Source organism: Pithys albifrons, chromosome 16, assembly GCF_047495875.1.
Source record: "Pithys albifrons albifrons isolate INPA30051 chromosome 16, PitAlb_v1, whole genome shotgun sequence".
Taxonomy (NCBI): Eukaryota; Metazoa; Chordata; class Aves; order Passeriformes; family Thamnophilidae; genus Pithys; species Pithys albifrons.
The window spans coordinates 10,093,632-10,165,164 of NC_092473.1; the positions used below are offsets into that span (position 1 = coordinate 10,093,632).

General features: G+C 41.9%; 2 protein-coding genes across 2 annotated transcripts; one reads left to right on the forward strand and one right to left on the reverse strand.

Moving 5' to 3' along the window:
- Nucleotides 1–1,184: 1,184 nt before the first annotated feature.
- Nucleotides 1,185–12,804, forward strand: BRI3 (brain protein I3). The gene is made up of 3 exons (XM_071570710.1): nucleotides 1,185–1,791; nucleotides 3,155–3,269; nucleotides 12,415–12,804. Exons 1-3 carry the CDS (start codon nucleotides 1,620–1,622, stop codon nucleotides 12,545–12,547), a joined length of 420 nt encoding a protein of 139 aa, XP_071426811.1. The 5' UTR covers nucleotides 1,185–1,619; the 3' UTR covers nucleotides 12,548–12,804.
- Nucleotides 12,805–13,886: 1,082 nt separating this feature from the next.
- Nucleotides 13,887–48,865, reverse strand: BAIAP2L1 (BAR/IMD domain containing adaptor protein 2 like 1). The gene is made up of 14 exons (XM_071571225.1): nucleotides 48,656–48,865; nucleotides 40,254–40,329; nucleotides 37,341–37,427; nucleotides 23,479–23,540; nucleotides 23,312–23,383; nucleotides 22,850–22,987; nucleotides 21,556–21,708; nucleotides 20,948–21,115; nucleotides 20,106–20,256; nucleotides 18,745–18,952; nucleotides 18,367–18,441; nucleotides 17,871–18,030; nucleotides 15,203–15,243; nucleotides 13,887–14,661 (listed from the first exon to the last, which is right to left on the reverse strand). Exons 1-14 carry the CDS (start codon nucleotides 48,704–48,706, stop codon nucleotides 14,586–14,588), a joined length of 1,518 nt encoding a protein of 505 aa, XP_071427326.1. The 5' UTR covers nucleotides 48,707–48,865; the 3' UTR covers nucleotides 13,887–14,585.
- Between the last annotated feature and the right edge of the window lie 22,668 nt (nucleotides 48,866–71,533).

Below are 71,533 nucleotides of genomic sequence, written 5' to 3' on the forward strand. Positions count from 1 at the left end.
GTTTATGGAGTTTTTTACCCCCTTCCCATGAAATGGGGCCAACCATTCCCTACTGGACAGGCCCCTATCACGGGAGGGAGTCACCAGCGTTTGCTGTGGTGATAAGTCAGGCTGTGTTTGTACCTGTAGTGAAGGACAAACCCGTGATTTCCAAAACAAAAGATTTGGTGAGTCAGACAGCCCAGGGGGTGAAGGTGTGGAGGGAAGAAGCCAAAGTTTTAACTGGAGTAAAAGACATTTAAGATCTTTGCAGCATCTGGCCTGGGCTGTCCAGCCTTTGAGATCCTGGGTTTCAGAAGCAGAGAGTGCGGTGCAAGTGCTGTTGAACTCCTTTAGCTTGCTATAGAGGAGAAAGCAGCATCCCCTTTGCTTTCATCTTCCTTCCTGTAGTGTTTTTTTCCTGACTTCAGTGTTCTTTTGAACCACGTGACTTTTTTCCTGCTTCTTCTTCAATCCCTTTCCAAAAACCTTCCCTCTTTCTACAGCATTCGTGCTCTGTGCCACCACCCCCAGAGCTCTTTCCCGTTAACACTCAGCGCAGCTCTTCGCGGGGGGGGGGGATGTAAGAGTTTGCTGAAGTCACTGCAGATCACAGTGCAGTTTCCTGCTGAGTTTTGCTTTATTTCTCAGACTGTGGGTTCCACGTAAACGCAAACACACGGCGAATATCTCTATGCCTGTATATATGCAGGTTTCCCTCGACCCTTCCCAGAGCTCAGCTGAAGTCCTCTAGCTACTACATGACACAAAGTGGCTCTTGGGGTTATCACAGGTGTAGAATTGATCCCTGTTTCTGGTTCTCGGGGTCTCCCCAGGCCGTGCAGCCCCTCCAGCTGCTGCAAACTGAACTGTTTGGGGGGACTGAGAGGGTAAGGACCCTCATCCTCAGTCCCTTCAGGCCACCGGGCTCCAGCAGGGATTGCACTTCACAGAGCCACAGAAAGGGTCAGGCTGGAAGAGACCACAGCAGATGACCCGGTCCAACCTTCCTGCCCAGCCAGGGTCAGCTCTGAGCACATGGCGCAGGCTGCGATTCGGGGAGGGGGCACGGGAGGGGACACAGAGGCTGAGCGAGCGTGTTGAACACCCAGCACCGGCCTGAGGAGAGAACAGCGGGCCGGCCCGGGGGCTGCGGCACCGGCCTGTCCGCGGCCTGTTGACGGGGTGGGGGCAGAAGGGTGCGGGGCCGGGATCTGTCGGTGCGGAGCTGCGGTCTTGGTGCGGCGCTGTCTGCGCAGGGCTGTCGGTGCGGAGCTGGTGCGGTGGTCTGTCAGTGTAGGATCTCTCGGCGCAGGATCTGTCGGCGCGGGGCTGGGCTCTGTCGGTGCGGCGTCTCTCAGTGTGGGGTCTGTCGGTGCAGGGCTGAGCTCTGTCAGTGCGCGGCCCCTTTAAGGCCGCGGGCCCCGCGCGCCGCCCGCCCGGGGAAGCGGCGGCGGCGTCACGTGGGGGCGCGGCGGGCTCGTGACGGGCCCGATCGCGGCGCCGGGGCAGCCGCTTCCCCCCAGCCGCTCCCCCCGCAGCTGCGGGACGGGGCGGGGCGGGCGCCGCTTCCTGCCGGGCCCCCCGGTCCGGTCCCGGTCCCGGCCCCGCCGCGGCAGCGAAGGCAGCGCCGGCTCAGCATGGACAGCAAACCGCTGCTGCAGGAGCGGCCCCCCGCCTACAGCCCCGCCGCACCGCCGGGCGCGCCGGGCTACGACTACGGGCACGGCAACTACGGCGCCATCCCCGCCCCGCAGCCCGGCTTCCAGCCGCCCCCGCCCTACTCCTACCCGGGCACCGCGCCCGCCGCAGGTGAGTCGGAGAGGTTGGGAGGGCGGGCTCGGGGCTGGGGGGGAGCGCTCCGTGCCGCGGGGCTGTCCCGGGGCTGTCCGGGGTGCGCGGCAGGAGCGGGAGCTCCGAGCGGCTCCCCCGGCGCTGGCGGTGTCGGGGCTCTCCGCGCGGGGGGGCGGGTGCGCACCGATCCCATCCAGGTGTTCCCCAGCGCCGGCCTCCCCTCCCCGCCGTGCCCCAGGGGAGTGTGTGTGGTGCTCTCCCCAAGTCCCGGCGGGCTGTGGCAGCATCGCTCCCACGCGGCTGTCCTGCCCCGCAACAATGGCAGAGGCGCTAAAACTGACCCCAAACTGGGAGCTTTCCGTGCTGCACTTCGCTGTACTCTGGTTAATGTTTACTTTTTTTCGTGATGCACTTCAGTAGTCTTGGAGAGACTTAAGCAGGTGAGTAGGTGCAGTACTTCTGTTAGCCGAGTTGGTACTAACATCTGTCAAAGGACGAAGTAGCCTCTCAGGAAAGAGGAATGCTTCAAAAGTTATTAACACAGCAGACACAGACCCGAGTCATCAATCATTGAGGCCACAGATTAATTTTCTTGGTAATAACTTGGAGCTTATTTTCCTACAATACAGGTATTACTGATTATTTTCAGTTTTAGTAGTGACGTAGGACTTCACAGATGTGTAACTTGATTCAAAAAAATCAGAACTCTGCCCTGGGAAAGAAGCTCAAAATGACCATACCTGGGCAAAGTGTACCTTGGCTCTATTGATTACAGTGCATACATCTCATCATTCCTTTAAAATGCTTTTTTTCAGTTGGAGTCTTTAATGTTTGTGCACTAGTTGAGGGCCTGTGTCTTCTAACTGCAGCTGTTGAAATGACGTGTTCTCTAGCTAGCTATATGGGCCTTCTGAAAGTTGGGTGTTTTCTCTGTGCTCCTTCCTCTCTACTTGCATCCTATCACTCCTACCTCTCCAGTTATAAACTTTGTATATGGAATTGAAGCTTGAAACCAGAGGAAGATTTATTGTTTCAACTCATTTGTCTGCTGGAGTGGGACATACGTGATACCTAATATTCAGAAGTGAAAGCTGTGGTCATTGTTTAAACTGGTCCTCAACAGCACTGAAACAAATTCTTGAAGTTAATTATTAGCTTGGTGTCCTTTCGAGATAGTTAAATTGTGCTGGATACTTGGGCTTATGAAGTGGCTTTGCTATTAGATGTGCCAGATGTTCCAGCTCTACTTTTGATAGAGCTTAAAGTGCTCAATCAAGACTAGATTTCTGTTTCCTGTTTTCTGTGTTTTGTTGTCATACTTCTAAATTATTGTTGTTCTTTGTGCCTTACATGTGGTGATTGAGGTTTTTTCTTATTTCAGGGTATGCTGTTCCTCCCCCGCCATCACAGCCAAACTATTCGAGCACGTACACCATTATTCAACAGCCTGCCACCACCACTTCTGTGGTTGTAGTTGGTGGCTGTCCTGCCTGCAGGTAAAATGGCTCTTGAGTTGAAACATAAACTCAGCTCTGGGTTTTACTTTTTCAGTTAGAGGTATCCACATGGTTCCTTGGTTTTCAATAGTTTCTTGTTGTGTGTGTACTAGAATAGAGTTAATTGAAAAGGCACCAAGATGTAGCAGTGGAGTGCTTTGGTTTATGTGGTATGAGCTTGTCCTGATGGGCTTGTGACAGCTGCTATAAATAATACAAGGCACTTTATATAAAACCATGAGTCTGTTCTTTATGATGGAGGAAGATCTGTGTGTGGTACTTTTAATGAAAAGGCACTTCAGTAGCAGATGTAAAGGGTAAGTTCTTGGGGCAGAGGATGACAGGAAGTCCCTTCTGATGTGTTTATGGTGATGGTGAGTAACGTGATTTTATTGTGAAACTTTCTGTAATCTTTGACCATAGTCACTTCTGTCTTTCTGGCAGTCTTGTGGAAGAACTTGTGGTGTGTGTCCCCATTCCCAACATCCAGACTGTGCAAAACAGGGCAGGGTAATTGTCAGTATATGCTGAAAACATCAGTGTCCTAAGGCTTTAAAGGCTCTCTGAAAGTCCTTTTGTTGCCTAAAATCAAGGAACAAAACTTTTGAGGTAGTACTGGTATAGATAGAGGGCAGTTCTTTAGTGGAAGCTTTCAGGTGCATGGCGTGTATAGGTGCACATACAGTACAGGGTTCTTACAAGTTAATAACACTACTTAATTATCATATCTAGTGGGTTTATCCAACCTGAGAACCTTTTGCCCCTGGTACCACCCTCAGAATTGCCCTGTTGGAGCACCTCCAAGGCTTCTGGGCCTTCTATCTTGTTTTGCCTTGTTATCCCTGTCCAGGTGCACGTGTCCCAGACACCAAGTCCTTGCTACAATCTTGTCTGTTGAAAAGACAGTTAAACAGAAATTCAGGAATGGGCACAAACCTTGAGTAACTGTTAGAAACTGTTAGCTGCTACTTCCAAGTGTGAGAAACTATATAGGTATATAAAAATCTACAAATACATAAAGTATTAAAATCTACAAATATATAAAAATCCTAAGGCATCACTTTAACTGCAGAACAGGGAGATTGATAGACCTGACTAGAAGTGTTAGTCTGATGCAGTGGTGAAAAGCAGAAGTGGTCAGCTGCTGTTTGGAGTTAGAGCAAGAAAACAACTTCCCCTTTGGAGACCACAGCCATAAAAAAGGAAGAAGGCCCTGAGTGTCCACACTAGTGCTGTAAGTCAGCTGGAGACCCTTTCACTTCTCAGTTCTCTTCCCGAGATATTAGGTCATGGGTGAGGGCAGAGGCAGTTTGGGCACTGCTGTGCCAGCTCTGACTCAAATGCAGACTCACTCCCCTCTGTTAAAGTGTATGGGAGTTACCCCGGCGGCGTCTGGCAAAGAGGCACTTGGTGTCCTGCAGGTCTGAGCCCTTGCTTTCCATTCCAAACATGTAGGAAACAGACTTGCCCAAATAGCTGAAGTGCTGCCAGGCTGTCATGTGGCAGTGGCTGTTGGTCCCCCAGGGGTCTCCTGGCTTCGCTGGAGTTGGTGTTTGAGAGTCAGCAGCTGCCCTCAGAGGTGGATTCAAGTTGGAAGTGTCCTGTGGTGCTGTGTAAGAACAGGAGCCTGCTGAAATGCCACCAGTTAAGGCTGAAAAACCTGTACCAGCCAGAGCTATTGATCTAGAAGGTGTGTGTTTTAAACAGGGAGGGAAAGCCTGTGCTGAGCTGTTCAGAGCATGGGGTAGATCCTGCCACCTGAGTGCTGGCATTAACATGCTGCTGCTGTAGCTCAGCCAGAAGACAGGACAGCTCTTCTGCACTGCTTGGTAAGAGGCAGGCAGTGTGTTATACAGGCCTTGTGGCCTGGAATCCAGTACAGCTCAAACCATTTTACTGTGGAAGTGGTCTTAGAAATAACTTCAGATTGGTTGGCTCTTGCTGCTGTTCTTTTTTTTTTTCTTCCCCCATCCCTGGAAGTTATCCTGGGATAGTCTAGGAGGGACTTTTGAAAGAATCATTTGCAAATATAATATATAACTTTAGCCAAATTTGGGAAAAGGAGTAATCTGTTCAGTGTTTTTAAGTGACCTCACTTGAATTGTTTTCTTAAGTCATCAGATGTACTCTGCTAGAAGTACCCACAGCAAAATGTGCTCCACAAAAACCTGGTTTAGTTTTCGATCCTCAGTTTTTGGTTTAGGCTGTGGAAAAAGTAAGTTGTGAGGAGAACTCTGACATCTTGATTACTGTGAGGCACAGGACTGCAGTGCTTAAACTGCAGAACTCTCCTCAGTACTGGGGAACTGCTCTGGATCAGGGAATCCTGAGGATGAGTGGCTGTATCTAGTAGTGCTGTGTCCTAGTCTCCTTTGCAGTATCACTGTGTTTGTTCCTAGTTGTCTTTAGAACAAGATTCAAGTGTCAAATTAGGAGGGAAAGATCTCTGATTTTTGAGTCATTAAGGAATTGGTAGCCTGGTAGTTCATGAGAAAGAACAGCGAGGCTGGATGGGAAGCAAAATATTGGAAATATTCATGGGAACCTGAAGGGTCAGGGTTCATGTTCTGGAAGGTTACACTGGCTGCTTCTCTTGGAGAAAGAACTCTTAATAATCTTCTTTGACTACTCAAGACCTTAAGCACAGTTCTGGTTCACTTGCTTGTCCTGGAAACCTATTTTATGAAGAATACAACGTGCAGCTACACTCTGAATGCAACACTGAACAGAAGAGTTGTTGAAGGGGCATTCAAAAACTTAAAAAGCTATTAATGGTACCTAAAAAACTTTGCTATTAAACTTCCAGGTCAGTTGTCCTGTTACTTTTTGATTTGATGGTGTGCATGATGGGTAGAGGAGTCCCTCTGTTTTAGATCACCGGGAAAAAGCCTTGTTTGTGGCTGTGGAATAATGGCTAAAGGCCATTGAGAGGATTTCAGACATCAGAAATACAAAGCAGTCTTTTGCACTGTGGCATGTATTGGTGTTGCTAGTTGAAATAAAAACCATTTCCAACTTAAAAAAACATGATGCTGAGGAGAAATACACTCTTATTTGGGTTGGTGTCTTTTTTGTTACAGTCATGGGTGATCATGGGGTTAGTAATCTGGCTAGAGCACAGTGGATCTTTAGGTTTTATTTATGGTACTCAGCCATAAAAGGTACAAAGTATCTCCAGCAGCAGCTCTCAGGTGTGTGGCCTGCCCCTGGTCACTGGGAATTGCATCCTTTCCCTTCTCTCTCTCAAGCTCTGCTGCCATCTGAGGGGTGACTTGTCTGCCTTGCAGGCTGTACCTCTTGCTTACAGCTATTTGTTAGTCAGATAATGCTCATTCCTAATTGGTCAGTGTTGCTTTCTAATTACAGACCTCAGTATTAATGTGTGTCCCATCCTTCCTTGCATTATTAGAATGTTTTGGGTGGTTGCAGTCCTGTTGTCTCAGCGTTCCTCTCCCAGCTCTGATGTACAGAGAATTAAACTGACTTGTGGAATCTTGTCAGCTCCATTCTTCTAGTTGGCATCCAAGTATCAGCCAGATCCTGCTTTTTAAACTGTTTTGTGTTCCCAAGTACAGATTGAGTCATTACAGACACTGCCTTTCGAGGTCCAGCTGTGTAATTGTCTGTTTAGCTGGGAGAATTCAGCCTGGCTGCTTCTCTCGGGGCCACTTTCATTTTCTCTTTCTCCATCTTCCATTGCTGGGTAGAACTAACTGCAAAGGAATGTTTGTTTTCCTGTTGCTTTAACAGAGGAAAGATCCCTTTCAGAATTGTGAGAAAAATCTCTTGATCTGATGGTTGCAAAAGCCAGTTTCTTCAAAATCTGGGAGAGGGCCTATGATGGGCCTCAGTGGATTTTCATTTTCCTGTTTAACAATATTCAGATGCTTGGGAGAAAGGGTGAGGGAAAGGACATCACATTGCTGTGCTGGGACAGCTCTCCCCTCTGACAAATACAGAGCATCTCCTGGAGAAGCATCCAGTGGGTCCCAAATTCTGCTAACCCTGAAGCTTCCTCTAGGACTGGAAGATGAGACAAGTTTGAATAAAACTGTATTTATTCTCAGATCTCTTAAAGCATTCTCCCTATCACAAACGTGGGGGTATTTTGTTTGTTTAGGTTTTTGTGTTTGTTGGTTTTTGTGTTTTTTTTCTCGACTTGACAAATTGATAATTTGTCAGATTTTGCTTGAAATTTTGTTTTCTTCAATTAAACCCAAGGGAGTAGGCTCTGGGAAAATTGCACTTAGCTGACCAGGTCCTTCAACATTTCAGTCTTTTGCTTTTACTTTTATTATTTCAGTCACAAGTGCTGTGTGGGGTTTGGTAAGAGGCTGCTCAGCATACAGGTTTTCTGTAGTTATTCACAACAACAATATTTAAACTTTACGTAGATATTCTTAATATAATTTCATAGTATATACTGGTTAAATATGAAAAGAAGTAAAAGAATAAAAGGTAGAACAGAGCAGCCCACTGTTTAGAGAGCACCTCTGACAGTCTGGGGCAAACCTGTGGATTTTTGGTTTCCAGCAGCAGGGTGGCATTGAGAGAGATCCTTTTGAACCTTGGGAGCGAAGCCAACTTTGCAGTACCTTTTGGAGAGAGCTGTGAGGAGGAATGGCTGAGCAAGTGCTGCTGGGTGGGCCCAGGGGCCCAGGCTGTGCTGGGCTCAGAGCAGCTCCCATGGCACCCACTGGGGCCGTGCTGAGCCATGCCGGGCCGTGCCAGGGTGTCCATCCCTGCTTGGCTGTGCCTCGGTGTCTGCAGCAGCTGGGCTCTGAAATCCTGCACTGGCTCACACACGTGACTATGAAGGGGAAAGCCTTGGTCTGGCAGAGCTGTTTGGAATTTCTGACTAGGAGAGCTCTTACTTTCCCCCCCTCAGCCTGAGAGCAGCTGCTTACAGGAGGTTTCTGCCTGAGCCCCATGGAGTGGAGGGCCGAGCCTGTAGCAGGGTCCCAAATGAGAACACCCACAGCTCTGGCAGCCTCTGAGGACTTTGTTCTTCTGGTCTGGCATGATTTGTGGACAATAATCAAAACATATCTTTCTTATAAATGAGACTTTATGCAAATATATTCCCTAATGGGACTGTATAAAAATCATAATCTGGTCCCTAATGCCCACTCTGTCAGTGGCCCTGAGTTACAGCATTTTTTTTTCATTAGTGTCACCATTTGTGTTGGAGAATACTTGTTTGTATTGTGATAATTACGATTTCTTTGTAGCAATGAGTTTTGGGAAAGAGGAGGAAACTGACCTTGTGTGTTGGTCACCAGAGGTGGTACCAATTTGGCTGTGCATGCAGATGAGGGAGGAAAAGCCACATCAGGGCTCTGTCTGGTTCTTTCTGATAGATGCCCACTGTGAGAGAACTCTGACTGGCATGCAGAGCCTGGCTTGGGAGGCTGCACCTTGGTGTGAGGGCATGAGGCTTGTCTCCTAATTAGTGTGTTCTCAGAGCTGGAATTAAAGCAGTGGTGCTCCTGCATTAGAGAGGGCTGGTGATCTGGAGGCATTTCAAGGCAGACAAGAGCCAGACACAGGCTGTTCCCACTGCCAGAATTGCTTTGGCTCTGCAGCCACCCCTCTGTGTGGGGAATGGGGGCTAAAGCACAAAGAAATTCAGATAAATCTGCAAATACTGTCGTGACTCTTACTTGAGGGTGATTTTCAAGGATAATTATGTTTACATGTATGTACAGCTTGTGTTGAGGAGGGCAAGACATGGCTACACAGAGATTTGGGGTCCTTTCTGTGAATATGGATCAACAACCATTCAAGATGCCATCAAGGTGAATTGGAGGAGCTGACACTTTTCTTCATGAAAATCAAAACTGTAAACATCCAGTGCTTGCTCAGTTGCATATATAATTGTCAATTCTTTTTCTTGCAGGTGAGATTTAAACATATGTAATGCAGCTGCTGCTGTTGCATTAGCCAGGAGATGATAAAGAAAGGCTGTCTGGTTTTGTTTGTATGTTCAAAATTAAAGATTTAGTGTGGAGCTTCCAAAGTCCATAATTGTCCCCAGTCTGATGTTTCCATTGAAATCTAAAGTTTGAAACTCTACCAACCTTACTGGGAGGTTTGAATACTGGGATTACTGGGATACTGGTTTGAAAATTCCACCTGGTTGATCAATGAGGGAGTATCTGTGCAGAGGAGAAGAGTCTTCTCAAGTGCAGTTTCTTTCCAGGTCTTGCAGATCTTCCTGTACCACCAGCCCATCTTTGATTACCTGGAGTGACCCTTTGACTATATTTGTAAGGGCTAAAAAATGCTGATAAGCCCACATTTAAATACTGTGATGTAGTGATAAGTCTAAAAATGCTGTGTTAAATCATACCAAGGCTGTGTTCACAGATCTCATTATTGGCCCTCTGATCCTGAGCACTTGACTTAAGATCTTAATGTTTTAATGCTTAATTTGAAAAAGGAGGTTGTCTGAAAAATAATTTAGTTTTAAATACTTGTCAGTGAGAATAATTGACCTTACTATATGGAGTTGGCAGCTGCAGTTACAGCTTAAAACCAAGATGCTGCTTGCAGTATAAATAAACCTTTTCACTTTATTTTTAGAGTGGGAGTGGTGCAGTTATAATCAGCTTTTATGTGGTTTATGCTGTAGAAGAAAATTTATGTTTGGTTACATTAGTGAATCTACAGTTTGAATATGGAGTCTCTAATTACTCTGTAGCTCAGGTAAGATATACAAGTAAAAAGTGAAATATTCTTAGTCTCCTTGATAAAAAGTATTTTTTTCTCCTTTTAAATTTAGTAACTGGCTAAGCAGTGGTTGGGTAAGTGTTCATCTAAAATTAGGTGGTGACACAAATCAACAGAAGCCAAGAAGAGTTTGTGTAGCTGATGCTGCAGTGTAGGGACACTGTTGTGGATGTGACAGGAGCTGGCTCTGAAACAACAGGTGTGTTGTGGGGGTTGTGCAGGTGCAGTTCTGATCAGTGTCCCAGTGAGTGTCCCTGGCTCTGCTGCTGGCCTGGGCTGGCCCTGCTCCTGCTCCAGTGCTGACCCAGCAGTGCTCCCTGTGCTTTGCTTTGTCCCTCCCTGGGCCTTTCCCCTGCATCTGGTGCTGAATATGGATGGCAGTTTTCTCATTTTTATTTTTACTTGGCATTTTGCATTACCACAGAACACTTCTGATGAACTCTGTTTAGGCAGAAGGGAGTTTAAAATAAATTCTATTTAAAGTGTCAGGGACATGTGCTGACCAATAGACTTGGGCCTTTGCAAGCTGATTAAGAGGGTGGATGGGAATGGGTTGGGCCACGGTCATTGCTGCTCAGGGCTGACCAGAAGTACCCTGATTGATCCCTCCCTAATGTTTAATTAGTGTGTTTATTTTCTAAGGTCACATCAATAGGCTGCTTATACTCTTAACTAGACACTGTGGCTTACTAGTCACAAATGTGGGCTCCAGGGCAGGAACTGGATATGGAATTGTTAAGAGACAAGGAGATTTCAAAACAGTAACAAAGCAGTGCCTGCAGGAGGGGAATGCCCAAGGTGTGTGAAAGGGAGAGGTGGCATCAGAGTGACAGCAAAGCAAGGCAGGAAGCACAACAGCTGTGGTGTGCTGTGTGCTGCACCCTGTGTGCATTTCCAGAGTAATGGCATTTGTGATGTCATTGTGATGCCTGGAAAGGGCTTTGCATTTCTTGGATGAAGCTGTAGTAGAGAAACTGCCTGAATCTTGAATTCCTCAGAAACATCCAGAGTATGTCTGAGCCTCTCTGTCCAGGTGGGATGTTACTTGGCTGACTATGGGCAGGAGAGCAGAGAGGTGAAACTTCCATGTTTGAGGAGGCTTTGCTGGAGTTCTTTGGAGCTGTGGGGAAAGAACAGTAATACTTAGACTACTGAAAGTATCTCTACAAAACGTGATCCAGCTCTGGGAAAAATAGTTGGATCTGAAGTCCTGAAGAATGTATCCCAAAAGCAGAACACTTCTGCAGAGCTGATCTCTCCCTGTTCTTATTTCCCTGGTCACACAGGTGTTCTTATATTGTTATGGTAAAACAAAGTGCCTGCCCTGAGAGCTGGAGCTTTGGGCCTGCCTGACTCGCAGGGAACAGGAGTGGTTTGTGCTGAGTGTGTGGGAGCAGCCACAGTGGCCAGCACAGGCTGAGCTGGGGACACTTGTGTGCTGGGATCCAGGTGGTGGCTTCAGCATTAGTCTACATTTTTTAACTTGTTGCCTTAAAGGAGTGTTATCTGAGGACATGAAAAGATAAAACTACTGCTGGGATCAGTGGTGCCCTGACAGTTCCTTTGTATCAGATACCGAGCTGACTTCTATCACAAGGATTCTGCAAACAGAAATAAAGTGCATTAAAATGAGGGAAAGCTTAAGCTGAACATGAAGTTGCATAAGCAGCAGAATATGAAGAACACTTTGAAAAACAATATCAAGAACACTTTGAAATGCCTTTGGCTCCTGGTGATGGTTGAGGGGAAAGTGAATGTTTCTTAAGTTTAATCAGGTTGCAGTGTTTCAGCCAGTTGGGGTAAGGAAATGGTCTTTGAGCCTGGTCTTCCTTCCTTCGCTCTGTGCTCTGTTTACACACACAAGAGGTTGTCCCTGACTGCTCCGAGGGAAACAGCAGCTCATTGGCCTTGGCACCTTGCTCGTAGCCTGTACTTCAGGGTCACTTAGCTCTGTTTGTGTTGACTTTCAGTGCACCAGGGAATCCAAGAGGATACATCTTGTTCCAGTGTTTTGCTAAACTCCAGCAAATATTTTCTATTTAGTAAAACTGTGTTAATTTCTAGAGTCTGGAGACTCTGGTTTTACTGTTTGTCTTCGTTTTGGGGGACTCAAAACTTTGGAAAGGAGTCAGGGACTGAAATTGAGGGACATTTCTGCTGTTGCTGAAACAGAATTTCTGATGTAGGGTGGTCATGGAGTTAGGGCTCAGCTGCAGCCAGGTAACATCAATAGTTGGTTCTCCTACAGTTCTAAAGGGACATCAGTTTTTAGAAGCAGAAACCAGGAACAAACTCCAAACTTTTCCTTGTTCTGTAAAAGGTGTGAGATTTAGTGACTGCCAAATCACAAAGTGGTAACTTGGAGGCAAACTTGGTGGGTGTCCTTGACTGAGTCTGTTTTCCCTTTTTGCAGGGTTGGCGTGTTGGAGGACACCTTCACCTGTCTTGGGGTTTTGTGTGCCATTGTATTCTTTCCAATTGGGATTCTGTTCTGCCTTGCCTTGAGGCAGAGAAGATGCCCTAATTGTGGGGCAGCTTTTGGCTGAGGGGATGGACGTGGATGTGCTTTCGGAAGCTACAACTCTTAGCGTACTCTTTCTAATGTAAATGTCATGTACAATCATTTTATTTGCTTCAGACCTGTTTTGTAAAGTGTGAAGAAATTTAGTCTCTTGCATGTAATTTAAACTTTAATCTTTTATGAGCATGTGCATTGCAAAACATGAAAACCTGACTTGTTTTCCATGTTTAGTGGCACCTGTTGAAAACTAAATAAAACTGCTTTTCCTTTTGCAATCCTCAACTTGTGGCTGGATTATTAAGTATGTGACTGGTGTGTCTGATACCATGTAGTCTGAAAGCAGAGTTACTAATTGTGGCTACAGTAAAGGATAAGTATTTTCCAGAACCCTTATGCTGATCATAAACCATCATCATGGTTTGAGGCTGTAGTTGTTTGGGACGTCAGGATATTTGAGGGAAGTTTTGCAGCTCATGGCCCCTCTGTTCCCTCTGAAGGCACAAGCAGTGAGAGGGTCAGAGCCCTGCTTTAATTAGTGAAGGTTTTGCTTCATGCAGATGTGTTGGGTCTCAGACAGCAGAGCCTTCTGCCTGCAGCAGGGCCCCCCCTCTGGGGCACTGCCAACCGTGAGCTGCCCTGAGTAAAGGCTTTTCCATGTTAGGTGTTTCATTCTGATACTGAATGATTGAAAGCTCATACAGTCTAGGTTGACTTGTTTCTAATATGCTTTAGAAAACAGGTTCAGGTGTGAGTTACCCTTCTGAACAGTGGGTGTTTCAGACTGAGGGGTGGATTTTATGCAGGGCTCTCTAGAACAGTGGCCTTGGCCTTGAAAGGCAGGCTGAGAAGAGCCAGCACATGCTCATATACTATTTTTTGATATTAAGTAACTGAAAGGCATTTCACGAGTTGAATTCCCTGTTTATGGTAGTAGAGGTAGGCACCACAAAGCCAATGATCCAGGGGATGCAGGAAGTGTGTGCATATGTAAAGGAGAAGCATTTGGAGTAAGGATTAATCACAGTACAGGCTTTATAGCAGGTGGGAAGTATCCTCTGAGCTGTGCAGGGATGAGGCACCTGCTGCTGGTGCAGAGAGTGTTTCTAGCATTCTAGGCTGATTTCTGAGGTGATTATTACTGTAGGAACAGGCTGTGCTGGATTTACCACATCTGAGCCTGAGGTAACAAACTGCTCAGCTCTGCTTGTGGCTGAAGTTAAAAGCTCAATTTCACTTCACTTCACTGTGCCAGCACTGAGGCCTTTGCTCAGCTTAACCTGAACTTTTCAAACTTCAGCTGTTTCTCTTTGGGGGAGAGGCTGCAGTGATGGAGGAACTTCAAAGGCAGCTTTTTATATTGGCACTTGAGAAAAAATCATGGCACTGCTTTATTGTGACTTTTTATCAGACTTAAAGTTTGACAACACGTTCTAAAGACAAAACTATCATTGAAGAATGTGTTAACAGTACAACATTAGACTGAAAATGGGTTTCTGTTAACACTTGAAAATTTGTATGGGAACATTAAACAAAGCATTACAAGTTGTCTATTCTTAAAGGATAAATATTTATTTATAACCTAAGGTATCTTAAACAAAATAATATATAATCATTTATACAGGCCATTCTCTAGTCTGGAGTAAGGCAGTTGTTACATTGTTCTGTTTGAAAAAAAAAATCACTTCTTTAGTAGGTGGCATATGCAGGCTTATCTTCTAGAACTTACCATTGCAGCTTCCAAATAATGAATGCCAGAGGTTCAGATCTGTGAGCTATTACTTACACTGATTCACTAGAGCATCCAAACTATCTCCAGTATTTTCACAAATCCTAATACAAAAAAGCATACTGTAAAATCAAGCCCAGGTGCTCAAACACTAGCCCAAAGCAATTACCTCATTAGAAAGTACAGGTTTTAAAAGCCATCAGAGCTCCCTTCCAGTATGCCAATATTGTACAGTAATTACATTTAAATAAATTTTTAGAAGAGGTTGAGATAGTAATGGTGGTTACTGGAACTGGGTGTTGGTAAGGAAGGAGGAACGTGTGTCTGGGCCGTGTGTTCATCGGATGATCGGTGCTGATCTGTCATTTGTCACTGTGGGGCGGAGTTTCACCGTTGCAAAGGGATTTTCTCCACTGAAAAGAAATGCATGAAGTTACTCAAAGGCTTCCTGCAATCCAACCCCAAATTTAAGCCGTTCAGCTTCTTCATAAAAGTTGTCTTTGAACAGTAAGTTATGGTTTGAGACCAAAGGATTCTGTGCAACTCTTAGTTTAACTTGAGTTTGTAAAACAAAGTTACATATGAAGGTTCACTTTGCAGTGATCCAAACATTTGGGAAGTTAATGCCCACTTAGATCTGGACTTTTTTAAACAGCTACCAGTCTTCAAAGATTTTTGCTTTTAACCCTCAAAGACAGTTAAAGAAATGTTAAGTCTTACTCCCTGTCAAACTACTGGAGAGAAACATTTTTCTGAAGGGCCTGTGCATTGCATTTCACTTGAGGCTGCTCTGGAGAAAAGTGCAACCAATTTCAGCCATAATGTTTTACCAGTGTCTGGGAAAGGTTGCAGAGAAATTAATGATAAACATCCTTACTTTCTCTTACAATAGATAATATAAGTGAATATAAAAATCAACACAAATCAATCAGTGTAAAAGTGTTAAAAATGTACCTTAGAAAAGGTGGTTTTACAATGCCATTCATGTCTGGTTTCTGTAAAAGAAAAAGATATTTACATAAGATTATAAACACATGCTACAGGTGGTCTCACTATGTTGCTAAGGGAAAGAGACCCTGTCATTGAAGTAGGCTAAACTACTTAGCCATTTAGAATAGTTAATGTAGTTCAGCTGAACCGAATTCTCTCAGAACATCACGTGGTGCTGAGAAGTGAGGGTAACCCGAGAGGTGGCAGTGTGGCTCTGTCCCAGGCTGCTCCAGGCTGCAGCATTTCAGGTGGGATGAAACGGAAAACTGTTGGCGAACTAGTTGTGCTGCGGGGGAGGTTGGGAAAGCAGCTAATTTCTACTTCCCCCCCACCTCTTGCTTAATTACATATTTGAAACTACAAGCTAATTGTTTCTAATAAGTGTCAGATAAAGCTCAAAGAAAGTTGGTATCTACATTCTTGCATGCAGCAGCAGGAATATGCAGTCACCCTTTATGGAGCAGCTTGACTTGTACTAATAATTTGGTCTATATGGCCATTTTGGTTTTAATATTTCAAATTTCAGGCCTGTCAGCCTTTCCAGACACACTGTGTTGTACCAGCAGTTCCCAGTTACCATATTCATGGTACCATGAGGCAGGTGAAGAAATCTCTATTTATTCAGGTCCTCATTCAACAGGGTTCTTAACTCATGCTTGACTTGTGATTTCAATGAAATTAGTCATGTACATCAGTTGTAAATAGATTTAGACCATGATTTAGGCCTAGTTAGCCCTTAAAATTAATTAGAATGAAAAAATGCCTGAATTACAGCTTACTGAACACCAATCCTCATCAAAGCTTCATCAACTACCCATCTTTTTTTTTGTTAGTTTGTCTTGCTCTGCCTAGTACTGGCCTCTAGCACAGCATGAACAATGTAACTGGCTAGAGCCATCCTCATCTTCTTGAAATCCTGAGCTATTTTTTCTGTGTAGTCTGAAACAAAAATAAGATGCCTTGAATCATTTCCTGCTTGTGCACAGGAGGCACAGTGAGCAGACTGTTGGACACAGTATGCAAATCCTGTCCGAGGCTGCGAGCCAGCCTGGTACAATGTTGGGCTTCTTTCCAAAGCCTGGGGGGGAGTGGGGGTTTGGGACTTGCACAGAAGCAGGAAAGACAAGGAAGCTCTGCAGCTTCCCGAAAGAGTGGAAATAAATAGTGACTTAGGAGCAAAACACTTGGGTGCAAGGGCAGACTCTCCTCTCCAGCTCCTTCATTCTGTAAGGTAACAGGTAGGATGGGATCACAGTACAAAGGCAGTGAGCTGGGGGGTGCCTCAACAAAAGTGGTCATTATTATATACTCCAGAATTCCTAATTTATTTCAATCTTGCTTTCCATGTGGACATTTAGATTATCAAAAAAGATGGTTTTGTTTTACACTCCCATGAGCTATCAGCTTCCATTCTGGCCTCCAAAGAGATTATACTGTTCTAATTAGAGCTCTGCCAACTAACTGATCTGCCATTCCTCTTGGTTTTCCAGTTCCTTAAGAATGTTAGTCCACAAGCCTTAAGTTTATTCCTAAGCCTCCTGAATTCGTGCCACAAAACAGAATGATCCTGAGGTGACTGCTCCTGGGAGCAGAGTGGCCACAGCAGCACAGTGCAGGGGTGCTGCCACCATTGCACAGATCCAGAAAGTTTTTAAGCTCTTTAATAAGTGACCTGGTCACAGGATAGGGAACTCTCTGGCTTGGCACCTCCAAGGAGGGCTCATACACCTCTGAGCGCAATCACACTTGAAGGCCACATTGATCCCACAGGGCTCAGCATGGAGCTGCAGGGGAAGGGAGCCAGTGTATGAATTCTGACATTGCACCATTACCAAGGCTCATGGCCTCTTCAGCCAAAAATTAAAACCACAAGTATGGCAAAATATAGTTTCTGGTCTTCAGAGTAATTTTAGAAGTTTCCAGATACTTGTTTTGAAAGTGACTGAACACTGAGATTTAGGTCTTATTTCTTGGTAATGCATCAGAAAAGCTTCATTCCACATAGGAAACACTCCTAGAAACTCATCACTGCATAGACTATACACTTTCTATGCCCCATGGTTCATAACTAAGAAATACACTCACCTACTTGAATGTGGATTCAAATATGGCATATTCAAATATATATGCTAATATTAGGCTGTTCTGGTCCCCCCAAAATTGCAAATTTTTTTCACAGGAATAGTTAGATGGGAAAAAAGGTATCCCAGAACATGCCTGGTCCAGTGAAATGGGGTTCTCTAACTCAGAGAAGCTTCACAAGTCCCCAGCAACAACTGTCATCCTTGTTGTTTACCCTGCTGTAAATCCCCTGTGCCTTATAGCTCTGAAACCACTGAAGGTGATGGATTTGTACTACTTTCCATGAGAATTTCTTTTCATGTTGAGCAGATTCCATTGCTGAGAAGTTTTGCTATGCAGAGTGTCTCCTGCTACTGTCACTAATATCCCTGAACAATTCTCCCCATGAGGATGGATGGACTGAAGTGCCCAAAGCCCCTGGTACTCCTGAGCACAGCTGTGTCATAGGGCTGGGTCAGGCACAGGCAGCTAAGCCAGAGGGTCCTTGTTCAGGAGCAGGTCAGGGGGAACAAGCAGGGTGGGGTGTTTGGTTCCCAGCACGGGCACTCACCGCGGGCTCCGCTCTGTCCGTCGGGGTTTTGGGAGCAGGACCCTTGGTAGACTCCACTCGTTTGTCTGCCTGGGAAGCCCCCAGGTAGTCTGGTGGTGGGAGGACAACTTCCCCTTTCTCCACAAGATTTACAGAGCTAATACTTCGGATTGGTGCAGGGCTACAAGACAGAACCCAACAAATGGCATTCTCAGTTCCTGGAATACATCTCTCACTTACCTCTAGGACAGGAAAGCACAAGAGTGCATGAGCTGGAAGTTAATGACAGTGTGCAATGCCCCTGAAGTCACTGGGACTCTGAATTACAGCTGTTCCAAAGCTGCTTCTTGGGTCTGTGTGCAACCATTAAAACATGTTAATGCTATCAAGGCCTACTGTTAGAAAGCATTTACTGTACCTGTTACTGAACCTCAAAAAACATGAGCACAAAAAGAACATTTCTAATAAACATTAGTGAAGGTTTGGGCATTTCTGCAAGTGTCACCCAAAATGTTACCTTGGCACTGGGGCAAAGGCTTTTTCTTCTGACTCTTCGAGTGGCCTCGTGTACGATGATGGAAACCATCCTTTTCTGTAATGAGAAAGGTTTGTTTTGTTATGTAAAATTGGAAAGACCTTTCAAAAGACAGCAGTGGACAAAACCATAGACTCAACAAACAGTTAATTTTTGAAGACTTGATTTCTGATTATGCCAAATTAGTGTGCAAAACCTCCCTAAAGTAGGTGCAGTGGTTTTCCTTACAGAAAGACTCCAAGTCCCCAGGGAACAAGAGCCAACAAAAAAGGTAGGAAATAATTTACCATCTGCTAAGAAAATCTGATGAGACTCACTTTTGCTTCATGTTCAAGGTGGGTAATATATTGATTATCTTACACTCTGGTTGTGTCATGCTCCCCATAGAGCCAGCCATCCTTTTCCTCAGCCACCAGCAGTGTGATGATGTCCCCCTGGGCAAAGCTGAGCAATGTCTTGTTGCTTCCAGCAGTATGTGGGAAGATTGTCTTCACTTTTTGCCTTTTCATTATATTTAGTCCCGTGGCAACAGAAGTTGAACGTGATAAACTGGCATCTTCTGAATTCTCTGTCAAAAAAAAAAGAGAAAAAAACCCCCCAAAAGCAAAATTAGCCACCCTAACAGAATGAAATGCAATTAGTAGTCTGACAGGGAAAAAAATAAAGGCATATTGAAGTACAAATCAAGTTCTGAGACTTTTTACTTTTCACTTAGACACTTTCAGTCACCTGCTAATATTTCGTGTCACCATGAAGTTCTTAACAGCATGTGCATTTATACACACCCCCCCAGCATGATAAAGCTGAACCAACAGGCATAAAAAGTTCTGTAAGTTTTAACTGGCTACGTTTTCCCCTTTTGGCATGAAAAGTGCTAAACAATCACAGCCATAAAAGAAAGGCCTTTGAAAATTTTCCACTCTAAAAAAAGGTAACTGTGTATAAAATCCAAGATTTCACTTTCCAATGTGCCTTGCACTCAGCTTCAGCATTGAGGAGCATCACAGATACTTGGCACTTTGCAGATATTGAAACTAAATGTTTACCAGAAGGCAAAATAAAGGTGGGCTCAAACCTGTGTTATTTGGCTAGTACCATATATTGTAAATGCATTTACAAGGAAGAAATGCTTAAATTGCTATTATCACATTGAAGAGTTCTTAATTTCTTATGCTGTGAGCTAGGCATAGTTCTTTCCCTTCCCAATGGCAGAGAAAGTAGAAAAATAAAAATATTAGAAACTTGGAAAACAAATGTTAATTGGATTTTACATTTCAGGAAAGAAACACAAGACTCATTTTGTCCCATGTGCATTCCTCCCTTACTGCTACGTGCCCTTAAAGGAAACCAAAGTGAGACTGTCAGAGCATTTATGTTTGTTTTGTGCAGTGAAACAATCCCTGGGATGTATCCTGTTCAAAATTACAGAGTGCCTTCTGCTGATAACATTGGAATTCATAAGAGCAGTTAAGGTGGGTTAATCAGTGACACACACAAAGTGATTAAAGTAGAATACCTTGACCTGCATTTTAGTGCAAACAATTCTCATAACACATCTCTCTCCCGTTGGGTAACTTATATATATGCTTGTAAAGACCATTTCCTACTCCTCTATACATCCTGGAATTTGCATCATCGTAGTAGTCAAGAAGCCCCAGGAGAATTTTGCACACTACAGGATGTCATTGACACTTCCCCAGTTGCAGTGGAGGGACACTCACCTGCTGAATGGTTTAGTTTTTCAGAAGGTGCTTTAGGAGCTGCTGCAGGATTGTTGAACATATCCACGAGTGGGCTCGTGTACGCCCTGCCCGTGGGAGCCGGGGGCACGTTGGATGCATTTTCATGGTGAGGATAAAAATCATTGCCAATCTACAGCCACAAAAACAACGGCATCAGTGCTGAGGAGACAGCCATCACTTATTTGCAAGATTGAATTCTAGAGAGCAATGCTTAAATATTGCCCAATGATATACTTTTAGACATGACATAAAGGCCACGGTCCTATGGAGTTGCTGATTGAAGGTCTGTAAGAGGCTTCTGTCCCTTGATCAACACATGTGAGTGGGAAGGCTACAATAGCCTATTTTCCACAAATAGCGTGATGATCTCCAGATATTTCTTCTTCAGAAGGTTACTATAACCATTTAGAAATTCATCAACTAATGGTGACACACCATACTAACAGGCAGAAATGAGAATTTAACCTGTATCTAACAAGCTAATAAGAATCATGAAGGGAAGAAGGAAACCAAATAGAAAATAACATTTTGTTTAAGTCTATATTGAACTACTGAGCATGCAATTAACTTACAGACAAGAACACTGGGAATGCAATGGTTAGAACTGAAGTAGCCCTGAGGCTGAGCTTCTCACAGCTATACTGGGTGTTTTCCCATAGCAGAGCTTCAGTTGAATGATTTTGGTTCCATACCCAACCTCAGTATATTCCAACTGAGATACAGCAGAGACTCCACCCCAAATGTTTGGGTACAACAGAAGCCAGTGAGGCCACTCCCCTCCCATTCAAGAGGGCCCCTGTCACCATCAAAGACCAGCATACCAGGGTGTTTCTCTCCACCATCGGTGAGGGCTGCGGAGTTCCAGACACTGGGGTGGAACCAGGTGTCCTTATCTCATCGATCATCATTCTGACCTTCTCAGGCACTTTGGTGGCATCACTGCAGATTTCCTGCCACCCAGGCAGCTTGGATTTTAGGAAGTCTGCACACTGCATCCAAGTTAAAAGGTATTTGTCAGAGATGTGCTTTTTCATAAAATGGCACAGACCTCCTGCTTAACTTTCATTATACCAAAATGTTAACACCAGCAACATGGAAGGATTTTTCTAAGTAATACCTCTTGGTAACAAAGAATATGTTGTAAAAAGAGGCTCTGCTTTTGCAGGGTCAGATACTGGAATCACCTGATCAGTCCCGGTATTTTCTTCTTAATATACGATTTTTCAAAAGTCACAGTAACCCTCAATTGTTGCTACAATGCATTTCATAGAATAGTGTATTGTAAACATTTCAGTGGACTGATCACAACACTTGTCAGGCATTTCAGCATTCCTTGGATATTTCTGGCAGGGTGATCCGTGTGCTGCAGGAGATGCTGGAGCTCTCCTCATATGAGTGGATTTCAGGAGTTTCATTTCTGTTCACTGACCTGGACATGGTAGAAGTGCATGTGCTGGGTAAAGCTGCAGTGCTTGTCAACCAGAAAGCAGAACCTCCTTTTCTCCTCCAGGAGAGCCTCTCTGCAGCCCTCGGCAATGAACCGCTGGATGTCGCTCTGGCGGGAGCTCACCGTTTCCAGGTACTGAGGGAAAAGGAAAAAGCGTCACTCAGAGCCCCTGAGTTTTATTTGATTCTGTATCCAATTACTGCTGGAAACTCCAAAAGCCTTAGAAAAAGCTTTTGGGAAGGCAGAGTGGGGTATGGTGGCTCTACTTTCATGTTCTTTTTTCCTGCACACACCGGAGTTTCCTGATCCATCAGGGGATGGATATTGTCCCCACAGGCCATTTGGGGGCTATGTTGGGAGAGTGAAGCAAAACAAGAGAGTTTTAGGCTCTAAATAAAACTGCAGTAGATAAGAATGTGACATCGAAGCAGCAATTGTAGAGCCACAGGTGTTCTAATTAGACTAATTACCTTGTCTGCTCCACAGCAGTTCATTTACTCACACAAAGCTGTGAGGAATCTCTCCGTTTAAAGAGGGGGGAAAATGAGCTCCTAAAAAGGCTAAACTATATTTATGTGAGGTTGCAAGGATTCCTGGCTAAACTGTGATTAAATGCTAATCCTTGAACTCTCAGACCCAGAACTGTAAAAACCCAAAACTGTTATGAATGCAGGTTAAAAGATAGACACTAAGAAATAGGAGCTCCTACTATCTACATTTAGTGTACTGTGTTATAAACAAAGCTTTATTTGAATTTCAGAATAGAAAAATATGGAAAAAATATATAAGCTAGCACATTGTGCAAATAAAATATCAATGGCAAGTATTTTCAGAAGACACATGACAGCCAGAATATGGCTTCCTAGTTTTAAAAGTTTCTCTTCAGTGTCCTGTCATTTTGGATTTCACCTCAAGATGGCAATGCTGGATTAAGGGCAGTAGGAAAGGCAGGAACTAATAACACGGGTTGGCATTGCCTACTTTGGGAAATTAATTTACAGCAAATCACTGATGGATTTGCATAGTTTAGCTGACTCTGTGTAAAACTCTGAAGGTGTAGTTACAGAGGTACTTTAAAATAAAAATAATCAATGAAATCTAGAAACGAGAGCAGAGCTCTCTGAATATGTACAGCAGAGCAGTGAGAGCTCGAGTTCAGCTGCAGTGCACCCTCCAGGAGTGCCTCCAATACAAACCAACTTTCAGGAATCGGTGACATTTTCTGTTGACCAGTCCTCATACAAAGAAAGAAACAAGTAAGAGACAACGCACTGACCTCCATTTCTTTATGCTCGTATTTTGTTACATTTCGTGCGCCTTGGCTTTTCCTTCTGATTTTCTTCAGCTCAGCCTGAGACTTCTCTAAAGAATCCAGTTTGCTTCTGTGTTCATTTTGGTACCTCTTTAAAGTTGCCTGCAATCAAAGCATTTACAACATCTCATAGTGCACTCAGCCCTGTGGCTGGGGGAGTGACTCAAGCATGACTGTAACCCACGAGAAATCGCTCACACCCACCAAAGGACTCCAACAATTTCTTTAGTTTTAAGGACCTTTGAAGTCATACATTGGTTCCCTTTTTAGTTTAAATTAAGCATGAAAATTTTGGCCATCTTTATATATCTAAAGCTCATCTCTAACGTATTGATTAATTAACTCTTGGGGAACAATTTCTGAAACAATTCTTTGACTGGCAATAGACAAATAAAATAGGAGTTTAAGAATTAAATGTTTACTTACAGTCATATATTTTACATCTAGGTCTGTTTTCTTCTCCAGTTCAGATATAATTTCTTTATGAAATTTTTTGAACTGTAAAAGCAAATGAATGAAGAGTTATTGAAAGTTGGCAAAAGGAATTTATAATTTCACAAGGAAAATGAATTAAAGGAAGTCATTTAACTTACACTCTCCTCTAGACTGTCGTTAAGTTTCTTGTGCGTTCTTGAGATTTCTACCAGAACTTGGCCTGTTGATAAACACACAACCATATTGGTTTCTTTCATAGAGTTCTGAAGATGGTTAACAAGGAGCAGTAATAAAATACATTTACCTAATATACTCATTAGCTAGACTATATTTAAGAGAGATAGGAAATTTCTTGCTGTTGCTCACCACAGCAGTTTAAATAAATAACTCGCTCTGGCCACAGACAAACCAAGCAGCTCCTAACTGATAGAAGAATAACTAATCATGCATTGTTAAGCAAAAGGGACATGGAGTGCCAGACAAAATAAATGCTTCCTTCTCTCCAGAGTAGCTCCTGTTGGTTTAGTAACAGCTCCTTTTCTTGCCAAGTCAGAGAATAACACATGAGTTGTTACTATCTGAATAGTTGCTATCCCTTTCTTAGCCTGAAAATTAAACTTTAATGTTTATTTCCTAACTGCACCTTCAGAATCAACAAAGTAACCTTTCCATTCCCTCACACACACCTGCTAAGGCAGATGTGATACACACAAATTCAGTGGCCAAGACAAAGCAGGTTTCTCAGCATCCTCTCAGCAGATCCTGAGTTTGCAAGCTCTGCTCTGCTGTCTTCCAGCACAAACTCATCCAGCCTACTCTGAACTGTGAGCAGTTCAAAGCTGCACTGTGTTATTTTGCTTTAGGAGAATACAGAGGAAAAATCCCTCAATCCTTTGGGTGTGGTTCTGTGCACAAACCTCATAAACCGCGTTGCAGCCCTGCGTGCAGCCAGCCACATCAGCCTGCCTGGGGCACTGGCCACATCATCCCCACTCCCTTCCTTGCCCTGGCACTGGCACACCAAGTATGTGCCAGCCCAGGCTGGCAGATTGCAACATACTGCTGAGAAGAGGAGTTGGAAGGGCCCTGAAGTGCCCAGTGTGAAGTGTCACCCAAACCAGACAACTGGTACCAGCTCCCAACCAGAAGCCTTTACAAAAAGTGGAAGTGCCAGGGCCACAAGCAGAATCCCAAACTGGGCTGCATCTGGAAGTCTTGACTAGAGAGGTGTTTTGCTGGCATTCCATTTCCACAGCAAGACCAGCAGGTTCAGTTACACAGCTGGTTTCCTGGCATGCCTCCTCCACTAATTCCTCTATCCCTCATCAGCCTTGCAGGAGTCCCACCTGTGTTTGCCACCCAGGTGCCTGCAGTGTTTAACCTGCAGTCGTGCTGTCCTGGTGCACAGGCAGGGCTGCAGAGCCACCCACAGCTCTCTAAGTCCTGTGCATGGCTGGCAGTCACTGCATGGGACTCTGAGTTCCTCCTATTTGTTATTTTACACAACTCCAGTTTCCTTTTTTGAGTTCAACAAGAAAGGATGCATTACCTGCTCAACAAGCCACTGTACAAATCTTGTTTTCTACCATCCATAGTCTCTGAGAACCCCTAAGTTATACAGCAAAGACTTATTATCCCATAATGCTTCACATCCTTCAGCTGCTCAGAAAAGCTCCCGAAAGATGCTGATAATTTTAAAAATTTAGCTCAATAAAATTGACATAACTCTTCATGAGAACCTTCTTATCTTCTGTCTCATCTCCACAGACATCCAAACTTGTCTGCCCATTGTGCAGGTTAGTGATTTGGAAACCTTCCCACATAAGGCAGAACCATTCCCATAGTGCCTGGGTGTGTGTTACCACCTTTCTCCGATCCCAGGTTACAACACCTCAAGATTTTAGTTTCTTTGAAAAGAGAACCATATCTCCCATGTATGACAGCAGATATTTATCTAAATAATGCAAACTGTGGGTCTGCATTAGCGTTTATGGGGAAACACGAGGTGGTTCAGGAAGAAACACACATGTCTCCTGACTTTTCAGGAATCCTCTTCATGCCCTTATGGCCACCTGTGCATCTCTTTGCACAACAGATTACAGGGGACTTGGAAGAAAGAATGAGAATACAGTGGGATCAGACAACCCCTTGACTAGCAAGGAAAAGGAACTTGCACACACTGTGGGTGATGGCAGAGACAGTGATGCTGTATTTTTTTAAAATATGTAAAGTTTTCTGAGTCCTTTTGTCCGGCCCACAGGCTGCTATGCTTTTTTTGGTTTCTATTTTAAAGTTGCTAGTGACTACAGAAGTATAAATACTATGAGAAGTGAGAGATGCTACAGTAATGAGTTGCTCATATGCAATAGGAAAGTAAATACAATGTAGTTACACAAACACTTGAAGTAAGGGGCATGGGCTGTGTTATTTTAAGGTTGCAGAATGAATGCACTTTAGTCCAGAGTGTTTCTGTTTCACCAACTGAACTGAAAAGACACATTTTAGACTCCAAGATTCTTTTAAAGTTAGAAGAATTTTGTAAACACTTATCTACCTCTTAAAAAGGAAAGTGTTGTTAAAAGAAAGCAGAAAAATATCAAGGCATACAAACGAAATTACAAAGTTTGTCTGGTTTTCATATGCAGACTAGAAAGCTGTTTGGGAACCTACAGAAATTCTGGGTGAGAATTGAAACGGCCCTCAGAATAATTGCCCTTATAGATTTCTGTGCTTTTAAAATGAACTTTTTCTGCCTCTTTGTGAGAAGTACGTTCCAAGCCAAAGCAGAGCACTGAGCTAATCCCTGGCAAACCCAGCGCAGCCACCTCGGGCAGGGACAGCCCCCCAACCAGGGCGGGCACTGACTCTGCCCCGGGGTCGCTCCCGCCCCGGCGCTGCCGCCGCTCCATAAAAACCCCCATTCATTCAATTCACCTGCGCTGGAAAACCTGACGCGCTCGGGGTTATTTCGGTCTGTGCCGCCCCGGAGCTGCTGCAGCCTTCAGGTCTCTTGGCTTTGAATGCTTGGGGAGAAGCAGATTAGGTTTTTTTTTCATCTCAGTTATGAAAAATACTGCCAAAACATGTCCTGAGGAGAACTTTAAAAGCTACACTTCCTTCTGAATGGTTTGTGCTGGGTTATTTTATGGGTTTGGTTGAGAGTGTTCTAGAACACTTTTAATAGTCTGTTTGGATGTCAGTGATGGTGCCTCTATTTGCAGACTCCCTGTGCTGTGGATCAGAAAACCCATTTTATTCTGGGATCCCCTCCCTGCCACTGGGAATCCACAGGCACTCCATGTACTGGCTCACCCATTTAATTTCCTCTTTCAAAGTGTTCATTCAAAAGAGAACCCACAGTAAGCACACACTGACTTATTAAAATTTAAATTATAAATTTGATTCTGCACTTTGGATAAATAGAAATCATTTTTACAGTGAACATACACTGTGTTTCTTCATTGCCAGTTTAATGGGTTAGCCACATTTTGATGGCCCTTCCAAATGAAATTTATACAAGGAAACAAGTTTTTCTAGAGCACTAAGTTATGAAAGACAAAACAGCCTCATGTCTACATGTAACAGTGTCCAAGTAGAATGGAAATAGAAGAACTTCAATATAATATTTGAATTATTCTGGTGAAATATAGAATAGCTCTAAGAAAGATGACAGGTTACTCTGGATTAATAGCAGTGTAACCTAAGGCCAGCCTCTCATGTTCAGTCTTTATTCCTCTTGCAGAAAGGTATAGAAAAATCCTTAAGGTGAAGACAAACATGTATTTCTCACATCAATTAAAAATATTTTGCTATATATTAAAGCTACTCACGAGCAGGTTTTATATGTGAGTGTTCATAATACACAATAACCAAGTATCAACCCTGTCATCATTTACTGGCAAAGCCCAAACCTATCAAACATAATGACATGACCAGAGCACATGATAACAGGCCACTGAAGTCCAATTTGTGGCAGCCGTACTGTAAACTTGAACCAGTTTTAGGCATCGTATTATGCAATGAGTTAATAAAGCCAAACTACTGGTCTTGGTGAAAAACATCACTATTAAAATACTTGCCTTTCAAAGATACTTCTTTTCTGCTTCCCATCTCCCCACACCCTGAACATGAAATCTTTGTGACTAAAAAAATGCAGTTGTACATTAAATATCCCCACTTTGTTTTAGAATACATAAAAGTGGTTGTTCATAGATGCTTGTTCTGATATTTTACTGTTACCTTAGAGGTAGAAAAGAGAAGCAACAATCTCTTTCAGAAAGGAATTTTCGGGGTACATCTCAAATACCTTAAATGACTTCAAAATAAACCAAATGTTTCTCATACATGGTTTTTGAAACTACACTGTGAACTACAGCTATAACCTGACATATGACCATGAACAGTAATGACAAGTTCCATGGTAAGTTTATTTCTGTTTCAAATAGGTAGAAAAATTTTTGAAGCTGGAACTTCAGGGATTTGTGGAACATTTTAGGCTTAACCAAGGCTGATGGTTGTATCTGTATTTTCTCTTGAGAAAATAAGACAAGGCTAGAATTCCATTAATGATTAGCCCAAAGTGTGTAACAGTTATTTCTCCACATGCAGCATCCCCTGAGCAAGAAGATATTCTCTAAAGTCTGTCTTCACAGGGGATGAAAATCAAGGACAGCAGTTCCTAACAGAAATTCTCACTGTAAGGCCAGAACTTCTGCAGCAGTTCCACTTCACCCTCACTGTTTGCACTGGCTGAATGTTTGGGTTATTTACCTTTTCACCTTATGTTGACTGTTCTTGTGAATAAAAGACTAGAAGAATTTGTTCAAGTTAGAAACAAAAATGGAACTCAATAAATAGAGTTCTGTCATAGAAACAAGTATGAACAGCTCCCAACAAAACCACTTAAACTTTTGAAATACTAAATAGCTATATTAAGATCAATAAAAGCAGTAATTGCATCAGCTTACTTAAAATATACTTCGATGTTGTTCTGTTTAGAGAAAGTTGTTCTTGAAAAATTTCAGGTCTCTTAACAGAGAGACTTTCTTAGATGTCTGAGAACAGACAAAGTACTTAATTATATCACTCATTTACCTCCTGTTGTCCTGTTTTGTATTCAGGGCAGGTCGAGTAACTTTGTGTCCTAGAGATGAAGCCACGTAATTATTTACATTAAACAAGAGAGTGAAAGGCTGAGTCAAAGCTACACACGGAGACAATACAGTCCAAGTGCATTATTAGATGCCACTGCTGGCAAGATGCTCTTTGTGCCAAGTCACCCTTTGCCCAGAAGAAAGGTTTCTGTGACACAAGAAGTTTAGAAACAGAGTCCTTTGAAGCCAGTGGCCCCTGGAAGGGAGTAAAATAGGAAGCTTCAAAGGAATAAGTATAACAAATAAATATGATTGAACAAAGCATCTGTTCAGCTTTAAATGCATTCAATTTGTCATTCTGTCATAGGAAGGATTTAATTGTGCAACAGATGCTTTAAAGAAGGCCAAAATTTTTAATGGAATTTAATGTGAAAGAATAAAATCATAACGAAGGACAAAGTAATATAAAACTTGCCCAGCTTTAACTGCACTTTGCTTCTAATACAGTTTGTCCAGAATGCTTTAATGTGCTCCCCCCCAGCCATGGAATTAATAGTAATATGCACATAAATCAGCAGGACTAGGTCAGGTCTGCCCTTCCTCACTGCATGAGCAAACATGGAACAGGAGGCAGGAGCAAATGTCCCTGTAGTTCATTTTACAAAATGGCATTGACACATGACCATTCAGTGCCATTTGGTGAAGGTGACTGCAGAGGTGAAGGGGAAGGGAAGAAAAGAATAAAGCCTACAAGGGGAGGAGGTTTCAGACTATACTGAAGTAGTTTAAGTCCTCCCCTGCGTGCTGGATGTAGTGCCCTGAAGTATTGATGATCATGCGGAAGAGAACAGCATAGGACTGTGGAGTGAAGTACTTCCCCAGTACACTAGACAAAATTTAAATTACTTGAATTAAAATTATGATTTTTCTTTAAAACTCTGTAATATTTAAGAATTAAAAGAGACAAAGTACCCCTCAGCTCTTTATACCTTAAAAAGTCTAGGACTGTTTATAAGCCATATTCAGTTAAACCCAAGGATCACCTTGCTTTTTGAATACACTTTACTAAGGCTAAAATTAATGCCAAATTCTTTCAGCTTGACACAAATGATTTTCAGAAGTACTACACAATTCATAGCATGCACATGCTATAAACTGGGCAGTGAGCTGCTCATCCATTAGCTATTCCTATGTAAGACTTGACAGGAGCAAATGCCTATGAGATTATCAAGACCATTAGAATTTCCAGTTACTCCAAGTTTGCTCTTGGTGTGATGCTCCTGTTTTTGGATTTTAAATGGAATATACTCATTAGCTTACATTGTATTTTAAAGAGGAATGTGACTTGCAGATTCAGCAAAGTTTAGTCTGCAGTCTGGATCCCCTTTCTCCCCCAACCTGTTTGGATCTCAGTCAAAAAAAATCCAGAATTAGAATTTTTTAAACCTACTGTATCATTGAACAGATGTAAAGTAACATGTCACATTCATCTTGATTCAGATGATTGGTAAGCACAGAAACTAAATTTTACTGTTAAAAAGGAAAAGAAAAGCATATGCCATATAAATAATGCATGAAAAAGGAGAAACTTGTTTTTCCACCTGTTACTCCATTACTAATATATATATAAAAACTGCTGCAGGTATTTTTTTCTTTTTTTTTTACCCAAACATATAAACCCACAATATACTAAGGTTTATATGTCAGACAGTCACCTTTCACAGGGCCTTGAAAGCCTTATATACAGCAGCTTTTTCTACTTGAGCTGCAGAGGTGTTAAACAAGTGACTTGTAATCCTCACATAAGTTGGGTGCAAAGAAAATAAATTACAATACAGACACAAGCCTGAACTTGCCTGGCTGAAACCCTGCTGGTTTTAGGCAGATTAGTTAAGGAAGATCATACAAGAGAGTTAATCTGTTTTTCAGCAGGTCTGGAACAGACAAATCGTGCTAACCAGCAAAAACTGCAGTTCTTTGTGGGTTTCACTACTAGAGAGGATAAATATGTATCATTATCATCATTGTAAAGGTTATGTGAAATGCAATAAAATGCAAGGAATCACTGCAACCTTCATTACAGCACTTTGGAACTGCCACTGAGTTTCACAGTCCTGGCAGTGTCCAAAAAAACCCCAACAAAACCCCCACACCCAAACTGAGACAGAAGTTTTGATAAATGTCTTTTTCTCAGAAGTCCAAGACAATTGGTTTGGGTTCCCTGCCCTCCCCCTGGGACTGTGGCATCTACAATGGATACTGGATTTTTTTTGTTGTTGAGAAATAGTTCATCAGGATGAGCTGACTGTACAGATTAAATAGTTAGACTTTCATTAAAGGATTTACAAGCTACTTACAAATCTGATGTCATTTTCTTCACAATGTTGTAATTTACTTTCCATTTTCCACCTATTTCTCTCACTGAGAGGACAACCAAGTAGGTTTGCTCTTAATTCTTTGCCAACAGATGTGCCTGGGGCTGGCAGTGAGGAAAGGCTGATTGCTGAGCATCCTTAGCTTGGAGATGTGAGGGAGAGCAGCCTCGTGGCCCCTGCAGGAGCCCAAATCAGCACCTGCTGACTGGGCTGTGTTGGGTCAGTCCCAAAGCTGTGAGGAGCACACACTTGTGTGCACACAGTGCCAGTTCTCACAGCCCAGCAGTGGATCTGCTTTAGACAGATCCAGGCACAATGTAGGAAACTGTGTGAACACACAAGGGAGGTTCAGGGCATCCTTCCCAGGGGTTCTGTGGCAAGATGAAGGATGTCTCGCTGCATGTAAGGCTCATGTAAAATTTAAGTGTTCCAAGACAGTCCCAAATTCTGCAAGGATTCCCTTCATGGTACTTTCACTATTTGCTCAGGCCTCTGAGGCACAGCAGGAAGGTATCAAGTCCACACTCACTGCAGGTGTTTTGAATACCTAATTTTTCCCCAGAGGGTGTGTGCTCACATGTATCATTATGGAGTTCTGTGCTGAAGTCCAGAGCCACGGCACACAGCCAGGTGCTCTTGCAGCAGCAGGTGCCAAGACACCTGCCCTGGTGCCACAGACACCACGGTGTCCTGAGCCATCACAAGGACCAGCACTGCCAATGCTCCCTGTGAACTGCCCTGTCAACCACCCTGAGCAGTTTAGACTGCAAGAGGATGGTACCATAGCTTATCACTGGCTAAAAGCAGGAGAATCAGTTGCAGTTTATAGGATGCTGTAAAGTTCGGGAGGGAGTGGGGAATAAAATATTAAAATTGACTGAGAAATATGACCACTTATCTAACTTAATCTGAAAAAATAACTGGGAAAATATCACTACAGTCCTATGAATATTGGACTTCTTTCCTTGCCCTGCTGCTGCTGCCATCATTCCCAAAGGCTTTGTGTATTTTCATGTTCTATTCCTCCTATCAGGCACTTCTAGAACCAAAGAGTTTCTCCTTATCTGGAAGTCTTTATAACAGAATTTACAACAACATAATTGTATACAGAACAACCTTTTTTGAAGGGTAATCCTGTAAGAACAAGCTGCAGTATCAATTTTTAAGCATTTATCTTCTTTATATTCAATAAAATCCCCACCTTCTGTTCACTGCATTTCTTGATAGTATCATTTTTGTTTTATATTTTACCAGCGAAATATAGAATTAAACCCAAGGCGGGCTCCTCTCCTTCCATCTTTCTTACAGCAGCTTGGAGGTCTATGTAGCACAAGCTCAGAATGTTACTGTGAAACTGGAAGACAGAAGACCTAATTCCTGAAAAAACCCACAACTACTTTGTATTTCCATTTCAAGACAGCTCTCTGTGTAGTTTCCTTTTATAACACAGGAACAGAGTGGCTTCTTCCAAAGCAATTAATTATAAATATAGTAGAAGACTGTTTTATTAATGCTCCATAGGAAAAGCTGGCCTGGTTGTGACTACTTAAACAGCAGCCTCTAAGCTGCTTTCCCAGAATTTCCCACCAGATGAGGTGCTAAAGGTTCTGTAGCTGCTGGCACACTGCACCTGCCTCTGTATCCAACACAATCTATTCCAAAGGTAGCACAGGGATACCATGGAAGGGATGACAGGGATGCAGGGAGGTGGGACAAGAGGGCAAGTCCCTCCTCTTCAGCTGCATGAGCTGGAGAAGGGAACAGTGAGAGGTGTCACCTTTCTAAGACAAAGTGAAATAGGATTCCAGCTGACAGAGTCAATGTGTATGTTAAAGTAAGCCAACAATTCTGCCCCCTCCTCTTTCATCCTAAACCATGGAATTTTCTCTTTTTCTGCTTGGCTTTCTCACTGGTGAGTGTGACACACGTGCTACATCCCAGGGTTAACAACAGAGAGCTATAGCTCTGAAAAGGACCTGCTCAAGAGGCAACTTGGCTTTGTAATCAGGAAGAAAATAGACAATTTGAATGACAAATACCTGCAACATCATATTTTAAAAATATGGTACTGCCTTACATTACAGTCTGCTAGAAATTTTTCAGCAAGTAGATATATTCTTTTCAGCAAAGTAAGAATTCTCCAATTCAGTTCCAAAAATTTTTCTGAGTTGACCACTTAAAGCTCAGCTTCTGATACAGAAAACCTTTCATAAGGGGAGAGAGGAAAGCCCACAGGGTTTCTCTAAGTTGCAAATGTAAAATAAAGTGACTATCACTGAAAAGAGAAATCAGATAGAACTCTCTACAGATTGGACCTCACACTATCAATTCTATGAGAATTAAATGTACATGATTATCCAATTGTTAATTGCTAGTTTGCTTTACAAAAAGCAAAAAAAAAAGTCTCCAAAGGATCTCTATAAGCCTGTAGGATGTTACCCAAGAGCTCTGTTTTACCAGGCTGCTCACAGAGATTCACAAGGAATGCCAATTGGTGCCCAAACTGCAGGTCTGTTCATCAACATTCATCCATTCATCAACCATCCCCAGTTTATTCTCTTACTGGCTGATGGTTTATCAGCCTTGACTCTCAGCTAACATGCAGTTCTCTCAACACCTGCAGAGAAGAGTAAAGGCCCTCAAAAAAAAAGGAAACATGGGTGTAGAGAAGCCCTGCCCTGTGATCCACATCACAGCACTGGTGCAATCCCTGTATCACTATGGATATTACTGTATGGTGAGGTTTTGTGTTTAACGAAGAATGACAAAGTTGTGGAGACATTCACAATTACACCACTGAATGGGCAAATGTGTTCTGTGAATGTGTTCAAGTCCTGTTTTTTAGACCTGGAGAACAATCCATTCTTTTGTGCATGAGAGGAACATCAAGGGCAGGGCTCACCCTCTGTCAGGCAAGAATTCCGCCTCCTGTTCACACCAGTAGAAGTTTAGGGAATTCTCTCTGAAGTTTGGGGATTTCTCTCCCCACCTCTCTCTATTTTGTGACTACTACAACACAGAGAAATCCTTTAGTCCAATGATTGCTTCTCTAGATTATTTGTAGTGGTTTTTAACCAAAAAATTTCCCTTGATGAGAACCCAAATTTTTCCAAATTCTTACATTTTAAACCGCAGATGAGCATAAGGTTTTGCAAACCTGTTTTCAGAGAAGTTTTAACAGAATGCAACTATGAAAATGTAAGCCTATAACTCAGAGTAATCTAAAGAAATTAACAGTCCTTGCTAGATTAAGAAATTTGTCTCCTGATTTCCCTTTTAACATACTGATCTTCTCCATTTTACTTCCATTGATTAAGACCATGCAATATAATATTTTTATTTCTTTTTCTGTTTAGACAAGCAATTAACAGTTTACACTTCCTAGTTGTTGAGCAATAAGCTCTAGGTACAGACCCATAATGTAATTGTGGGTGACTGCTGTAGATACTGTTGCTACACAACAACCGAAGTGGGACTTTACACCCACAATATGACATGAGATGTAACTACAACAACTGGCAGGTGCCAGAGAGGATGGTTGGGAAGAGATGAGGAACAGTATTCCAGGAGTGAGCAGCAAAGAACTTCCTGATTCCTTGTGCAAGTGCAGACTACAAAGCAGCCTGTGTTACTACAGGAGAGAGTTTATTAAAATGATAAGCACTAAAAATTGATATTCAGAGCCTCACAAACCTGTGTTTTACATCATGAAAGTTACTACTCTAACACTGTGGTGCAGTGTCTGCACGAAATTTCCTTTAGTGCATTATTTTATTGTGCTGATGTGGTTTGCTGAAATTTGAATAGTATGAAATCCTTACATTTTTAAACATGCAGTTTCTTGCATTCTATCTTTTCTACCTAGAGGGATTTCCAGAAGGTGCCTAGGAAAAAATGATATGCAAATTCCATACTGCAGAATAACTTGAACCACATAAATTGAGGTTCTGTTCCTAAAAGCTCACAGCCAAGTCTGAGGGACTGCAAGCTCAGAAATTTAGGGAAATAAGAAATTAGAAAGAATGTTGGCTAAATCAACTTATCCCTTATTCATAAGGATTGTGTTACAACTGCAGTGCATTCTTCTACTTCCTCAATTTTCTTAAATTATTCTGTATTGTAAACATTCTGAGTGCTTCAACCAGACTTGAAAGATAGAGGTGCTTAGTATAAAAGCCCTGAGTCAGCCGGAATATCCAGATTTACATTTCATTCTCCTTGTTTCCCTCTTCTGTTCCAATCTCACCTGACAGAAGAAAGCATTTTCTGGCATTTTTACTTTTTGCTCCCCTTATTCTCTGGTCTCTGTGTGTTCTCCCCTCTACTTCAAACCCTTTCTTCTCTGTTTCTGTTCCCTGCCTGTTGCTCCCCTGCTCTGGGGTGGGATCCCTGTTACTGTCCCATGTCAGAAGAGTACAGTCTGTGTTTCCTCATGAGAAGAAAAGAAGGATTAATGGTGGGTTTGATACAAATCTTTACATCACACTTGGCAGTAAATACACTCCATGTCACCCAGCAGGTTTGGGTTTGAACTGTAACATGACCTCTTTTTTGGCAAAGATAACAGAAGTGTTGTACATGATAGAGTTGCCAGTGGTCAGTAACGTGTCTTCTGGCAAGTCTGAAGGAACTCATGGGAGAGACAATTCCACAGGGGCTGCACCTGCAGTAACCCCCTGGAGTTACAGGGCCCATGAATGAGTCTTTACACATCCCAAGCTGCCCAGCAGGCATTGGAATATTACTAAAATACAAAACTGTACTGTAAATGCTGCTTTTTTTTATCTTTTTAAAGCAGATTATTTTAGAGACACCTGGATGTTTCATATTTCTTTGGTCAATAGTTCAGTGTTGCAGCCCAGCTTCAGAACTTGTAAGATTTTTTCTCCTAACCATATTATCTCACCTTTTCCAGTGTTCACTGACTTTCCTCATCCCTAAATCAAGTATTCTGAGTATGCTGGAAGAAACCCAGAGCTACTGTTTTCCTTAAGAATAGATTTTTCTGCAGGAACAGTTCCAGCAGAAGGTGAACAGAAAGCAGGGTTAGAGGCCTGACCCTGAAGAAAGCTGTGTTTTCTCAATATTGTATATCTAGAAAAAGGTTTATAATTGCAGGGAAGAACTTATAGTTAAACAAAAATATATTTTCAATCACAATTCTGTGTTGTCCCCAGTAACAGGGAAAAGCACTTATTTTCAGAATTCAGCACGAGGTTACCCAATGACAGTAATTTTCAAACAAACAGACAATCTCAGTCATGTGACATTCAATGAACCAGTTGCTTCCCTGCATCTGAGCAACTGGTTGATTGCAAAAATGATTGTGCACTTTCTGATATTTTATAAGACTCTGCAGAGTCATTTCTTTCAGCTTTAGTTGTGCAGTTTGACACCAGCAGCTCTGCTTTCTGTAAACAACCTGCAGAGCAAACACAGGAATCGCCTCCATTAGGACTGTTTGCTCTGCCCTGTTTGCTGTTCTGCCGCTCCCAGCTCTGAACACTCACCCACAAGTGGGTTCACAGCAAATCACCAACATGTGGGCAGGCACACAGAAACCAGCAGCCACTGCTCAAGAAGATTCTGTCCCTTCACTTCTACTTCACCAGAACTATTAAAAAGATGTGCTAATCCCCTCCTTTTCAATCAGCTGAATTAACAAACTGCTGTGAGCAGATCCAGGTTACACCACTGAAGAGTCCTACGTTGCCCCAGATCAAAAGTTCAGAGACAAGATACGTCGTGAAGTTATTTTTGCCAAAAAGGAAATAAAGGCATTAAAGAAATGTTTCCTCTTTGCAGTATAGTTCCCTCTTCTTTGTTTTGTAGTCATGTGAGAATCTGTTATAAGAAATACTATAAATACTTTGTACCGCTTTGCCTGGTGTTGAAATTACACTGTTCAGCCTACAAAAGTGAAGTTGCCAAGGTCAAGTGCTGATGACAACCTTTCAAAAATTCAGAAGTTATTTTCAAGTACAGAACTTGTAGTAGATTTATATTAATATAAAATTAATCCATCTTTGAGTCTGCAGTATTTCCTTCAAAAGCCCAACTAGAAAATAAATATAATGCATCTGAGAAGTTCTGGTGATACACTTGATCAAAAGTAGTGAAGTAAAACTGAATCCTCCATAATGAAACTCCTCCAGAAAATGTAGTTTAGAACTGCTGTCACATCCTAGGACTCCTCATACCAAGAGTCTATTGGAAAAGTATTTCAACATTCACCTCTGCATTAAAAATCAATCTATGTATTTTTTGTATTTATTTTAGGATTATATGAACTTAAAAGCACATGCTTTCAAATGCACAGACAGGTATATATTTACAAAAGGAGAAAAAAAAAAGGTCACTTTGTCAAAACATTGTAAGTGTCTTGAGAAACAATGTACCTTAAAGGCACATAATCCCTTCCATCCATGTGTCATTGAAGAGTAAAATAGACTTCTACTGATTCTTATCTACTTCACATTAGTCCTGTGAACTGCCAGCAGGAAAACAAAGTTTATGTTTTCAGGAAATTTTAAAAAATGAGATTTCACTTACCCAATTCTTTAGAAACTGGAGAACCAGCTGATATATCCCCAATCTTGGCAAGGCTATCATAATATGCTCTTCCAGCCACTATCATAACTGGAGGTGAAAGGAAAAAAAGTGTTTAAAACATCAAAATATCTTCCATTTTTATTAATCTATGATCCTACTAAGTCTTGGAACCCAGGGCACAGAGTGAGAGAAGGGTATATGGCAACAAGAAATCCAGCTAGCAGAGAAAGGTACACCAGTCCCTGTGCTGCCTGCTAATCTGTGAAACCAGGAGACAAAGGCACAACAGCAGAATATATTCATGAAGTTTCAGCCTGTTATTTGGTTCCAACCTTCATGCACACCCAGGGACAATCAGCATCCAGGGGGGAGGTTTAGCCATAAGCCATTGGTCAGGGCATAACAAAATTCCTTGGGACCAATAAAACTGCTGGAAAAAGCCAAGATGCAACCCCAAACCTACTAGAAATGCCAAGATCTCTGGTACTGACCAGCCAGACCAGTGACCTGAGAAATGGCAACTGGCCACGACATGATGGACCTGCAGTTGCCACAAGGAAACCTGGAGCCCTTCAGAAACAGATGGCTATTTCCTGCTGAAGTTGGCTGCTACAGGAACCAGTAAGTTCCTAATATATATATCATGAAGGTTCCAGGTATGCCCAGTTAATCATTTCCTGGTTATGGCTGATGTAAACAGCCAAGCCAGTGGTGCTGAGTGAACACGGAAACACCAGCACTGGAGCTGCAGGGAGGACACAGATCTGCAATGGTTGCCTTGCACCTTCACACTGTCTAAAAGTGATTTGCACACCACAAGAAAAGAAACAGCAAGGACAAACTGGCAAGCTTTTAATGTAAAAGGCAGTGGAAAATACTTATTGAGGTTAGTCTTTGTAATTTCTTTGTAGTAGGACATTCTTGATCTAAAGTGAAAGCCAAGTCGACTTGCTGGTGATTTGACAATACTTTTTTTTTCCTGAGAGGAATGTGATTGCCAGTTATAGACCTGTATTTTATAGCTTTTCCAGTAAGGTGACATCTTTGGTCACATAACAGTGTATTCACTGAGAAGTCTGAGAATTTTCCAAATGAAACAAAGATTCTTTTTGAGGCTTCGTTGCACTGGACAAGGGTAATTTCTGTCTCAGCTCCATCTCGTAGGTGTTCAATCTTTGTGAACCCAAGGATTATAGTGGTGCTACTGATGGAGCCACTTGAATGAGAAAACTTGATGCCAATCCAACTCTTCCTATCTATGTTTTCTCAAGACAGCCCCAACTCACCCTTTTCTCCTAATACAGGTACTAAAAATGGAAGAAAATGTGTGATTTTAGCTAACCAAGCTATATCAAGAACTCTGCTTGTACAGTCCCTTCAACATTACTGTGGCTTTTAAACTACTGTAAAAAAGGAGTTTTGACCTTTTCCCCTCAAAATGTATAAAATACCCTATAAACCTATGGGGAGTTCTGGTAAGTTCTGTATTCTTTGTCAGCCTACTCTGGCTTTTTTTGGGAAAGCTACAAAGTGTTTGTTTAGCCACAGAGTATTTACTCCTCTCACAGGTCTATTTACACCACTTAGAACTGATAGTGGAAAGATTAACAATTTATGAGAGTCCAAAGATGACTTTGCAACAGTTGTTGCAACATTGTAAACGGTAATTGGAAATTAAGCATTTATCACAGATATGCTTTATCAGCCAGTCCTAACGGCAGAAGTGCCAGAACAGGACACTCTCCTGTCTCTCCTCTGTGCTCTGCACAGTTCCGTTGTGAACTACTGATGATACACTGAATGAAAAGAGGCACAATGTAACATATCAACAGCAAAGAGTGTGAAAAGCAGAACCCTCAGAAACTGGTGTAGAAATATTCTAGATGAATATGGAAACACTTGTTACTACTTCTGGTACTACCTGTAATTCCTAAGGGCAGGTATTAGGTAGCCACATGTTCATCCACCAGGTTAGGCACTACCACAATAAGTCAACATTGCCCTATTTCCATCTCCAGCAGGCTTTGGGTTTATCTTTTTCTGAAGCCTGGTCTGAAATTTGCATGCAGAGAGATGTCAGTGTCTGTCTGGCTGTGCAGGACCTGTGCAGGATCACATTTCTCAGAGTACTGGATTACATGTAGGGCAAAGACACGCCATAGGCTGGAGTGGCAAAATTAAAGAGCTTTTACATGGCTTTAATATGATAGCAAGCAGTTCAACAGGTCTGCATGGGGGAAATGGAGCAAGCTCCAACAGGTCCTACAGTGCAGGCTTTGGGAAACGAGAGCCCAGCCTGGAAGCCCCTCGTTAGATGGTTCTGTGAAGTCAGTAATGGAAGTAAACAATTGTATTCTAAAAAGTCCTTTGATCCAAATTTATTCATTCCGATTTTGAATCCATTCAAATGATACCATCAGGATTAGTATGGGAGACAACAACAACAGAATCAATCCACTCCTGCACCTCATAGTCATTCATGTTGTTCTGGTTACTCGGTGATGGGTGTAGGTGAGCAGGGACAGATCTAAGAATGTGAAATATCTCTGGAAGATATTTTCAGAGCAAATAAAAAGAACATTGAATTTATGTAACTTAAGAGTTTTTTCCCATTTATATTATTATTCTAATGTGTGGGTTATTTAAACCCAGTTTTGGTTTGTTTTCCAGTAGCTCTGTCCCTAAGTGTGTGCAATGTAACTTCTCCAGGACAGTGGAAAAACCCCCAAAAGTTGGGGACAAGGTGCATATGTTTGTATGTTTGTGCTTGTTAGTTGTTTGGGTTTTTTCTCTTAATTAAACACACCCAAGTTCAGTGTTGAAATTAAGCTTATATACAACCCCTTATCCAATACATATATTTAAAAGAAAATTAAAAAAAATCTTTCTAAAGTTAGCACTTAGCAAACTTACCATTAACAGCTTTTTCATAATTCTTCCCCAGATTTATTAAATTCCTCAGTCCTGGATTGAACTGTTCCATAACATTCTAGTGAACAGAAAAGAAAATTTGTGTTATAACAAGGGCAATATAACAGTGCACAAAAGTATTTATCTCAGTGTCACTCAGGGCTGGTTTTCAGTTTGATATGTACAACACACAGACAGACTGTGGATGGGTGGAAATTGGAAGACTTGGGATACAGAGGAGAGCAAAGGATGGAATGGAGAAGAAACTGAGCATTTAAGGTCAAGAAACAGGGGGAAAAAAGTTAAACTATTTCAACAGGAGTCAAAAGGAATTTGGCTGTTTATAATACAAAAGGATGTTAAGTGTGTGAACAAAGTTTGCAGAAATCTTTTTTCTATGGTAGCTGATAGTGCAGTAAGTATGGGAGAAAAACCTTTAACCACTAATTGTTTTATAAATTAAGACAATAACAGCAACTTTCTGATGATGGTTCAAGATTTGAGTTCTGAAAAATAAAATACAAGGAAAGGGAAAAAAAATTAAAAATTCACCAGACCTCTGATTCACATTCTTCATGTTTTCCGTGTTACAAAGAGTATTTAGGGAAATGAGTGGGGGTTTTTTTGTTAGGTTTTCTGTTTTAAAATGCTGCTTTTTATTGTACAAAGCCACAGTTCTTTCAGTAAGAAATTGAAAATTATTACCTTATTTAAATAGCAGAAGAAAAAACCTCACTGCAACTGCTTTGACTGTTAAATACAATTACTGATTGAAACAACCAGAATCTGAAATCCAGCAGCTCCAAGCATGACTGCTCTCATATCTAGCAAGTTCTGCAACCTGGTGAAGTGGTACAAATTGTGACTGGTAGTTTCATAGAGCGAGAAAAAAGCTACACCATTAAACAAAACAGTTTAAAGTCTTTGAAAAAAATAGAAAATTAGTTAAGCTTGAAGTGTGAATCCAAATTTGCATTTGCCCAAAGCTGGAGGGTGAAGGAGGGAGAAGAAGCTTTTGCCCACTCCCAAAAGGAAAATCACCCACAAAGTTTGAGGTTTTCCTCCTCAAAACTTCAATTTTCCTCTTTCTGGTCATAGACCAGAACCCTCTCCCTTCTTCCCTAATCCTTATTCCAAAGTTACTTGCTGTGAGCACTGAAAAAAGAAAAGCAGCTGACATGATTCTATAAAGACAGTGGTTATTCACTCCCCAAACCCTGCTCTTTATGGTGTATTGAACACATGTAGCATATCCAGTGTATTCCAAAAGGAAGATCATGAGGTACCAGAAGACACCACTGTGTTATTCTCAGTGTTTTCATGGCAATACTTTTGTGACACAACTCACTACTGTTCACACAGCAGAACTTTCAAGGAATTCAAAACAGATGCTTTCTGTTTACAAGAAATACAAGACTCAAGAGAAGTGAAATAGTATCAAGCTTTTGTCTGTTACACTTCCAGCAGAATGAAAATATTTATGTTTAGTACACAGATGGACCCAGAAACAACAGCAATACCATTACATGTGTCTTATTTTCAGACAAGGCTATGAAGACAGGACTTTATTTAATTTTTCAAAGATAGCACTATACCTAACTATTCAATTTAAAAAGTGAGGAAAAGAATTAACTCCAATAATATTTTGTCATATTGAGTTAAAATACAGATATTAAAAAAAATATAAAACTATTAGGTTCCAGTACTAGTACAGTATAAATTCCATAAAAAACCAGACACAGAATGACAATATCTGGCCCCACTTCCCTTGTGTACAAATTAAATACAACTGGGATTGTTTTCTGGTCCATCCCATTAAACTCTCACCCACCAAAACGCAATCACTGCAAACAAACCAGCTATTGTCCCCAGGCCCTTGATTTGTGTTAACTCACAAACCACATCCAGAAATCGTTTGGGAAAGCCTGTTTCAGGCCGGGCCAACAATGCCAAGGGCTATTCTAACAACTTAGCAGTATGGATATTCAAGCTCTGGTGTCTGGGAACATCCCTCCTCCTGCCCCAGCTCTATAATTGGCTTCTGTCAGTGTTGCTGCTGTGCCTGTTGCCCTCCTTGCTGCTGAGCCATTGCCACTGTGAGACACTTGTTCCAAGGAACAAGTTGTTTCTTCCTATTCCAACTTTTTGCTTTTTCTTCCCAGCTGTGTACTAAAGATGTCTGTGGAGTCAGTGAATCACAAGGAAAAAAAACAGAGGTGAATTAGAGGATTGTGTTAGGATAGAGAGTCCTGTATTGCACAGATGTGGGGAAAAGAAAGATGTCCCATGATGGTGTGTATCCGTGGCAGGTAAGAATCCCTGTGCCACCTTGAATAGCCACTCTATACTGAAAATAATTTTCTCAAAGAACAGATCTGCTCCTGCTAACCATGCTCCCTGAAACAAAAACTTAGAGAGTAAAACCCTTTTTTGTCCCCTACCCAAAAATTCTAATGGTAATGTATTTGTCTTGAAGTACTGATTTTTGAAATGAGTATCTTAAACATTTAGGAGTTCAGATTCCATTTTTCTTGACATCTTCTAATTCAGATTTCAAACAAAACCCAGTGATTGCAGCTGTGTCATTAGTTCTCATTTAGGAGGAAGTGAACAAAACACAGCCAAATTACCCCCAGCATCTCCTCCCTCTGAAACCAGGCCCCACAGCTCTTGATTTTCACTAGACCACTTGATCCCTGGCAGTTGTTCATGTACAGACCACGCTGTGGGGACAAAACAGGTCCACTGAAACACATGGAGCTCAGAGGAAGAGCTCTAGTCCTCATCACCTCTGCTCAGTGTACATATAAAGCTGCTGGGAAAGATGCAGAGACAACGTACAGCTCAGTGCCTGTCGTGGCTGGAAGGAGCACAACCAGGGATCGTTTCTCCAGCAGCCCCTGGGAGGGTGTCAGGCTCTGCTGGGCCACAGAGGGGGATTGTTTGCAGAGCCACTCCAGACGTGAACGCCCCAGAAATGGCAAGAACCTCTGCAATGGAAATTCCCCTTTGGAATCTGCTTGGTTTAACTCAGGGTATGGTGAGCTGATCCTCACAGCACTGGGCAGGGCTCACCTCCTCTTCTTCTAAGGGCTGCTGTTTGATAGACTGAGCTCTGTTTGAAAGACTTAGCTCTTCCTGACCCCCTGCCAGGTCTCCAAGGTGACCTCATGAAATAATTCTGAGATTATTTCCCTTTCATACATTAGAAAGAAGCATAATATGTGGGTTTTTTCCTTTCTGCTGAAGACTAGATTCTCAAAGCAAATAAAAAACTTGGCTATGTTTCTAGGGCTCTTTTCATACAGTTAACCACAGTTAACCACTGGCTGTCCTTGAAGTGCTGCCCAGGAAGAAGCATCTAGAGCACTTCAACAAGGGAAACTTCCACAGGCAACTCCCTCTTCAGGATCAGGTAGGAATTTGATACTGCCTAGACATTTCAGAATAATTAAAATTATGGCAATATTTTATTCAGCTTCAGAAGTTATAGGGGACAAGAGCAATTCAAATCAATTTGTACAGCTACTTTTTCCTTACAGTTTTAAAGTTTCTCCTACTTATAGTCTAAGAAAAAGGTAATGAAAATGAATGAGACTGAACATCAGTGCAAAATTTCAAGTCATGCATTAAAGCCAGATCTCAAAACTGAAAAACCAGGGTAGAGGAACAAAAAAGAAATTCTGATCAGGAGAGCCACTAATTTAAAATTGTCAGAAGTCTCAGAAAATAACACAGTCTTGTTATCTGCCACGGTGTACTAAGATGTGGAAATAAAACTTTTGTCTGAATCCAAATAGACATCACAGAGTAAGAAGGAGCCTGGGAGAGACAAAGTGGTTCAAAACACATTGTTTGACTGTACAGTGAGCACACAAACACAGCCTCCTAATTGTCAATCGTGTGTCCTATATTCCAGTGACACCCTACCTCAAATGAACAGAATAATTAACGAGGAGAGGAGGCACATGAGCAGATCCTACAGCATTCTATTATTTAGGATGAGTGGAAATACGGGGAAACATTTTCAAAACAGGCAATGGGAAAAGAATTTTATGCAGCGACCTTTAGAATTGGCAAAAGTGACTTCCCAAGGGAAAAAAAAAGCATAAGAAAAAGCTATTCTGGTCATTTGAGTCATTGAATCCTCATATAATCTGTTATAAGAGTTGCTGTGTGCCTTTCACCACATGAAGCCAAGGGGAGTTCTCCAGCCTGGTAGCACAGAGCTGACTGAGGAGGAAGAAGCCTTGTATTTCCCCTTGTTGTGTGTAGGTATTATATCTTCTGCAGTTCCTGATAGTCATATAAACAACACTAATCTTCAAAACAAATGACAGCCATTGTAAAAGTGCCTTCCTGTAAATGCTCAGCTTTGCTTTTCACTTAAAGACACACCTCACTGAACAATGGCTCAGCAGGTATGAACACAACAAAACAATGCATAGACTCCCTGTAGATTCAAGTTTACATCCTGCAGGCACTTTTGCAAGAGTGAATAACAATGCATTTGGGCAGAAATCTGAAATGATAAAACTAGCAGAGTAGATCTTGATGTATATCATCACTGATATTGCCATCACTACAGCTATGCATAGCTAACTTTTGTATAGCTACTAACGATTTAGTTTAAATCATTATTTCTCAATTTGAAAATAAATAATTTTTTTAAGTCTTTAGTGTTGCCACACTATTTGTGAGAACACACTTGAGGGGATTCAAAAGCCATACAGAAAGTAAATCATAGTGTGCTCTACTGTACTCAAAGCATTTTGTATATTACTGCATTTCATCTCCTCCTTTAGCTTTTGAAATCCATAATACAGTTTTCAGAAGGGCACAATTGAGCCCTCAACACATTTCATGTTATCTCAGTTTTATGTTAGCTTCATATTGTTTTAAAACAGGTTTAACGGAATGGAAAAGAATAAATTAAGGTGCCAGTGTTTATTCAAAAAGACTCTTTCTTATGACTAATTATTAGTCATCTTGATGGAACATGTCTTGTTTTAGAGAAACATTAATATGTCATCCATGCTGTGTTTCCAATACATAATCCTTCAGGTTATGAACACCTGCCCAAGGACAGGCTCTAAGGAGGCATAACTAAATCAAGTCAAAAGAGATAATTTGCAGAAGGTGGAACTGGATTTTACTCACACATGAACTCCCCAAGGCTCCTCTTCCCATAAGTTAGATTTATATTTTGGGAATGCTAAACAACAGCCTGACTGCAGCCTGTGCTAGGACTAAAGGGGAATTGTAGTTTTGGTAATGAGTCTGGTAGTTTAATCTAATTGGGAGTCTTCTTAAAATATGGAAACGTGGAATTTAGGACTCTGAATTTATCAGATATATTTCTATGATAAAACAATACAGCCTACCAGAATAATTTTACAATGCCTCCAAGGGGAGCACAGCACTCCACTCCAGGATTGGTTTGGTGGGCTTGTTTTGTTGCTTTTTTTCTTTTTTTTTTTTAATTATACTTTGGTTGATAACCAAAATTTCTGGGTAAGATTCATTTGAATATAGAGATACATCTTTAAAATCCAAGATTAGCAATGCCAAGGAGTCACAGCTATCATGCTGTATGAAGATCTCCAGACACCTCAGTCCATGGGAGCACCCTGCCAGCTGCCTGCCCAGCCCTCAGCCCACACACAGGACAGGTCTGGAGCTCAGAGCTTTCCTGTTTTGTCCTCTTTGACCTGCCCTTGGGATGCCAAGTACTTTTCCCTCATAGACACTGATACAACACCACTGTGAGGGCTGTGGGGACACGCCAACACATCACAACTTCCCTGGGGTTACAAACCGACAGTCTGTGTGCCAGAGGGTCACACAATGTCCCCTCACATCACGCCACATCACCTCGGGGAGGACAAGGGCAGGGCTGTGTCATACCAGGGAACCTCTCAGCAGTTCCCTGGCAAAAGGGAGGCTGTGCCCTCTTTAGTCACAGGCTCCCACACCCTTGGGCTTCATTTTGCACGTGCCATTCCTGTCGTGCATTAAAGCGATTCTTCAGGTATTACATAAAGAGTAAATGTCAGCCTTGGGTTTTGTGTGTGCACACATATTTGTGAATTATGTTGTTTATTTAGTCAGGTTAGCTGAAAAACGTTGCGGTATTCACCTTCTGGTGTTGCCAACAGAAAGGAAGAACAAGATAAAAATAAAAGGGCATTACTCAGCCACCTGATGACTTCTGTAAGTATATTTTAAGCTTTGTATAACACAGGTTGCTATGTATTTAATAAATCCAATGGATTAGCACTGGAAGAAGGAAAAAGCCAAACAAACCCTCCAAAATAGCAGACCAACAAGATATTCAATTTAATTTTCCATTATTTTTCCAGGTCATCCAAAAGTTGATTTTTTTGAGAAGTCCAAAGCCTGTGTTTGGCCCTGCAGCACAGATGCCATCACTGCATAACATTGGTTTTCCAAAACCAAGCCCTTCTTCTTACTGGTGGGAGAAGCCCAAACATTGCTCCAAATTTTACCCATCCCAACACAGTGTTTCCAGCAGTGCATTGCCAGGATGGCACACAGGGAGAGCAGAAGTTCCATGAGCACCACCAAACAAAGCAGTGCAGCTGCAGCACAGCACAAAGAGGTGTTCAATTGTTTTAGACGGGGAGCTGTGATTACAGTCACAGCCAGGGCTGAGTACACAGGCCACTGCTCTCTGCCCCTAAGAGGTAACCTACTGTTTTCAAGGTTTCAACTTTGATATAGAAATAACTGCTTTAAAGTAGACCCTGAGTCCATTTTCTATCTAAAGCAGCCTTTATACCTTATCTGGATAAAGTTTCAATTTTTAATGAGGGCAAGGCAGGAGGGTTTCCAGGCCTGTGAGTACGAGCTATGTGATACAACATACCAGACCTCTCAAAATACCTACGTAGAAGGCATTTCATCACACTGTCAACATTAACTTTGTATTGCTGTGTTTTTGCTGGTTATTTCAATCTCAAGTATACCTTTGAATTGGTTTAAAACACAGAACAAAAGGGCAAACTTTCACAGGAAATAAGTACTGAATAACAGGGAAGGTTTTGCTTATTTAGAGGTCTGCTATTCCTTTAAAGCCTATTTAAATCATATCCATTAAAACACAGGATATTTTCTTCCCTCTCCTCTGTAAAACTGTTTTAGCTACATTCTGGAAGTCAACAGACAGGGCAGAACATTCCTTTGTTGGCACAACCCTGAACAGTCAACTTCCCAGGTTTCTCTTCTATGAGCCTGTATTTACAGGGTGCTCTTCTGAGACAGGAATTTGTGTTTGCTTATGGCCTTGCCACGAATGTAACTGATACCAAAGAGCACCAGACTTTTTAAGATAACCTGCTCTGGTTCTAGAGGACAAAATTTACAGCCAGGTAATCTCATTTTTCAGTAGTTTTGCATGAAATTGAAATATAAATCTAAAGAAAGTAACCAGCAAATACAATGTGACCCCAGTACAACTGGAGTACTTGAAGGGGTGAAGTTGACTTCAGTGTGTTGAAGAACAACAAAAGTAACAAACAGTAAAATTCACTCCTAGTAAATGTTTTCAGAGACTTTTCAATGATGACAACAACGACTTCAGAAATATGAAAACATTTGATAGTAAACCAGTAAGATTTAGTAAATAGTGAAATAGAATAATCCCTCAGAATGCTTTCCTTTGGGCTCAAAGCTACAAGTCCAGTGCAGCTGTAAGTTCAATTTACAAATGCATTCAATCATGCAAATTTGAGAGCTTTCTCCAGTACAACACACTGCACAGAACGAGGGTTACGGATCCAGTGCTGCCTTCACTACTCAGCCAAAAATATGATTCTAAAGGGAATTTTGCCCGGTCAGAATCGGTGTGTCTTGGAAGGCCAGCAAGGAGGAAAAGTTCAAAACAAGCGTCTGGTGCCCGCAAGCAAAATATTTTTAATTCTACAAATAACGAGGCATTTTGGAAAGTTTCAAAGGCCAGCGCCACAACCCGGGCTGGCCGCAGCAGCTCCGAGGCAGCGCTGGCTGCACCCTCGGAAATCTGATTATCAGCTCGGGACGCCGGCAAGGGATTTAATTCAGCGGTAAGCCATTTTTAGGCTGTGGCCCATGTGAAGAAACAGTTCAGGCAGAGGGACCACAACCAGCAGGATCTCCAAATCACCTTATCACCCAAACACACCGCCAGAACTGGGGAGAACCCAGGAACCGGTCCGAACGGCCGCCTTGTCCCGGGGCTGTGGCTGCCCAGCAGGGAATGGGAGCTCACTCACGGGGAGGGAAACAAGGAGAGGGGGAAAAGGTAATAAAAATAACACTTCGCTGCATTCCGCGTGAGGAGCCTCGGCTGGCGTGGGCCAGCGGGGCAAAGTATCGGCGGCAGCCCCTCCCCGGCCCGCACTCACTTTGTACGTGTTCTCCGTCAGCTTGTTCACCTCCTCGGGGTCCCGGGACATGGTGGCGGCGGGCAGAGCTCCCCGGTCCCAGCGCCGCGGCAGCCTCGGCTCCCCCTCAACCCGGAGCGAACTGTCAAAAACTTGCGGAACCGGCCGGGGCAGCAGCGCCGTCGGGGCGGGACCTGCGCGGCCGCGGCTCCCGACGCGGCAGGACTGGCTGGGCGGGCGGGGAGGGCCGGGATCGCATCAGCGCACCCCGCCTCGGCTCGGCGGGGACGGCACGGCTGGGATGGGCAGGGCTGGGACGGAATGGGATGGGATGGGCAGGGCAGAGCGCCTGGACCGCCCGCCCGCCGCTACCTGAGCTGCCACCGCCGGTTCGCGGCGCCGCCTCCACCCTCCTCCTCCTCCTCCTCTTCCTCCTCCCCGCGCACTCTCCGGCAACCCCTGCCCCGCTGCCAAAGCCCAGCCTGCGCCGCGTGGACGTCATTGCAGGAGGCAGCTCTGCTCCTGTCGGGGGTAAACTTCCTCACAGCACTTAAGTGAGGGTTCTGTAGGAATTAATTAGTTAGTCTTGTCAGAATTAATTAGTGTAGCCCTAGCGAGGCCGGTGAGGCGCAAGGTGGTGTCCCTGCTCTCTTCCGCAGCAGCTTCACATGAGGGGATTTCACGTGAGGGAGGTTCCTCAGAGCCCTTCAGGCATGGACAAAAGTGTCTTTCTCTCCAGCCCTGGCCCAGGGCACTGCCTGCTTCGTGCTGCACTCTAAAAATTTCTATTTCTTTTAAATACACACCCATAAAACAATGCCCCCAGTCATCTTTCCTCTGTGAATTGACTCACCAGGCCTTCACGGGGCAGGGCTGGGGAGGAAGGCTCTGGGAAGCTGTAAATTTTTGTGGACCATAAGTTGTCCAGAGATTGTGAGATTAATTGAAAGTGTGCTAGTTGGAATATCTTTCTGATAAAGCAATACCAGCACTATCTTGAAGGACCTTGTGGGAATTTCATAACCTTAGGTATTTAAAAGTAGGTTGCAGTGCTGGGTGTTGAGTGTGTGAGGTGTAATCACTACACTCACACATTGGCCATCCCTCTCTTTCTTGCTTCTCTCCCTCTGATCCCTTCACTTTATTGCAGCAATAAAGTTATGACAGGAAAAGAAAACTGGACTTGGAACAGAACCCTAGATGTTGGACTCTGGTGTGGGAGGAGGTTGTCACTGGGTTTTGAGAGCTGTAAAAATGTTAATTTGACCATGTGGAGATGCCTTTAGAATTACTATTACAATTTACTGACTGGGGGAAAAAAGTGGGTACTTAGAGTGTTATCTTGAATGCAGCTGAAACTCAGGGCAGACGGGGGTTTTATGAGAATTCATGCTCCCAGGAAATGTCTTTGCAGACTTCTGGTAAGCATGATATCAATTTATACTGTTATCCTGCAGGCATAATGAATTGTTTTGGGCCCATCTACAATTTATGCTCCCAGTAAGCAGTGTTTGCTCATAGAATGTGATGTGGCTGCTTGCCTGAGCATGGGATGAAGAGTCACAAGTCACATTGTCTGTTCCCAAGTCCTTTGTCAGAAGAGTTTTTGGCAACTTTGGAAACAGACTGTGCCTGAGTACTACTGCTTTTGTGTTACCATGTACCAGTGCCTGAAAAGGATCTTCTTCCCTAACTGTCTGGCCTTCGAGTTTGAGGGAGCAAGTACCCAAAGGAAGATGTGGAAAAGGACTTTTCCTTTCCTGGTTTCTGCTAAAGGAGCTGGGAATGTGCCGCATAGCAGAGAGTGTTATTCCTGTTAGGGACAAAACATTTCTCTTTCCTCTGAACACTGTGGAGCTCTGGGAAGGAGCTCACCTGGGTTCAGGGTGTTTGTTTCCCCTTGGCACACTGAGTTCAGTCATTGTAAATGGCATTGGAGGTGTTGATGAAATGTGCATATAAGAAAGGAACTATATGGACCATCACACCAAAGTACAGTACCATTTCTATCATACCAAAATGTTTTGTGTGATCAGCACAGAATCTTTAATAGCTTGCACAAATGAAGCCTTAATGAATACATCTTTATGCTCTGTTGCCTACATATTACTGCAGGCATTTTAATAAACACACTATAACGAGATACAGTATTTTTAACTAGCTGTTTCTGTGTTATCATATTCATCAATAACACTGAATTTTGGGTGCAGTGTTTGAGTACTCAGGTGATAAAATTTGGTGTTGTTTCTCAGACACTCCGAAGAGTACCTGCTAACTTTGCTCTGGAGAGGAGTTCAGAGCAGGAGTCCAGCTTAGTTCACTGATCATATCTGCTCTCTGAACTGATCAGAACTAAAATTAATCTGATTACTTTTTTTTGATGCCTACTTTTAACTTACATGGTTTCATTGTCCAGAAGATGAAGAATGAAATATTCTTACTTTGGTAGTGAACCCATGCCATGATATAATTATGTCTGTTCTTCATATTGCATCTTAAGCAATAATTGCACCTCAAGAATAGTTTGGGTTGCAGGGAACCTGGCAGGGTAATAGTTTACCTGGTCCAGTCTCCCATCAGAGTAGGGCTGATTTCAGCATTAGGTTGCTCAGGGCTTCATCCAGTTGAATTTTGAAAGTCTCCAGGAAGGAAAAATTGAGGAACAGAATGGAAAGTTCTATTTGAAACAGCCTGTAATTTGGCAAGTAAGGGAAATTCTCTACATTGTTATAGGAGGCAATATTTGTTAACATTTTGTGTGTGTCTATCCCCTGAGGTATGTCACCCATCCAGCTGAGCTGACTGTGTGTAACCAACATCCCCTGTGTTGTAACCAGGGCTTTGACACTGAACAGTAACAGGCTGCCTATGGAGAAAACAAAACTCCTTCCTCCTTACCTGCCCTTCTGCCTCACACTACACTTTCCTGACGTCAAACTGAAATGTTTGTAGGCTCGTAATTATGGATAATTCCAACAGACCTCCTTGACTCTGGCCATTTAAAAGCGATGCCTTGGACCTCAGCATCTGCTGGTCTCACCCTTGAGTGGCTGGGGTGCTCCTGGCCCTTGGCAGGGGGGCGTGAGCAGGAGCAGCAGCCACAGGGGCTGGGCTGGGGCCGGGCCCATTGGCATCTGGTCCTGACTCCCTGCATGTGTTACTGGGAAGTGCCTGCTCTGGGCCCCAATCCAGCAGTTCATTCCATGCTGGCCAAAGGCAGAATCACATAGATTTAGCAAAACTGCTGTTGAGGGACTCACTTAAAAAAGTGCTGATATTTATTCTCTGCAGAAAGCCAGTTCTCCTCTGTAGTATTTAAGTTTTTGAACATGAATAGCAACAATAAAAATTTCCCAGTCTGTCATCAGCCTTGTAGAACTGAGGTTGTAGAGAGCAAATGGTATTGCTGATATATCTTTTGAAAATGCACATACCCAGAAATATTCCACTGAGTAAATATTTGTTTAAAAGCAGTAATATTTTGATGTATGATTGTTTTCTGTATGTGTTTCATTTGCATGTCAGTGACATATTTAAACATTCTTTGGAAACGATTTAAACATGCTGTAAAGACCCATTAATGTCAGCTCGTCATTAGATCTTTAGCTTGTGTTGTAAATAGCTTAATATGACTGTAACTAATTACATGAATTGTGGCTAAGCAGTAATCACATATGCATGATACAGCCAGCTGTGGCCTATTTCATTCCCTGTGGTCATTAGCAGATGTTTAACTTGATTAAGGAAAAAAAAAGTGTTATTTAGTGATCTCAAACAACATTCAGAGGGAGAATAAAATGTTCTGAACAGGAAATTAAAGTGACTCTACCCAGCTTGCTTTTCTGATTGATAGATACTTTTTGTCCTCTGCTGACACTTAGAAGGAATTATTCATGTATTTTAATCCCCTTCAAACTGACAATACAAATGCACACTAAAGCTCACACAAAGTGTGATTTGGAAGAGTTATATAAAACTTTTGAAGATTTACTGACCCTTTTGGTCTGAGTCAACTCTGGATCATTTAAGGGATTTACTCCATTTTTAAATTGATGCAAGCAAGCACAAAATCATTTTGTTCCCTGCTGTTCATTGTCTTGAGCTGGTCTCAAAGCAAATGAGCTGTAACTCAGACTTACAGGTCAATAAGACACTGAGCTCTCTGGTCAAGGAAGACACTTAATCAAGTGCTTAATTTAAACAGGTAATTAATTCACTGTACTTTGAGGGGTTGAATCAAAGAAGAGCAAGATATTTTTTATTAACTCCTCTTTTTCCAGACTAAAAGGGTTTTGTCTTGGAGATGAATGCTTTGGGTGCTTGTGTTTTGTGTCTCAGCTGTCTCACGTTTCAAATTATTTGGGTAGTTCTATAAGATGAATTATATAATCTGATTTCATCATTGTAGTGTGGGTTTCTTTGAGACTAAAAAAAATGTATGGCATGCAAGAATTTGTTTTTAAGACTTATTTTGACATAGCTTAGAATTCAGAGAAAATTTAGTATTCAAGGGAACCTAATAGGCAGTACTGCTAGATATGCTAATAATTTTCTGCTGTTAATTGAGATATTTATTTCAAAACTGTTGTACCCCCACATTTTGTGACTGCTCATTTCTAGCTCAGAGTAGCTAAGCTTTAACTCCTGTGCTGTGCCCACTAGATGGCAAGCGAGCTATGCACGATGGAGGGCAAGAAATACACATCCTCTATATGCACAAGGCTTTGTCGAAGTGCTTTATAATGTAACAAGATAGATATTAGTGGTAAGCAAATGAAACAGCATTTATATTGCTCAGACACAGCCTGGGATGTTTTTCTCCAGAGTGTAAGTGAAACAAGCCTTGGGATCTGTAACTTTATTTTGGAAGTCAGCCCTAGCAGCAAGCCAACATCTTAGGGAAACTCCTGTTACAAACTTCTAATCCTTTTAGGTTCCGGGGTTTTATGAGGTGACTCATGCCGAAAACACACTATTTTAAATTCCTGCATATTTGTTATTCTCCCTTTTGTAATTTGTCAGCCGGGGATTAACTAACAACAGGTGTGCACTGTTCCAGTTGGATAAACTGGTTTGGCCTGGGGCTGAGTGGAGTGTGCAATGAAACCCAGATCTGCACAGTGCTGGTCACAGTCATGGAAATACACTGGGTGTTAGAACCAGAGTAGGAATTACCAGTGTTTGTTAATGGGTAGAGCATAAAGACCTTAACTGGAATGTGAGGCTGTTGCTGGGCTGGGAACTCTACATGCACCAGGTGGAAAGCAGCACTTCTGTGAGTGTCTTCAGAGAGCTCAAACGTAAGTTGTGGTGTTGTGCTTTCCTCTTCCTTTCCACAGCCAGGAAAAGATAGACCAAGTACACAATGCTGGTAATTTGATTGTACTCTAAAAATGGCAAGACTCCTAGAACTGCATTTTCATATTGCAAAGAAACTTGTAGCTCATTAACTTCTCTCTTTTATGCAGTCTTACTGTCATGGAGAATAACTCAAAAAATATCCAGGGTAAGTTGTATTTAAAATAACCTATTAAAAAGATTACATGATGTTCTTCCTGTATTACCATTTAGTTGTGAACAATTTTTAGAAGCTGTACTGATGCCCAAAAAGTAATCCATTTCTATTTTTGGTAATAAAAATATGATTCTGAAACCATACATGGATATTTTTGGATTGAACCACACTGAAGTTTCTTTGTATGGACTTGTTATGAGCCTGCCTTCTCCTCTTATGTTCTGTTGCTGTTCTAGGAAGCTGCTGAAGTAGATTCTAACACTTCTGTGCATGCCTACTCCTTGTTTCTAGACACCCACTGGCTAGTGACAATACTAGCAGTGATTTCCAGAAGATACACGGGCAGTGATGGTTGATGCAGAGCAACGCAAGTCTCAGAGCAGCCTCTGCAGCCTGGGATGGATGTTTCTGATCCTGCCTGTCCCAAGGGCTTGTGCAGCCTGGTGTGTGCTCTGAGTGTGTCTCCCTGGCAGGCCCAAAGCAGTGCTGACAGTTTCTATTTCCACTTGAGGTCCTTCACCTTGCAAAATGTCTGAGGAAGGAGGTGGTTGGACACTGTGACTGTTTTGCAAAGATGGGAAGATGATGATTAGATCAGACTGGCAAAAGGCAGCCTTGGAGATCTGGATGAAGAGGACGGTTGTTTAATCACTGGTTGTATGAAAGGTGATAGCCCTAGGGGCATGTCAGGCTTCCAGTTACACTGAGATTGGGAAAACAGCATGGTTAGGGAAGTTGGAGTGATTAGGAGTGATTTTCAGTTCCTGATTAATTTGTCTCATTGAAGTCAGTTCAGTTCCTATGGATTTCCTGAAAGAGTTTGGCTTGACATTGGTCATTTCTGTTCAGCTTTCTCATTTGAAAATGAAACGTGGGCTGTATCACAAGGAGAGATTCCTGCCCTGAGGCAAAGTGGTGTGGGGTGGCTCAGATCCCCCTGGCTCCGGGTGGGTTTGCTCTGGGACACGCTGGCTGCATCCAGTGTGGGTCACTGCTGGGCACCGCCCATGGGCTGGGAACGCTTAACCATCCCTTGGTCTGTGCCTTTCGGTTCAAGGTGCTGAACTAACGCGAGGGCGGTGTTGGAGCCTGCCCGAGTGGCATTTGCATGGAATGATGTGCAGGGACTGTGAGTGCCCTGGGGCCCGGCAGGAGGGTGTGAGAGCCCGGGGGCAGGCTGAGCTGGCCCAGCAGCGGGGCAGTGCAGGCAGCTGCGTTCGGTGTGGCTGCACAGGTCTGGCTCTTAAAGAGCTCCTGCAATGAGCTTTTCTCAGGGTGCAGCTCAAATTTCATCTGAAAGGTAAGAGCAAAGGAGACCCTGAGAATAAAGTGACGTGTTCTGTAGGTGATCAAGAGAACTGGGATTCAGGAGTGAGCTAAGGAGCTTATTTGTCATCCTGACCTGACATGTGAGGAGCAGAAAGCATTTGGCTTCTGACAATGGTGTAGTGGGCACTGACTTCTGGTAGGGCTCTAAGACACGATTCTTCCATGTTATCAAGTTAATTATTAGTTACAGATAACTTACTAGGTAAGAATCGTTTGAGTTGTGACTCAATATTGATGTTGCACTGCTCAGTTGGATGGTCCTGAGGAAGAAGCATTTTACTATTCATTTGTTCTCTTCATATAAGGACTATAATTTAAGTTTCAGATATTCAGGGGATATTTTGGAACTAACTGTCCTGGAACCAGAGAACCCAGTTTCTGGATGCAGGAGATAAATCAAATTGCATCTGTGCTGCATATTACTGCTGCTCCACTCTAGAATACACTGACTTGAATATCAAGACTTTAATTAACTTCAGGGGTTTCTAAATGGATGATATGTTAAGTTCTGAAGCTCCTGTTCATATAGAAAGCCTGTACAATACTGCTTTTCCAAACTGGGAAAGAAGGGATGTAATGGATCTTCTTTTGAGTGTGAGACTCAAGTCTTTCTGTTAAATTTTGGACAGAATTCTGGTTGAACTAGAATTAATGAAAGTTTTTGATTTAATTTAGTGAAGCCCACCTTTCTTTTTTTTTTCTACTAAGTTTTTGTTAAACTTTGAATAATGTGAACTTTTAAGAGAGTAGACAATTACTCAGTAAACTCTTACACTGATAGGATTTGTGAAACAATTTCATAATAGTTCCTCCTTCTTTGACTCCTAAAGTATTGGGAGTTTGATGTTGTACGTACCACATTTGTATTACCTGCTCTTCATTCACCTCTTAGTTGTGCTGTGTTGATGGAATTTCTTTGTAGAGCTATTTTCATTAGTATCTTGGCATACATGGGCTTCCAGCTAAAGCCTTATATAAAGTTCTAAATCTCTGCCCACATTTGTTACTCTTGTAGCAGTGCTTAGCAACTGAAAGTAAATCACAAGAACAATAATGAAAACCAGCTTAAACTCCCTCTTTACAACAGAGAGCAGGGCCTAAGCTGAAAAATTCAGATACCAGTTTAAATCTGAAATTTTCAGAAGTTCAGGGGTCTGACATTGATTTTATGCTTTTAAGTGTGAAAAGTCATCAGAGTGACCTGGCTCTGTTTTTGGGTTCTATGTATAGTATTTACAGACTTTGAACCAAAAGTATGACCATACATAGTAGTGAAGTAAAAAAAATACAATTAAGATTGTCTCCTTTTTTGGAATACCCAGAAAAGATGCAATATTGTACTATGAGTTTATTCTAGATCAGTATCCTGAGTACCCTTCCTCCCCCAGATGACAGAACAGATGGTTCATCTCTCTCCTACAATTTCTGAATCCTTCAAAACCCTCACTGGAAGCAGCTGGGGATAGGACTTTCTTTCAAGAAGTCCTGCACCTCTAGTCCATTGGAATTCTCAACTCCATGGCTAAATTTTTAAGTAACACAGCAAGTATTAACCTGTTGTACTGTTTTTTTCTGGACATTACTAAGGGGTGAGGTGATGTGTAGAGTTAATACTGATGATGAAAATATCAACACAAGTAGTTCTTCTTCAGTACCACAGGAGAAATGCATGGGGAGAGTATCCACAACCTCTTTCCCTCAAGCTTTGTTGTATAAGCCTGTAGCAGAACTACTTGACTGTGAGAGCTGTGGGCAGTGGAACCAGTTTAGATCTGTCTACACCCGTGGATGGCACTTCAGGCAAAAAAAGATGTTGCAAATTGTACAGGTAAGATAAGAGCTGGAACAGTGCCAGGGTGGCAGCAGTACATTACTAAGGGGAGGGCTGAAATCTGGGGTTATCATGGGTTACTATGTATTCATAGTGGAATAATGCCTATAAAGAGAATAAAACATCCCTGACAGTCAAGGACCAAAATCTGTACTCCCAGAAAACAGAAAGGTGAAAGATAGGCAGCATTGTAGCAAATGGACAAGGAGATCTAGACCACCTTCATTGGCAGCAACAATGAAACTGCAATAACTGCAGACAGGGAGGGAAAAAAGAATAGTTAATGTCTTTTGATTTTGTTTCAATGTGAGAAACTTTCCAAGACCTCAAGAGAACTGTGGCAATTACATAGCATCACGTCAGGAATGACATCTAAGTGACCAGGACAAATGTGCTGTGTCACTGGGAATTTAAAACCACACATTACTTACATTGATGCAAATTTACAGAAAAGAGTATTTTGTTATGGTGATTCACCAGCTAGCAGCTGGGTATTTTTCCCCAAATAATCAGAAATATTCAGTTCCCTAAGTGCAGCCAACAGTTTGTGCTGGTTGGGTAATATTAATGAGCTAATGTAAAAATGTGTAATGTATTTTAGCTCTTCATTTCTAGACAATGTGGGCCAAAGACACATCCCTTCTTCAGCAGCACAAAGTAGTTGGAAAGGCAGGCAGTGGCTGGGTAGGAATCCCACCTACATGGGAGGAATCATTTGATAACAGGCATCCACCAGAAAACCTCAATGTAAACTTTTCTCCAATCAGTTGAAATTTCTGAGCAAAGCAGGAGATGGAAATTTGTTTTTGCCTCTGAGTTAGTCCCAGGTGGAGCACAGTCCACTAAGAAAGTGGGTAGCAGCATAAGAATGAGGGCAGTGCTGTAGCTCCAATTCTGTTTGATGTTAATGCTGCTCTGACTCACAGTGTGATCCAGATTTCACCAAGGCTGTGGTGGAGTTCCAGGTCTGAGGATGGAGCTCCCTGGCTGCCACCCACCTGTGCAGCTGGGATCAGGTACACTTCACATTCTGAGCACCTTTTTCTTTGCCAGTTTTGTGCCAGTCTCTTTTTCTGCTTCTTTAACTTTCAATTTCTCCTGCCCCAGCTACAGATTCTATTTACCAGTATAATTAAATGAAAATAGTCTATAAAATAGAGCACATACACACCAGCTAACAGAAGTCCTGTTCCCCATTTCCAGCTCTCTAACATTATGTTCCCTTTCTATTTTCCTGCTCATTTTATGACTTTCCCATCTCAATTTCTCTCTGCAGTCAATGATTACAGATGTAATATTTCCCATATCACATTTAGGGCTATAAAAATAGGCCACAGTGCAGAAAATATTTTAGAGAGAGGCTGGTTTAGTTGAGTTAGTGAGGTTATGTGTTGGAGAATAGCAACACATTCATTTGTTTATCTGCAGGGAATTGTTAGTGAACTTTCTTGTTTATGCCCTCTCACTCCACTGATTCATTCTTTCCTGTTTTCTGAGATTGTAGTGACCTTGTAGAAATACAACGTGACCTAAAAGCTCAAATTCATTAGAACATGATTATTATGAAGCAAGAGGTCTAGCAGGGACATTTTAAATGAGAATCTAACACAGGTAGCTTTTTACTTTTATGAAAGTGTGAAAATTTGAGTTACATTTTCATTAAGTTAAGGCAACTGGATCTCCAGCATGATTGGTGCACCTGCTGTACCGTGCTGTGAAATAAGCCAGAAGCAGCATCCTTCCCACTCTTTCCTCCTGCTTTTATTGATTTAAGTGAGGCTCTGGGGTATCTGATCCTATCCTGATGCCTGAAGATTTATTCATATAACTCCCCATGCATCAGCATGATATTATACCACTTGTTCTCTAGAGAAAATAATTAAGTGAATTACTAACTCATAAAGTGCTCAAGTTAAAATGCTTAAATATTCCATTTGATGCAGTTATCTATAGCTTAATGTAATAAGTGCAGTATCCTCTTAGAATGCCTTGTGTGGCATCCTCTTAGTCAGAATGCCTTGGCTTTCATCTCCATTACATGGAGCACTAATTAACAGTTGATTCCGATTTTATCAAGGTTGCTGTGTTGTTATATTCTTAAACAAGACCAGAAGGTGAAAAAGGACTAACCTGTATATAAATTAAAAGTAATCAGCAGAGGTCTGTGCAATAGTGTTATTTCTTTGGGATTGCAGTTGTAACTACTGTGCTATCTCAGTTTCTAAAATGAGATAGAAACTTAAGCTATTGACTGACTTGCAGCAGGAGTTGCTCCTGGGGATGTCAAGTTAGTTCATCTGCTGTGCAGATATTGGAAAGACAGTGAGAATAATAACCAAATGTAACCACTGATGGAGCAGGTAATGGAATTCAGTCTTTCACTGAAGGAACTAGAGTGAAAATGCAATTCCAGAAGAGCCTCATGTAACACAGCAACTGGTGGATGCACGGGACATTCCAGTGTCTTGGCCAAGGAAGCCGTGAAATGATTGCCAATTGTGTGTATGCTACTGAGAGCTGGAACAGATAGTTCTTTTCCTGATTGCCTTTTTTGTGTGTGTTAGAAAGGATAATTCATTGAAATTGAACTTTTGCATGAGAGATTGCTTAATTTTTGTAAAAAACCCCACATCTTTTTTTAGTCCTGACATTGCTTAGGTGTCATTTATTATAGTGAAACAAAATCTTTTTATGTTTGTGTTTCTCCATATTTTTTAAAAGAAGATAAACATATGGAATACTTTGAAACATTTTATCTTACCTACATCAAGTGATTTCCTGGATACAGTTTTGTTTGCCTGGGAACAGAACATTCAGTTCCTGATTTTTGACTTTTTATTTTTTCTAATTTTTTTGCCTTTTTGTCTTGTTTCACTATGGAAACCCCTGAATCTGTAGTGAAAATACAACTGAAATTTACCTTTTTGTTGCAAAACATATAAATGCGTGTTTGTGTCTTCTGATTGAATTGAAATCAGCGATTTCTGAACACAAAATCCACTTTGAGGACCACATGTTTATCCATCTGCACAAGTCCTGGCATGCCCCTTTCCCTCTATACACAGGCATTTATATAACAGTGTATTGTTCTGGGAATGGAGCACTGACACTGTATGAGAGAGAGACTCGAAGAGGAGAAAGAATTGTTCCAGCAGAGTGGTGTATTTCGGTGGTGCAGGTGCCTCCTTCATTCATGGCATTCATTCAGCACCAGGACCCCCTCTCAGGGTTGGCTGATTCCAGGAACTGCAGCAGTGTCTGAATGCCAATGCCACCCTTTGGGACCTGGTGAGAGAATTCAGAGTATCCTGGCTGTGTTTCCCTGTGCTGTTTGCTGGGGAGGGCACAGGTCCCCCCAGCCGGCTGCTCTCCTGGCAGCACTGCCTGCCTGGGGTCAGAAAGCCCTGTGGACTTTCCAAGGGAAATCTGTCAAAGCCAACAACATTGGCATTTGCTCCAGTGTCACACATTTTCATGCTTTGGCTCAGAGAGGGAAATGAAAAATAGATTAAGCCATGGTGTTGTTGATTCACATTTCCTCTTTACCTGGTCTCCATGTGACAGAGATGTTGAACAGATTTCGTGCTAGGGCAGCTTTACAGACCGACTCAATTTAGTTCTACACTGAAGTTTTGTTCATCCTCTAAGTAACGTTTGCATAATTTTCTCTATCCCCCTCCCTGATACTTTTCTCACTTTGATGCTAGTGATAGGTCAGAGAAACCTAATGCTAATTAACATCTGGTTATAGAGAGATGCACAAATGTAAGAAGAAAATTGATATGCCAGTGTTGATCTAAGTGTAGGAAGCAGTGATGCATTACTGAGGTGTCTTTCATCTGAATAAAAAAGAGAACTTTCTTCAGGACCTGCTGCTGCTTTTTGCTGCACTATTTCTCATCAGCATATTAAACCTGTTCTTCACACACTTTGTTCAGCTGGTGTTGAACAGCCCTCTCAGCTGTGTAAATTCAGGGGAGTTTGTATTGGGGAAAAGTTGGCAAAATGAAGCTGTAAATTGTTGGAAGCATTTAAACTCAGAACAATGTTGCAAGTTTCCCGTGGAGATTTAAGTCTGATTAACTTAACAGAACTGAAATATATTTTTCAATTTATATTCAAATAATGTTCATTGTTATTTTCTTTAGTATGAATTTTTAAGGGCTCCAAGGGGAACATTTCTCTACAGATAGCTGTCTTCTTTACAACAACCCCAACCATTGCCATTGACCTTGAGTATTTTCAAGAGATGAGGCAAATAAGAGCAATTTCTGGGCCTGTTTCCCAGTCATCTTTCACTGTGCCAACTGTCACAGCTGCCACTGACTTGCAGGAACCTTAGTCTTCAAATGATATGAAGTCCAGATATAGCATTTATTTTGATTTTGTTACAAAATGACAGTTAATGCATTTCAGTTATTCAGGAATATAATGTCAGAGTCAAAAAATACTCCAAGCTGAGTAAATTTAGCTGTAGTGTGGGCTCTCCTGTCTAGAATCGTGATCTTAAAACTTTCCCAGTCTTTGGGGCACCTGAAGTGACAGTTCCTTTGGTCAGAAATGTCTTGCTGTCCATGAAAAGTATTTGAGATAGTCATTATCAAACATGAGAATGGGATGAACTTGATCTTAATATTCCAGTGATCCATGAAGTCAGGTGTGACTGGAGAGCCTTTGAATTTACACCTTGTTACTGGAGATGTTTCCGTGTGCTGTCCCGTTCCTTGGTGCTGATCCAGTAACTGTTTTCCATGAATACAGAAACGAGGGATAGTCCAAGTGAGCACAGTCATTTTCTCTTGAGAGATGTCAACTATCGCTCTGAGTTATCTCACCTTGAGGCAGGACTTGAACCTGTGTGTTGGGTGAGAGCTGTGAAACTGTAAGTGTGATGAGCACAGTGTTTCCAACTTTTTTGGAATATATGTAGCCATTTTTTCTAATTTTTGTTGAAAGGAAACCAGCAGGACTTAGGAGATGGCAGTTCTTTGAAAGGATGAGGGAAGTTCCTCAGCATCCATCACCTCTCTGCCCATTTTTTCATGAATCCCTTGTAATGCCAGTGAAGAAATTAGGCTTCAAATCTATATTGTGGAAAATTTTTAGCGGAAACTTCTGTGAAAAGCTTACAGAATTTTTCAGAGTAACAGTGACAGCAAGGCCAGTTGTGTCTGTGAGACAGAGACTGATGGGTACTTAGGTTCCAGTCACCCTTCAAAATAATAACAATTTATCTAAGAAGAATATGAAGAATCCAGAAAAGAAGTTGACAAGACCATAAAAGGTAACAAAAATCTATTATATATGTATTTATGAATGATATTGTATAAAGTAATTCAAAGGACAATTCCACAGAGCTTCTGTAAAGTTAAATGATATCTTTTCAACTGCCACAAACTCTTGAAGGATTTGATGAAATATCAAATAAAAGAGAACTGAGAGCTATAACCTGTTTAGACATTTGAAAGGTTTTTGCTATAGTAACTTATTCAAAGTTATTTAGGAAAATTGGAGCAACTAAGGCAGGGGGAAAACTGGGTCAGTCATGCATGTGCATGAAGAGACAGGAGACATAAAGGGCAAATTCTCTGGCTGGGAAGGACTAGAAAGAAGTCAAATATTGGGGTTATTTGAGGCACCAGCTGGTACACCACTATGTTATCTGCATGGAGTAGTAGTGAAAAGCATGGTGTCAATACATGGTAATGCCATAAATTTATATAAATTAGGCAATTCTAGAAAAGATTCCTAAGAGCTCCAGGAGAATGTAATAGAACTTAGCAATAAGATGTCAGATTAAATTCAATTTAGATAAGTGCATAGGAATTAAAGGATAAATCACTCCAGCGTGTGCAGTTCTAAATTAGTCCTTAAGAAAAGTACTTGATATGATACTGGAATATTTGAAAAGCAGTATTTTGATTAGGTAAGTGAAATTTATAGTAAAAGTGCAGTAAAGGCATAAATACTTTACACTAGTATAGGCTGTATTCTTGCACTTCTTGATTCCAGTGATTCTGTAAAGTGTTCCAGGCAACCAGTGGCTTGGAAATTTAAAAGTAAAGGTTCAGATGTTAAAGTAAATGTTTGTTCTTTGTTCCCCAAAACAAAACAACCCCCCAAGTACACTGAGGTGGTGGATTTTCCAAACCTCGTTCTGACACCAGAGCAGTGAAATTTGGGGAGGTCTCTCCTTTCAGGCTGGACTCAGTTCTTGGCTCCTGAGTGGACAGAGGGACATTTGACCTTTCAGTCTGTAGACTTCCAAAGCTAAAGAGAAAATATATCACCCCACAGGTAAAAGCTTAAATTGCAGATTATTGTAGTCTTTGAACCAGAAAAACAGGTCTAGTTCTGAAAATGGTATTTAAGGTTTTCTGTTATGCAAACTAGTTACAGTAATTGTCTGTTCACAGCTCCCCAAATCAGGGAAATTTAGACCCAGATGAGGAATGTTGCAGTCACAGGCTGTGGGCAGACAAAGGGTTGTCCTCCTCATCCTCCTGAAGCTGGGCCACAGTGCAAAGTGGGCCCAGAAGGAAAACTTGAATAGAAACACTAATTCTGCAACCTATTTCTTTGGGAGTTATGTCAACAGGGTCAGGAAGCACAAATAATCCAGGGGTCTGGGAGACAGCTAACACCTTTCTTCCCCCGAGCTGAGTTCCAGTAAGAGGGGGACTTGCTGCAGTTGGATTCTGCAGAGCTGTGGGCAGTGGAGCATCTTTACATGTCACTGCTGAATCATAATTAGCTGGGAATAGGCACTAAAATGCTTCTGAACCTCTCTGGGTTTTGCTGTTCAAAACATAGGGGTTTGAATTTAGATGCTTGTATTTTTTAAGAAGTGCTGGAGAACAGATTTCCGAGTTGTATTGGATGTAACCAAGCTGGGAACCTATTTCTGTAAAGATGTGCAAGTTCCAAAATGCCAAGCTGCATGAGCAGGGTGTTCCCTTACAAGTAAATGGTAATATTGTAAGCATCATTTTTCACTTTCCATAATGAAATGATGGCTGAATTCATGTCTCTGAATGCTTAAAAATAACTGCTCTAAACGGAAACCAACACTGGGAAATCTCAGCCCACTTGATGAAAATCAGTATTTTTCAGCCTTCTTAGTTCTCCTCCTTTCCTGAAGGCACTGGGAACTGGTGCAGACAGTGAGTTCAGGATATCACCTGCAACATTCACAGACCTGTGCGTTATAACGAAAATTCTGATGAAAACTGTTCATTGTGGCTGCTCTCAAGTGTCTGCACTAAGACCACTTGGGGCTAAATAGTTGCACATTGGACCCCAATTATTTTCTAAATTCTCCTAGCATGGCTGACTGCATGCTCGACTTTTGCTGACACTGACATTTTCTTCACTGCTTTGTCAATCCCTGCCCACTGTGCAGTCTTGAAGGGGACTCCTGCTGCCTGCAGCTCTTCAGCAGTCTTGTTGTCATTGCAGTTCTCATTCAGTGTGAAATGTTCCCTTTCAGTACCCATTTAGACTTGGGCTCCAGTGAGATTGCTCACCTTGTCACCTGTTAATCTGAAAAATTCTATATTTTAAAGAGAAGACATTGATCACTTTATTTCTGTGTTAACAATAATAACTACTGTCAAATTATCATGGATAAAGGATGTTTCTTTTTTTTTTCTCATTACTGGCAAGACAAGTATGCTTAGTCACTGCAGTTAATTTTGGTTATGGTTCCGGAGCCTTATAGTGAGTAATTTCAGTCTATTTTTGGTTGTCTCTGGAGACTTGAAATAACTGGGAACAGTTTTTAAAGTAAGGTTTTGATGTCATCTTAAATGACATTGGTTGCCTTTTCACATAATTTTGATGAAATCCTTCTCTTTGGTACTTTGTTTCACCAGCACAGCTAAATCTGTCATTCACCCCCAACCAGCACATGCCCAGTTTGCTTTGCAGCACAGAGGATTAATATGGACTGCTCACTCTTCCAGGCTTTAGTACTGTCTGGGAGGGAAAAACGTTTCCTCACTATCTGTTTTCAGAAGCATTAAAGTGTTTTACAATTTCAGTCCTTATACATTGTCTTTGATAGCTTTGTGCTGAAACTGTGGAAGCAATAAATCCCTTCTATCTCTAATTGAAATCCTGGGATATCACTCTTTAGGACAGTCTGCACTTGGCAGTTACTTGCACACGTTCAGTAGAAGCTGTATCTTCTTGTAGTTTCCAGTCTTTGTCCTTCAGCCCTGGGAATCTCATGGCCCATAAATGTTTCCCATTGTGTGTGGTCCCTCTTTGTGCCCTTTCTATTTGCTGCATCAGGTTGGATCCTTTTTGTTTAGACTTTGGAAATCATTTTTGTGCCTGTTCAAGTCAGTTCAGTTCCTCTCCTTGGCAGCTCTAGTGTGCAGTCCCAGCTCTGGGTAAATTAAACCAGCGTTGCTCCTGAAGGCTGAAGCCCTGCCCTGCTGTTCTGGCTGTGCAGCCCCACCCGAGGCTCAGGAAGGCTGCCCAGGGGGGAGATGTTCCCCAAGGGGGCTGCAGAAGTGCCCAGAGCCTGGCAGTGAGCTGGTGCCAGTGGTGGCACCTTCCTCTTTCCAAAGTGCTTCTTCCACACTGTTGATCCTGCACAGTCTCTGGCTGTGGGTCAAAGTGTTGGAGATTCAGAGCTTTTCTGTAGGGAAGTATTGCCCGTCCAATGTGTCTAGAAAAAAATAAGTGTTTTTTTTTCAAGGAGAACCTTTTGAGAGTTTTTTTTTTTAGATTTAAGAATTGTTCAACTTTTGTACACAAAAAGTGTTTGCAAAATGGCAACAGTTGCCTGAACTTTAGGCTTGAGAAGTTTCTCTTTTGTGTTTGGGTTTGTTTGTAAAATAAAGGTGGGGTTGCTCTATAAGGTATGGCATGTGCATGATATCCTGCTCTATGGAGCCTTTGTAACACTACAGTGTAGGCAGGGAAGGAATTTCTTCCCCTTTGCAGTCTCTTCCAGTTTGATTTTTTAGGAAGCATAGAAATGTAGGTCTATTCCTGACCAAAACAATGTGTTGTACCAACCTTGTCTATGCACTTGAATTTTGGATGTTGTATAAAACATGAGCAATATCTTTGCTCTTCACATTCTGCTTTTTCTTTGCAAGTTTTTTCCTTGTAAAAAATCCAAAACAACACAAGCCTCCTGCTAGAACATTGTAAGAAATAAAGTAGAGTAAAGTAAAGTACCCAGTAAGTGGGATGGATATGAGTGCAGTGAGAAAGGGATGCCACATCCCTTTAGGGATTACCCTGTTTATATTGCTTTTAAGTCACTGAACATGTCCATGGTGAAATATAGACTTATATTTACAGAACTCTGAACAGTGTCTAACTGAGTTTCAGACTTATGTAGTTAATAAAAGAGCCAATTCTCTTCAGACAGCCTAGAATTCTTATTAAATGTATAAGTTTCATTTTAGGCAGCAGGTTTCTACATACTGGAAGCCTGAGGCTAAAGCAGAAAGAAGAGGGAACTTGTGTATGTTTGTAAGTACAGCGAGAAGGGAAAACTTCTGTTTGTGCTGCCAGGGCTTCAGCTGGTTTAGTTGTACGGTGGGTCTTTTCCCCTCTAAGAAGGGCAGGTAAGAACTACAACTTAAAAAGAAAGTATTTTTGTTTCTGTTGCTCTCAAGGAGTTAATGGACTTTTAATTAGAAAAAGCATTGAAGGCAGGGGACAGGGGGGTTGTGGGTGGGAAAAGCTCTTGTTGCTTAATGGAAACATTTTCTCTGTCCTGCACAAAGAACAACAGAAGCTCTCCTGAGAATTTTCACTAGAATGAGTGGGACTAATTGTAGAATGAAGCTGTGAGGAATGATAAAACAAGATATGAATTAATAAAGCCTTGCAGTAGAACTTTGTAGAAAGTGCAGAAACTTGCTTCTTTCACAATTTAAAAACTAAGGCAAACAGAAGTCATACAACTTAAATATAGCATAATTTTTGTTTTAGAGCAAGAAAGTGAATCCAAATTGCTCATGCTTAACAATGTCTTCCATCCCACATAGAAAACAGCTTTTTAAATGCTTGGAAGTGGTAAAATAATTGACGTATTTTTAATAAAGTCTGTGTAGTCCATATTGTCTTATTTCAAAAGCAGAATTGAATCAAAAGAAATAATATAATAAAAGCTGCATTTTAAGTAGGGTGATCTTCACAGCCATACCATTCTACTTATATTAATCCCATATTTTTTTCTTTAACTTGATTTCAGTGTATCACTGCAAAGATATTCTCATACCTGAATAGCTGCTGGAAGCTTTGCCATTCAACTTAATTGCTCCCATTTCAATTTCCTGATGGAAGGCCAATAATGCTCCCTCATGGAGGCAATCCTGGAGAGCAGGAGGGAGGAGGGTGTTTGGAAGTGGATGTTTTAAAACTGCTCAGCTTACCTACTGGTGGCTGGGAGAGGGGACAGCGAATCTGACATCAAATAAGGAGGAAATACATATTTATCTCTGGCACTTCTGTCTAAGGCTGGGTACTTGTAGGTGCCCAACAGAACAGGAGTTCCTGATGCAGCTGCTGCCGTGAGAGTATTGACCTGGAATGCAAAGCTTAAAAATTGTTTTGGAACCATGTCACTGCCACCTGGCCCAACAGTTGAAATCATTGTGCTGACCCAGACTTTACAGGTCACTGTAGCAGAGGGAAAACTCAGGGAAGGTGCAGAGCCTTATGGAGTGATCTCCAGAGGAACTGGATGTGACACCACTAGGCAGGCTAAAAAAAATAACAGCCCACAAGCTGAAACAGTGGAACAGATTTTCCTCAAAGTGAAATGCTGAAGACAAACAGATGAATGTAGGTGGAATAAAATAAATCAGCTGTTAACGCTCTCTTTGAAAGCACTTTTAAAAGGGAATAAAATCACTTTTTAGTGCATTTTAGATATTTCATCATTTTAAAGAAGAAATTAAAGTGTCTTTTGATTCTGTACGTATTAAAAATGCATTGCCTGGGTCTGTGAGCACTTTCAGTCATGGTAAGTGTTATGTCAGAATGATAACTGGTAGTTGTGAGAATAAATATCCTTCAGCCCTATTTTTAACAAGTGCAACAACATGACTTAACTGCCATCAGCTCTCATGACTTTGGCCTCCAGTCCACATCCATTTCATGCAAAATTCTGGGGAGAAAATGGGCTTCATGCAGGGAACAGAAAACTGAGAAATATGGGTCAGAGAGTGTTCCAGTTTGGTGGTTCTGTGTCAAAAACACTCGGCAATTTTCTGCCTAGACTTTACAACTTGAAAGCAGCATCTGTATTTGAACTCTGAGGGCAAAAAGAGCACGACATAAATAGTCCTGATATAAGATGCTTAATCTGTCAGCTCACCTAATCAAATGATCCTCTAATCTCTTCCAAATCCTAACAGAGTGTTTCTGACCTTATCTCCTTCCTATTTCTACAAAAACTGGTATTCTTTTTGGTTCTGAGTTACAAACCTGATTTCCTGGGTGTTAAGCAGCTGCAGCAAGCACAAAGTTTTTTAGGTCTGCCTTGCCATGAAGATACTGTTTGCAGGATTCAAATTTGTAAGTGTGGAACTGAAATTAGTGATCTACACTGTTGTTCTGAATAAATGTAGGACAAATGAAGTAACTGCAGCTCAAGGCATAATCAAGCCTTTCCCAAAGTTCAGACTGGGGTATTACTAAGGTCTCATTTACTTTGGGTGTAGTAAGAGTACATTCTTAGTTTTAAAACAGGAAATGCTGCTACCTTATATTTCCTGAAACAAAGCACTGAAAATTGAGTATTGGGCACTAATCTGCTTTTCCGATCCATCTCTCAATCTCACAAACTGATAATTACTTGCAAAGTTGCTGCCAAATCATTAAGGAGTGGAATATTTTTACCTACCTGTGCTGATAAGGGGGATAATAATTTTATTTTCTGTTTTTACCCATCTCAGCAGATGTTTAACAGAATAAACAATTCTGTTGCTAAAGCCTCCTGGATGCTTAAAAATCTTGAGCAGCTTAAAATAACTTTTTTTGGTCTTCTTCATGTGTGGGGTTTTTTGGGGTAGTGTCTCATTTCACTTTGTTTTCAGTGCAAGACATATTGCAGAATTATTTTAAAGTTTAGAGTATTTCAGTGAGTTTCAGTCTCCAGGTCTCCTGAGGCTGCTGAGTTGTGTCACTCTGAGGCTCAGGAGCCGGACACATCAAATGACTTTCCCTGGAATAAAGGAAGGTTTTCCCTCTACATCAACCCCCCTGCTGTTGTGAGCACTGTTTGTAAGCCACAAAGATCTGTAGAATTTCAAACAGGATTTAATATGACTAATCATCATCCCACTGGATTTGACTGACATTTTGGTAATGGCTTCAGTGCAGCAGAAATAAGCCTTTAGGAATAAAACATTTTCTGTATTAAAAGGATACCCTTCCTATTCCTGCAGCAAAGCCAACGTGAGGAGTGACTCTGGTGTACACTGAAATTAGAGAGCATGTGAAAGGCAAGGTAACAGCCCAGGGTTTCACATATCCACAAGGACTTGCTAAATGGAATAAACACAAACAGATCTAATTGTGATGTTTTCTAACTGCTGCATTCCTGACTTTACAGGTCAATAATACTTCTCAGGGCACACTATGTGTGCATTATCTGCAACTGAAGAGGTGCCTTTGTCTGCTTAGGAGTGTTTTCTTCCTGAGACAATGCAATAATATACACAGAGTGTCTGGACTTGTTAAAATGTGTGCTTTCCCCTGAAAAATTACAAATAATGTCTTGTGTATGCTTTGAAAATACTAATGCTACATTTTTCTGTGAACACATAATAACATGATGTTTATTGACATCCAGATGGGGCCTTTCCTTCTTTGAAAAGCAGACTTCCAACTTCAGGACTCAGATGTGTGTCCTGCTTATTAATGGAGAATGTTTTAGTCTTTTCTTCTGAAATCCAAGTATTTGTGTATAGATTTCAATCAATAAAATTGATGTAGGAATAAATTTGATTAAGACATTACAGTTAGTTACATGTGTACAGACTTGTAAGGTTTTTCATTATAATTTTATTAATATCTTTCTCCTAACAATTCCTGGCTAAAATCTGTCACAGTACATCATTTTATGTGACCTTTTCACAGGATGTTGGGTTGTTCTGTTTCAAAGTTTCCTTTTTGTTCAGTACTGTGTATTATCCCAGGATCTCTTCTATACAGTAATTTGCTTTTTTAGCTTTTTAGTGCAATAAATGGCAATAAACTGAGGTGAGTTTTCTAATTGTATGAGAAAACAATGTCATTGGGGCTTTTTTTAATTGAAAAAAACCCATTTAAATACTATTATAGAGCTTTTTTAGTCATCTTGGCAGTGTGCAGTGTGTAGAAGCAAAGAATATGTGACTCGGGAGAAAATGTGTTGATACTCATTTTGGGAAAAGCAGTTGTGTTGATGCAGAGCCTGAGCTGAGGCCCAGGGGAACAAACAGAACACTCTTCATCACACAGAGGAGGAAATCTGTGGCTGATGCAGGATTTCATAACTCAGTGGACTTCGGTGAAGCGAAGCTGATTTATAGGAGCTGAAGATTTTGGATTTTTTCTTTGCACAGTGGTGTTTTCTTTGTTTACTTAAAAACCAGCTGTGTTTAATACTGGGCAGAACACAATCATGTTCCCTGCCCTGCCCCCTTGTCCTCAGTGAAGCTCTCCTGGATTTCCATTAATCAGTGTCTGGTTCAATTTATGTAAAATACCGAGAGGCATATCTGTAATTTTTGTTTTCTTGCTGCTTTGAGCCACTTTGCTGGCTCACAGCTGGCTGAAAGCTCAGCTAACCAGATGGTTGGGGATGTCCCTGAGGAAGACTGTCCTGGGGAGACACAGAACTAGAACAAGGGATTACTTTGGCCAGAGTGCTGTGGGCACAGGTGATTGTAGACTGGATGGATGACCTGAGGGGTTGGCAGGGTGTGGGGTATCCCTAAAGCTGCCCCTCACTGCCTTGGCTCTGAGGTGACTGTGGGAATAGTGGATCGAGGAGGGGCTGTGTCTCCTCTTCTCCCACTACATGGGGTGCATTCCAGCTTCAGTGAAAACTTCACTCTGTGAATTATGATTTTTACTTGAGAAGCCAGAGTTTCATGTTTTCATTTGAGGCAGTGCTGTTTTGTATGCAAACCTTCTCAAGCAGCGGGACCAGAGTATTCTCCAAGGTGTGTTGCTGCTGCTTCCAGTACACGAGTTTGCAATT

Coding starts and splice junctions, on each gene's coding strand:
- BRI3 (XM_071570710.1), top strand. CDS start 1,620: ATGGACAGCAAACCGCTGCTGCAGGAGCGGCCCCCCGCCTACAGCCCC. Junction 1,792..3,154: donor GGGCACCGCGCCCGCCGCAG/GTGAGTCGGAGA, acceptor TTCTTATTTCAG/GGTATGCTGTTCCTCCCCCG. Junction 3,270..12,414: donor GGTGGCTGTCCTGCCTGCAG/GTAAAATGGCTC, acceptor CCCTTTTTGCAG/GGTTGGCGTGTTGGAGGACA.
- BAIAP2L1 (XM_071571225.1), bottom strand. CDS start 48,706: ATGTCCCGGGACCCCGAGGAGGTGAACAAGCTGACGGAGAACACGTAC. Junction 21,709..22,849: donor ACGAGCATAAAGAAATGGAG/GTCAGTGCGTTG, acceptor CTTTTCCCTCAG/TACCTGGAAACGGTGAGCTC. Junction 20,257..20,947: donor TGGTGGAGAGAAACACCCTG/GTATGCTGGTCT, acceptor TTGTGGCTGTAG/ATTGGCAATGATTTTTATCC.